General features: G+C 39.8%; 2 protein-coding genes across 5 annotated transcripts in view; both read right to left on the bottom strand.

Moving 5' to 3' along the window:
- Positions 1-5,316, bottom strand: part of LOC106087353 (tetraspanin-7) — a 15,296-nt gene extending 9,980 nt beyond the window's left edge. The window contains exons 1-2 of one of the 2 annotated variants that reach the window (XM_013252371.2): positions 5,217-5,316; positions 4,868-5,071 (exon numbers count right to left, since the gene is read on the bottom strand). In XM_013252371.2, the coding sequence (XP_013107825.1) occupies positions 4,868-4,951 (84 nt within the window). In that variant the 5' untranslated portion in view covers positions 4,952-5,071; positions 5,217-5,316. Of the gene's footprint in view, positions 1-4,867; positions 5,072-5,133; positions 5,153-5,216 lie in introns of those variants that run through there. The other variant, XM_059365864.1, reaches the window with a different exon arrangement.
- Positions 5,317-16,956: 11,640 nt separating this feature from the next.
- Positions 16,957-56,105, bottom strand: LOC106087354 (CD63 antigen). Of its 3 annotated transcripts, none has more exons than XM_059364869.1 (5): positions 55,796-56,105; positions 21,822-21,959; positions 21,007-21,372; positions 17,356-17,586; positions 16,957-17,279 (listed from the first exon to the last, which is right to left on the bottom strand). In XM_059364869.1, exons 2-5 carry the CDS (start codon positions 21,888-21,890, stop codon positions 17,202-17,204), a joined length of 744 nt encoding a protein of 247 aa, XP_059220852.1. In that variant the 5' UTR covers positions 21,891-21,959; positions 55,796-56,105; the 3' UTR covers positions 16,957-17,201. The 3 variants fall into 3 exon arrangements, with proteins under 3 accessions (XP_059220852.1, XP_013107826.1, XP_059220853.1); XM_013252372.2 differs by lacking the exon at positions 55,796-56,105 and adding an exon at positions 41,189-41,250; XM_059364870.1 differs by lacking the exon at positions 55,796-56,105 and adding an exon at positions 25,768-25,844.
- Positions 56,106-72,089: the final 15,984 nt, after the last annotated feature.

Here is a 72,089-nt window from a genome sequence, read left to right as displayed (position 1 = left end):
AATAAATTGTCTTTTGGGACTTAGCATCGGGGGAGCGACACTTTTCAATAAAACAACACAAAACTGTCATGTAGTACGACCGATAATATATTATACTCAAATGAAAGGATGTTTCAGAGTGCTATCCCCCTCTCCCTATCCTACCCAAAAAAAGGAATAACTAGAGGCTCAAGAAGTCAAGATCCCAGATCCGTTTATAAGGCAGCTATATCAGGTTATGAACCGATTTGAACCTTATTTGAAACAGTTGTTGAAAGTAAGAATAAAATGGAAAATTTCAGACAAATCGGATAGGAATTGCGCCCTCTAGAAGCTCAAAAAGTCAAGTCCCCAAATCTGTTTATATGACAGCTATATCAGGTTATGAACCGATTAAAACCATACTTGGCACAGTTGTTGGATATCATAACAAAACATGTTGTGCAAAATTTCATTCCAATCGGATAAGAATTGCGTACTCTAGAGACTCAAGAAGTCAAAACCCAAGATCGGTTTATATGGGAGCTATAACAGGTTGTGGACCGATTTGAACCATACTTGGCACAGTTGTTAGATATCATAACAAAACACGTCGTGCAAAATTTCATTCCAATCGGATAAGAATTGCGCACTCTAGAGGCTCAAGAAGTCAAGACCCAAGATCGGTTTATATGACAGCTATATCAAAACAATACAATAATGAAGGCCGGTTAGGATAGAATAGGACGGCAATAAAAGGTCTTTGGTAGTAGAGTACACTTTTATCCTCAAATTGGGAAAGACAGAAGGACCTACGGATCTTTAAAAATGTGGTATCCCAAGTGGTAGCTTCGAAATATGATTTTGAATGTAGATAACCGATACAAAAAAAAAAAACAAGTAAAAGCGTGCTAAGTTCGGCCGGGCCGAATCTTATATACCCTCCACCATGGATCGCATTTGTCGAGTTCTTTTCCCGGCATCTCTTCTTAGGCAAAACAGGAAATAAGAAAAGATTTGCTCTGCTATTAGAGCGATATCAAGATATGGTCCGGTTTGGACCACAATTAAATTATATGTTGGAAACCTGTGTATAATGTCATCCAATTCGAATAAGAATTGCGCCCTTTGGGGGCTCAAGAAGTAAAATAGAGAGATCGATTTATATGGGAGCTGTATCGGGCTATAGACCGATTCAGACCATAATAAACACGTATGTTGACGGTGAGAGAATCCGTCGTACAAAATTTCAGGCAAATCGGATAATAATTGCGACCTCTACAGGCTCAAGAAGTCAAGATCCCAGATCGGTTTATATGACAGCTATATCAGGTTATGAACCGATTTGAACCATACTTGGCACAGTTGTTGGATATTATAACAAAACACGTCGTGCCAAAATTCATTCAAATCGGTTAAGAATTGCGCCCTCTAGAGGCTCAAGAAGTCAGGACCCAAGATCGGTTTATATGACAGCTATATCAGGTTATAGAACGATTTGAACCATTCTTTGCACAGATGTTGGACGTCATGAGAAAACACGTCGTGCGAAATTTCATTCCAATCGGATAAGAATTGCGCACTCTAGAGGCTTAAGAAGTCAAGACCCAAGATCGGTTTATATGGCAGCTATATCAGGTTATGAACCGATTTGAACCATACTTGGCACAATTGTTGGATATCATAACAAAATACGTCGTGCAAAATTTCATTCCAATCGGACAAGAATTGCCCACTCTAGAGGCTCAAGATCGCGTGACACTACGTGAGCTCATCGCGTGACACTACGTGAGGCGTGACACTACGTGACACTACTCACGTAGTGTCACGCGATCTACAGATCTACCGATCTGACTTCTTGAGACCTTACAATCCGCAATTTTTCTCCGATTTGACTGAAATGCGGTTTTCTTTTACGACATACAACCACTGGGCCAAATACGATCTAAAACCGTCTACAACCTCATAAAGCTCCCATATAAACCCGTAAACGTGTCCCGTGGAGTTGTGTTTTGAGGTACACGCAGGTTCGCACTCTACTCCCAAACACCTTTCAATTGACACCCATATCTTTGCAGGAGCATAATCGTGGTACATGCCAAATTGAGGGGGCATAGGGTGTTCATCAAGGTTTTTTGAACCCCAATTAGTTTCACCAGTTTCTGGTTTTAGTGAACCATAATGGTGCAAACGATATTTCGCTTAAATCCGGATGTTATGGTTTTTATAAATTGTGTTATAGGGAGGGTTCGCCCATCCCATCCACTCTTCTTCGGATATCGGTGCGGATTGTTTTTTTCATTCACCTGAGAACCTCTGCCAAATTCCATTAAAATTGGAATAGAATTAGATAAATTGCCCAATTTTTGTTATATATTTCCCAATTTCTATTTATAGCGTAGGTGTAGGGTATTATATAGCCGGTACTGTCCGACATATGTCTTTCCTTACTTGCTTTTATACCCACCACCGAAGGATGGGGGTTTATTCATTTTGTCATTCCGTTTGCGACACATCGAAATATCCATTTCCGACCCTATAAAGTATATATATTCTTGATCAGCGTAAAAGTCTAAAACGATCTAGCCATGTCCGTCCGTCTGTCTGTTGAAATCACGCTACAGTCTTTAAAAATAGAGATATTGAGCTAAAGCTTTGCAAAGATTCTTTTTTTTTTGTCCATAAGCAGGTTAAGTTCGGAGATAAGCTATTGGGTTGCCCAAAAAGTAATTAATTTTTTATATAGTCGGCGTTGACAAATTTTTTCACAGCTTGTGACTCTGCAATTGCATTCTTTCTTCTGTCAGTTATCAGCTGTTACTTTTAGCTTGCTTTAGAAAAAAATGTAAAAAAAGTATATTTGATTAAAGTTGATTCTAAGTTTTATTAAAAATGCATTTACTTTCTTTTAAAAAATCCGCAATTACTTTTTGGGCAACCCAATACATCGGACTATATCTTGATACAGCCACCATATAGACCGATCCGCCAATTTAGGGTTTTAGGATTTTGCTGAAGTTTGGGACAGTGAGTTTGTTAAGCATCCTTCTTTAATTTGGCCCAGATTGGTCCAGATTTGGATATTGCTGCCATATAGACCGATCTCTCGATTTAAGGTCTTGCTCCCATTAAAGCCGCATTTATTGTTCGATTTTGCCAAAATTTGGGACAGTAAGTTGTGTAAGGCACTTCGACATTCTTCTTCAATTTGGCCCAGATCGGTCCAGATTTGGATATAGCTGCCATATAGACGGATCCGCCAATTTAGGGTCTTAGGCCCTTAACAGCCACATTTATTATCCGATTTTGCTGAAATTTGGGACAGAGAGTTCTGTTAGGCCCTTCGACATCCATCTTCAATTTGGCCTAGATCGGTACAGATTTGGATATAGCTGTCATATAGACCGATTCGCCGATTTAGGGTCTTGGGCCCATAAAAGCCACATTTATTAACCGATTTTGCTAAAATTAGGGACAATGAGTTGTGTTAGGCCCTTCGACATCCATCTTCAATTTGGCCTAGATCGGTACAGATTTGGATATAGCTGCCATATAGACCGATTCGCCGATTTAGGGTCTTAGGTCCATAAAAGCCACATTTTTTAACCAATTTTGCTAAAATTAGGTACAGTGAGTTGTGTTAGGCCCTTCGATATCCTTCGTCAATTAGGCTCAGATCGGTTAAGATTTGGATATAGCTGTCATATAGACCAATCCCCCGATGAAGGGTCTTATGCCCCTAAAAGCCACATTTACTATGAGATTTTGCTGAAATTTGGGACAGTGAGTTGTATTAGAGCCCTTCGACATCCTTTGTCAAATTGGCCCAGATCGGTCCAGATTTGGATATAGCTGCCATATAGACCGATTCGCCGATTTAGGGTCTTAGGTCCATAAAAGCCACATTTTTTAACCGATTTTGCTAAAATTAGGTACAGTGAGTTGTGTTAGGCCCTTCGATATCCTTCGTCAATTAGGCTCAGATCGGTTAAGATTTGGATATAGCTGTCATATAGACCAATCCGCCGATGAAGGGTCTTATGCCCCTAAAAGCCACATTTATTATGAGATCTTGCTGAAATTTGGGACAGTGAGTTGTATTAGAGCCCTTCGACATCCTTTGTCAAATTGGCCCAGATCGGTCCAGATTTGGATATAGCTGCCATATAGACCGATTCGCCGATTTAGGGTCTTAGGTCCATAAAAGCCACATTTATTATTCGATTTTGTTTAAATTAGGGACAGTGAGTTGTGTTAGGCCCTTCGATATCCTTTGTCAACTTGGCCCCGATCGGTGCAGATTTGAATATAGCTGCCATATATACCGATTTCTCTTGTACCGATTAGTATTTGGTCCAAATCGGAACATATTTCGATATAACTGCTATGGGACATAAGGTATCCAATTTACATCGGATTTTGATGAAAGGTAGTTTTCATATATACCCGAGGTGGTGGGTATCCAAAGTTCGGCCTGGCCAAACTTAACGCCTTTTTACTGGTTTCTGTTTAAGAAGAGTCTTCTCCGTTCAACTCTAAAGAAGACGATGCCAATATTTTTGGCATAGTCCATGATGGTGGATACCCAAGGTTTGGCCTCAGAATGAAAATTACAGTGCGCCACAAACAGTGTGTCAAATAATTTGAACGACCTTATGCCAATTAAATAAAGGCCCTATTTTGAGATCTAATAAACATGATGCCGTTGCTGGGCAATTATAAGAATTTAGTTGAGTGTAACAAGAGTGTGGGATATAGATAAGATGAGATAACATTTTTGTATGAGTCAGTGATGATAGTCAATCAACAAAATGGCGTTACTGCTACAATTTCCTAACATTTGTTTAATAAAAAATAAAACACTTGCCTTAAAAATCCAAAAAACAAAAAAATCCTTAGAAATACTTACAGCAAACATAAAGCTAACAATCAGCAGCATGTATTTGGCACAACGCATGCCAGAATTCAATTGAAGATCCCTGGTGGATGCCATTTTGTTACTCGTTCGCTGTTATTAGCACGGTCTTTAGGTGTCCTGAAGCGAAATTAACAGCGGAAGTGCAGTACTTTGTAAGAGGTTTCCTTCGATCGATCCTTGTGTAGATTTTTTATTCTGTGGATTGGAGAGAGAATTTTTTTTTAGTTATCAAACTTTTAATTAGCATATATGTGTACTAGAATTTTTTTATATGGTATTTTGTTGCTGTTGTTGTTGTTTTTTTTTTCTTTGGTATTTTAGTTTTGCGCGTTTCTCTTACAACTCTTTACCAGCCAAGTTACACAAATACTAAAGGGGAACAAAGCTTTTTTTCCAATTAACACTGCCAAGTGACTTATTGCCACATTTTTTTTTTTTTGTTAAAATATTGTTTGCTCTCTTGCTAAAGTTATTATTATTATTGTTGCCATTGTTATGGAATATTGTGCTTATCTTTGCCACTCGAGCAAAGATAAGAAAACAACAACAATAAAGCGACTACGATATGATAAGAACGCCTGGCCTGGCCTGGCCTGGCCTGGCTGCTGTTATTTTTCCACAATTCGAAAACGATTCTATCCGTCTGTCCGTCAGTTTGTTGCAATCACTCTACAGCCTTCAAAAATTGAGATATTGAGCTGGAATTTGGCACAGATACGTCTTTTCGATGCACGCAGGTTAAGTTCTTGAGCGGGCCGAATCGGACCGTATTTGGTTAGAGCTGCCATATAGACCGAACTCTCGACAAAGGGTCTGGAGCCCATAAATGCTTTAGTTTTTATCCGATTTCGTTGAAATTTGAAACAGTGAGAACCTTTAGGCCTTCCGACATCCGACCTAAATATGCTTCAGATCGGACTATATTAAGATATAGCTGCCATATAGACCGATCTGTCGATAAAGGGTCTGAATCCCATAACAGCTTGATTTCGCTGAAATTTGAAATAGTGAGCTGTTTTGAGCCTCCCAATATCCGACCTTAATATGCTTCAGATCGGTTCATATTCGGATATAGCCGCCAAAAAGCCCAATATTTTAATACACAAAAACTGAACAGTGACTTTATTAGACCAATGTCCGTGCCGAATTTGGGTGTTATTTGGTGTTATTCAATTTTCACCGGTTTGTGACGAAAGGGTGGGTATCCAAAGTTCGGCCCGGCCAAACTTAATGCCTTTTTACTTGTTTCGCAATGTTTCACTTATTTTTTTTGATAAACGCCTGCGTTTCTAGTTATTTTCGGGGTCGAGCTTCTTGTTGACACATAATTTGCTTGGCATTGCTCGTTGGTAAATAATGGGGGAGAACACCTTTCATGCTTCACACACACACTCCACTAAATGTTTGTTTAAATATTTATTTTAATAATTTGAGACAATATTTCTCCATACTCTTTTATTTATTTATTTAAATGATTTTGTCCGTCTTTGCGTGCATTGACATTTGATATTTACTATCACTTTCCTTCTAAAACTTTAAAATCGATATGAAAATATACCATTCCATGTCCTTACATTCCCCGCACTTCTTCTTCTGCGTCTGTCTATACCAGTGACCAGTTGTCATGTCATTATTGGTGGTTTCGGTTTCCTTGGTTTCATTGCCGTCCATTTTCAAACCTACCCCATTTGCGGTTTAAACAAATGCTGGTTTGCCTAACGATGGGAAGGGGGCTGAAGTAAATATTGATTTTTTTTAATAATGTTTATGTAGTATAAAATGGTAATTTATTTAGTTTGTCATACCGTTTGTGTGAAAAAAGCGCTAAGAAAATGCAAAGGTCGGGCGGTGCCGAATATATAATACCCTACACCACCGAGTCTGTGTACATAGCTCTCATAAAACATGAAACCTATGTTGAAGTCTAGCCAGTCTTTAATTTTGCATGCCTTTTGAGATATTGAATTTATCCTTGTAAATTTTGCCCATGAACAGGGGCAAACTTCTCACATATCAATGAGTGCAGTCCGATTCAAGTTTAAGCTCAATGATAAGGGGCCTCCTTTTTATAACCAAGTCTGAACGGAGTGCCGCAGTGCGACACCTCTTTCGAGAGAAGTTTAACATGGCATAGTACCTCACAAATATTGCCAGCATTAGGAGGCGAAAACTACCACTGGAAATTTTTCTGATGGGCTCGCCAGGATTCGAACCCAGGCTTTCAGCGTCATAGGCGGACATGCTAACCTCTGCGCTACGGTGGACTCCGGCTTTGGCTACTACAGACCTAAATCGCCATATCTGTTGAAAGATATGTATGGAAGCTATATCTCAACCGGATTCTTGTTTGAACCGTTGAGTGGAGCAGACTTTTTGTTATTTCGTTCCGCAAGAATTTTCCTGTAACTCGTAATAGATCATTATTTTTGGAAGAAACATTTAAGTCACTCAATGATAGCTGCGATTGAGGTATCCATTAGGCGGTTGATGATCTGCGCCTGTTTCCAGTGGAACGGCAGTTCTAGAGCCCGGGAGTAGGCTTAGAATGGACTCCAAAGACTCAACAGCTGCGGTGGTGGTATCAGGACGTAGCATGTTGTCTGCTACGAAAACCTCGACAGGTGAAGCGGCTGCTGCAGGCTCGACTAGCCGACAGACGACTGGTCAGCAGGGGCTTTTGACGAAGGCATCTGGTTCGAGTCTTAAGGACAAGGTCGAAGCTATTCTATCTTCGCATGCCTATAATTTGCCTATGTCATCGGAGTTCCCCTGCAAACCAACACTCTCTTTAAGAGGTTGGAATAATAGAAAACGCATCACTTTCAGGTTTATTGAGAGGCTTGGTGCGAATGATCCTAAGACTCTCACTAATAAGTAGAGAGACTCCCGGCCGACATGGGATATCTTTGAGCACCATACAGGCTGGAACTTTGAGCTTCGAGCTTTTGTGGTGTCCATCATTACCACAGGAAGCTTAGCTGAAAGCTACCGGGCGCGTCTACAGGTTGTAGATAATGAAAAGCTCAGTTTTTATGAGGAGTAGCTGCAAATGCTGCCGATTTTCGAGAGGAGAGTCTTAGTGAGGAGTCGGTGGCACTGGCTCTTAATGAAATACTGAGTGGCAATGATACTCGAGATGATAAGGCGAGTTATTGGCGCCTTCAAATAAGCAATGGCCGACATCAGCGTCTGTTCCCAGGTTAGGGGCGAGCGTCGGATCTTGGAGCAAGCGGCTCGCCACAATGAGGGGTACATGTGCAATCCCACAAAACCTATACCGTTGGGGCTCGTAACCCGCCCCCGGAAAACTATGAGAACTACTTTGAGAAACAAAGGAATAGAAACAAGTAAAATAAATGAATTTAATGCTGAACATTGTAGAAGTCATTGTATAATATTTCAGTCCATTCGGATAGGAATTGCGTCTTGTAGAGGCTCAATAAGCAAAATCGGGAGATCGGTTTATATGGGAGCTATAGATCGATTCAAACCATATTGGACAGGAATGTTGAAGGTTATGGGAGAAGCCGTTGTACAATATTTCTGCCAAATCGGATGAGTATTGCGCCCTCTAGAGGCTCCAGAAATCAAAATCCCAGGTCGGTTTATATGACAGCTATATTAGGATATGAACCGATTTGAACCATGCTTGGCACAGTTGTTGGAAATTATACCACAAGACGAGCAAAATTTCAGTCAAATCGGATTAGAATTGCGCCCTCTAGAGCCTCAAGAAGTCAAGATCGGTTTATAGGGCAGCTATAATAGGTTATGAACCGACTTCAACCACACTTAGCACAGGTGTTGGAAGTGACGCCAAAGCAACACGTGCAAAATTTCAGTCATTGCACCCTCAAGAGGCTCAAGAAGTCAAGATCCAAGATCGGCTCATTTCGCAGCTATGAACCGATATGAACGATACTTAGCACAGTTGTTGGGAGTGACTCCACAACAACACGTGCAAAACTTCAGTCAAATCGGACTAAGAATAGCGTCCTCTAAAAGCTGAAGAAGTCAAGATCCAAGTTCGGTTTATTTGGCAGCTGTATCAAAACATGAACCGATCTGGCCCATTTACAATCCCAACCGATCTGCACTAATAGGAAGTATTTGTGCAAATTTTCAAGCGGATAGCTTTATTCCTTCGAAAGTTAGCGTGCTTTCGACAGACAAACGGACGGACATGGGTAGATCGACTTGAAATGTCATGACGAGACGCATATTTTAAGATGTTACAAACAGAATGACGAAATAAGTATAACCCCATCCTATAGTGGAGGGTATAAAAACGGACCCCCCAACATTGACGACCAATGCAAACGAATAAACTAACCATGATTTGCGGATCTGCACCTGGAATGTCCGCACTCTTTATAAAGAAGGTGCAGTATACGCGATGGCGGATATATTGGAGAAGTACAAGGCAGATATTACCGCCTTACAGAAAGTGCGATGGACTGGAAATGGCATCACAACAACACCAAATAGTGACGCCGCCAACGTCGAACACTAGCAGTTGGGTAAAATGTTCTTTCCATATCCTCAGCATGCTACCTGTGTCAGTTACCAGATTTCCTTCTTTACCTCTGCAGGAGGGAGTAACTGCACCAAAGCCATCGGTTTGATGTTTAATTCTTTGGTAGAATTTCCGGACTTCATTCTGACTCCTGTACATCTCAATTCGCTCACACTCACGTCTTTCCATTTCCCTTTTCTTTCTGCGGAATATACGTTTCTCCTTTTCTCCCGATACCTCTCCTTCATCTGGGGCGTTGCTACTGATACTCTATATGCCGCATTTTTGTCTTCGGTAGCATCTCGAAAGTCTTGATCGTACCATGGGTTTCTTGGAGGAGGCTTCCGGTATCCAAGTACGGATTTCGCGGCATTTTCCAAGTAGTGGGCTATAGTTTGCCACTACGCCATTATATCATCGGAACAAGGATTGCTTTCATCAAGCAGTTGGGTCAGTCGAGTGGAGTATGCCGCTGCCATCTGTTGTGTTTGCATATTTTCAATGTTTAGCTTAAGTGCTGTGTCAGATGGTACTTTCCCCGCCATGTTCAAACGGGTGCGAACCTTTGCTGCAACAAGGTAATGGTGCGAATCTAATTCGCTCCACGGATCAATCGTACATCTAACAAGCTGGATGAATGCCTTCCATCTATCACAACGTGATCAAATCGGTTCCTCGTGATTTGATCGGGTGACAGCCATGTGGCTTTGTGAATATTTTTACGTTGAAATCTCGTACGCCTCTGCGAAATCTATCAGCCTTAACCCATTACTGAACGTTATCTCGTGGAGGCTAAACTTTCTGACTGTTGGACCAAATATGTCTTCCTTCCCTATCTTCGCTTTCAAGTCTCCCAGAATGATTTTAATATCATGGGCGGGGCACCGGTCACATTCTCTCTCTAGGCGCTCGTAGAAAATATCTTTGGTCTGCTCGTCCTTGTATTCCATCGTGACATGGGCTCAAATAAGGCTGATGTTGAAGAATTTCCTCCCATCCACCGGATTAAAGCAGGAAACAAGGCGTTTCAGTCCTCGATTAACCACAAATCCACAACCAAATTCATGCCTTGTGTTATGGCAGTTATAGTATAGAAGAGGATACCGCTGAACCAATCAATGATGATGGTATAGAATAGTTTACCTCCTAGTCAGAATGAGGTCCAAGTAGCAGTGACCCGACTGAAGAACAACAAGGCAGCAGGAGCCGACGGGTTACCCGCTGAACTATTTAAGACTGGAGACGAAATGCTGATAAGGGTATGCATCAGCTTATCTACGCAATCTGGCAAGAAGAACGCATACCCGATGATTGGAATCTCAGAATACTATACAAGACACTGATACTACCCGTGTTGTTGTGTAAGCAGATGAGGCAGTGCTAGGAGTATTTGAGAGAAAGATTCTTCGAAAAATATATAGATCAGTTGGTGTTAATGGAGAATATAGGCGACGTATGAACCGTGAGCTGTATGATGACGATAGCATAGTTACTGTGTGTTAGAAATTTTAGAATGAGCCAAGAAGAGGCGCTTGGAACGCTATTCTACGTTCGGCTAGTGGAACAAATATTCTATAATAGCCAATTAAAGTAAAGTAAGTCTCCCTAAATTGGGCTCGGGAATGCGCTGCACAAGCTATCCCAAAGACTACATGTATAGATTCGGAAACTGCACCGCAATCAGCCAAAAGGCTGCGGTCGCCTGGAGGGCATCCCATGCCTAAAAGAACTAGCACGAACAATAGTAGGATGGGTCCAAGAAACTTTGCTAATGTTGCTAGGGACAGTTTGGTGATGGCAGTTGTCGACAAGGGAGAAGAACAGGGCTGCATACCTAGGCATAATTGGAGTGGGATAGTCAGTGGACTGTCATCAGTATACTCCGATGTCCTTGCGGAATTTCCTGGGTCTCCTCCAGTTTGTGACGATGTAGGCTGGTATCGGGGCCGATACAGACTAATTGCCTTCGGGGATCAACGCTGAATTGAAATGAATCGTTGTGCGCTGAAAAAGTTTGGTGAGATCTGGCGAGGTGCAGCACTAGATTGAGTCAAGAAGGAAGATATTCCTTTTCGACCAATGGCGCATGCTTGGATACCAAGGATTCCCTCACATCCTTGGAAGACTAAGGGAATGTAATCCCAATCTTTCAACCACCGACTGGAAGATTGGTAGATTGTATGAGGCTGATAGTGGTGGGTGGGTCACAAAGTTGGACTGGTCTCAAAGTGCGCGTCAGCGGGGAAGCACGGAACTCAGAAAGTACTTCGACAGCAGCAGCCAGTGAAGCATCTAAGGAGAAATCGTTCACACCGCAGGTGTCCAGTGTCCGGAGGAAGAGTGGTTCCACAGCTTTCTCACCTGACCCTGGATGCGTACGGAAGCTCATCATGACAAGTTCTAACGAATCTTGTGAGGATGAACTCCTGGTGGAGTCAGATGCAAACATAACAGTGGTGGAAGTTCTAAATCCTGACTATGGTCCGGTTTCTACAGATAAATCTCCACCATTGTAAAGCCGCTTCCATCCAGGAATCATGGGTGTGTGGAGGAATGGTTTGCGGACTAAGATTTCCGGGATTTAAACTTCTGTATTCTTGCAAAGAGTAGTTTTAATGTTTTTCTTCTTCCGTCGTTAAGCACTGAAGATTTAATAATAGCCAGCCTTTAAATAAAAAGTCTCATTACTGGTTCGCTTTCCTATATATGGCACATGATTCCGAGATGCCGCCTTCAAACCTTAATTCGCTAGTTGAATCCAGTTTAGGGAAGAAAAGCCTCATTGTAGGAAGTGATGCTAATGCACATCACCAAATATGGGGAAGATAGGATGTCAACGAAAGGGATGAGCTGCCTATTGAAAATATTTTACGTTGCAATCTGGCGATTTGTAATAAAGGGGATAGACCGACTTTTATTACCAGGAACAGGCAGGAGGTACTAGATATTACATGCGAAGTGTTGGATGACCACAGTTTCTCTAATCAACTAATATAAGTTTTAACCTTGGAGAAAATAATGGAGTAGTGGTCCTTCCGCTAAACAGAAGAAAGGCGGATTAGGATAAATTTCGGCACAAATTCTGCACGTCTATCCCTTCTAGACCAGAAAAAGAAGTGGTAACTACGGACGATATAGACATAGTGGTCAAGCGGATCACGAAGGCCTTGAATGACTCGCTTGTCTCAACATGCCCTAGTGCCAAGTCAAGGGGCAAACATCGACCGCCATGGTGGACCTCAGAGCTGGTTGGTCTTACGAAGGACGGCAGAAAGCTCTTCAACAGAGCAGACTGAGCTAAGAAAATATAAGCGCGAGTTTAGAAAGGCTTAGAACAAATCCTGGGTAGAATTCTGCAGCTCCGTGGAGGATAAATCTGAGGCCTCTAGGCTAAGGAAGATTCTGTCCTCGAGACCTATTGCGGTTGGGTATATTCAGAAGTCAGAGAATATATGGATAATGTCTAGTGAGGAACTACTCGTTGATATATATTTCCGGGGAAGTTCTCCAACGGCCGACGTGACGCCAGAAGAGGTTGTCACTGGTATGTATTCGTCGGAGGCCATTAGGGAAATTGTGTCTCAGCCGAAAATCCTTTGAGCAATAAGAAGTTTCGACTCCTTTAAGACGCCAGGCCCTGATGATGTATCACCCGTTGAATTACAAGCTGTGCCTGATAGACTGGTTGCCTGGCTTAGGGAGATATACTCTGCTTGTATCAGAATGTCATATATACCTGTGGGATGAAGGGACACGAAGGTCATTCTCATTCCGAAAGCATGAAAACCCTACCACACGAAGGCGAAAGATTTTCGACCTATTAGTCTGTCATCCTTTATGATGAAGACTCTTCAGAGGTTGATAGAAACATATCTTAGAGCAAAGATCTCTGGAGATAGCCTGTCGCGGCAGCAGCATGCATATAGTAAAGGCAAATCCACAGAAACAGCCGACAAACCGACGTCAATCATGAAGGAGTTCGAGTTTCTAGGCATCAACTCTACCGTAAGAAAGTTTATTAATAACTTACTTACTAAAAGATTCATTATGGGAGGCTTAGGGTCTGTGGATCTAAAAAGATGGGTCAGCAGAGGAACATCTCAACGAGGTGTACTGTCTCCTCTACCTTTGAATATAGTCATTAACAATATATTATTGTTTCTGGAAGAAAAATGCGTAAAAGTGGTCGCGTATGCTGATGACGTGGCAAATGCGGTTGGGGGTAAGTTTGCCAGCACTATAAGAGATATACCTCAGGAAGCTCTACGTGCTACAGCGAAGTGGGCTACCGAAAGTGATCTGGGTATAAATCCGTGCAAGACAGAAGTAGTTCTTGTCAGCAGGAGATAGAAGTTGCCTACAGTGGAACCTGTCTCCTTGGGAGGAGAGAATGTTCCATGTTCAAAGCACAAAATACCTGTGTGGTTTGCTGGACAGGAAATTGAACTTCAAACCTAACATTTTGGAAAGGGCATGAATGGCAACTCTTGCCGTATACACCTGCAAAAGAGCCATTGGCAAAATTTCCACCTATTGTTCGATGCCCATTCGGATCCAAAGGATGGCTTGTTTGTGCATCACAGCCGCACTGAGGACGACACCATCTGATGCACTGAATATAATGCTACATCTTATGCCTCTGGACATTGTGGCTACCCAAATTGCAGCCACCACTGCCGCGAGGTTAAGGGGGCTTTCTCATTGGTCATGTGGCGGATACGGACACTGTGTTATCCTTGATACAAAAAATAGATCTCGACTGTCGCAGATCTCTGAACGAGATGGCTGAACAGTTCATTCACCTGTTCTATGTGCCGGGCCACATAGAAACCCCCGGCAATTGTAAAGCGAACGAGCTTGAGAGACTAGGAACTACCCTATACATTCCAGGGAAACTGAAATCAGTCGGTATGCCTCTAGCGACATGCAAGCTAAGTTTACAGGACCAGGCCCGAAAAACAACGAATGATAGAGGGTTAAAAAGAGGGGGTGTGAGCATTCCAAAACTATGTGGCCTAATCTAGACTTGAAGAGGTCTACTGCTTTGCTGTCATTAGCTAGAACAGATGTCTCATTCATTGTGTCCGTCATGACAGGTCACTGTCTTATCGGAAAACATGCTGACAGACTGAAGGTTGCCAGCAACGACTTTTGCAGAAGCTGTGAGGACATCGTAGAAGAAGAGACTGTAGAACACCTTCTATATGTGTGTCCCACACTAGCAGTCAGAAGGAGTTCCACTTTAGGTTCTCATTTCTTTGAGAACCTGTCTGATTTAGCGGAGTTGTTGGGCTTTATAAAGCGATCTGGATGGTTCAACGGTAGGAACTAGAAGGCATCCTCCTTCTTCTGTTTCTCTGGTATCACAATGGACGAAAATGTCTAGTACTTATTCCAACGTACGGATATTTTCTCTTTGAGGAGCGAAATAGAAACAGGTCCGCTCCACTCAACGGCTACTACACATAATTCAATTATAAGAAAAAACAAGTAAGACCGTGTTAAGTTCAGCCGGGCCGAATCGCATCCACCATGGATCGCATTTGTCGAGTTCTTTTCCCGGCATCTCTTCTTAGGCAAAACAGGATATAAGAAAAGATTTGCTCTGCTATAAGAGCGATATCAGGATATAGTCCGGTTTGGACCACAATTAAATTATATGTGGGAGACCTGTGTAAAATGTCAGCCAATTCGAAAATAATAAACACGTTTGTTGATGGTCATGAGCGAATTCGTCATACAAAATTTCAGGCAAATCGGATAATAATTGCGACCTCTAGAGGCTCAAGAAGTCAAGATCCCAGATCTGTTTATATGACAGCTATATCAGGTTATTAACCGATTTGAACCATACTTGGCACAGTTATTGGATATCATAACAAAACGCGTCGTGCCAAAATTCATTCAAATCGGATAAGAATTGCGCCCTCTAGAGGCTCAAGAATTCAAGACCCATGATCGGTTTATATGACAGCTATATCAGGTTATGAACCGATTTGAGCAAAACTTGGCACAGATGTTGGATATCATGACAAAACACGTCGTGCGAAATTTCATTCCAATCGGATAAGAATTGCGCACTCTAGAGGCTCAAGATTTGAGCCCTCTAGAGGCTCAAGATTTGAGCCCTCTAGAGGCTCAAGAAGTCAAGACCCAAGATCGGTTTATATGGCAGCTATATCAGCTTATGAACCGATTTGAACCATACTTGGCACAGTTGTTGGATGTCACAGCAAAACACGTCGTGCAAAATTTCATTCCAATCGAATAAGAATTGCGCACTCTAAAGGCTTAAGAAGTCAAGACCCAATATCGGTTTATAAGGCAGCTACATCAAAACATGGACCGATATGGCCCATTTACAATACCAACCGACCTACACTAATAAAAAGTATTTGTGCAAAATTTCAAGCGGCTAGCTTTACTCCTTCGGAAGTTAACGAGCTTTCGACAGACAGACGGACGGACATGGCTAGATCGCCATAAAATGTCGCGACGATCAAGAATATATATACTTTAAGAGGTCTCAGACGAATATTTCGAGTAGTTACAAACAGAATGACGAAATTATTAGTATACCCCCCATCCTATGGTGGAGGGTATTAAAACACCACCACTGAAATATCTATTATTATACCCACCACTGTCGGATGGGAGTATAGTAATTTTGTTATTCCGTTTGCAACACTATATCTTGATATAGCCCCCATATAGACCGATCCGGCGATTTAGGGTCTAAGGTCTACAAAAGCCAAATTTATTATCCGATTTTGCTGAAATTTGGGACAGTGAGTTGTGTTAGGCCCTTTTACATCCTTCTGCAATTTGGCTAAGATCGGTCCAAATTTGAATATAGCTGCCATATCGACCGATCTCACGATTTAAGGTCTTGTCCTCCTAAAAGGCGCATTTATAATTCGATTTCACTGAAATTTGACACAGTGACCAATGTAAGGCTTTTCGAATCCGTATCTTATATATCGGTCTATATTTGGATATAGCTATCAAAACAGCCGATATTTTATTATACAAAGTTGAATAATGTCTTGTACTTATTAGACCACTCAATGTCCGTGCTGAATTTGGTCCAAATAGGACCATATTTCGATATAGCTGCTATGATGACATAAATCATGCATTTTTCAACGGATTTTGACGAAAGGTGGTTTGCATATATACCCGAGGTGGTGGGTAGCCAAAGTTTGGTCCGGCCGAACTTTAAGTTCGACTTTAAGGCTTTAAGCCTTTTCACTTGTTTTTCATTTCTCTTAAAAACAGCGCGTTTTTGAGGCATTCGCTTTTAATTATTTAATTATTTTTTTGACACATTGTGTCAACTGCTCTGATCAGTGATGACTACTCTTCTGTTTTTTTACGAGTTCTAGCGATTTTCTTGGGCAAATGTACTTTTTTAAAAACTGTAGATCTGGCCACGTAAGGCCATGCGAATAATTACATCTTAGATAGTGAAATCCATACTCACTCGAGAGTGAATGGCTACCATTCTTTCTCATAGCCTGTCACTTAGCTTAGTGAAACAGGCCTTTAAAAACAATGACCATAATTTAATTTTGAAATGATTATGTCGTTTGTCGGACAACTTATGCATTTCATACAATTCATTATTTTCAAATTATTTATTTAAAGTTTGGAAAAACGTTTGTGCATAAAAATTAAGTTTCTTTTTTGTAATAATTTAAACATAATTAACATGCTTTCTTCTCAACATTAAGAAAAACTAGGAAAATAACTGTCTATGTGATATTATTTTAATACTTTTGATCCACACACACACGCACACATCATTTATTAACCCATAAATCCTGTGACTCCATTACGGATTTTGATCTCACGAGCAATGTAGCAAGCAAAGAGAACGCCAAAGAACTATGGAAGAGAAAAAGAGAGAGAAGAAGACTTGCAATAAGAGTTACTTTATTGATATTTTTTCTTTAAAACCTACCTGAATAATGGCAATTACAACACCAGCTGCACCCAAACTGACAGCATGAGCAGCTATGTAATTGGAGAATTCACTCAGACAGCCCATGCTGTAGCGGTTGGGATCCTCATTATTAACGGTACACGAGAACTGTCCCACTTGACCAACTGGCAATCTGCAACAGGATAAAGGTAAATTATCACCCAAAGTGGTATTCCAATCGGTATAGCTTTGCACTCCACAACATTGGAACTGCAAATAAAGAAAGAAAGTACATAGTGATACATTTGTTGAGTATATGTGTAAAAGCTATTTATATTTGGAGAAAATGGTCTTGATCATGTCATATTTGGATATAGCTGCCACATACACCGATCTCACGATGTCGCAGAAATTTAAGCCACATTATAATTCTATACCAATTTAGTAACTAGTAGGAAGTTTTTGAAAGAGAAAATTTGAGCAAAAGAATTTGCAAGAATAACTTTTTACAGATCGACGGACAGAAACGAAATTTTTGAATGCAGTCTTTTCGACCTTATCGGGAGGCGAATGTACATTGCAAATTTGACCGCGAAAATTCCATCAAGGAACAGATAGCAAACTTCCCACAGATCAAAGAGTGCTGTCTGATTTCATATATAAGATTTGAAATCGGCCCCTTAGACACCAAGGAATAAATTTTATGTCAGATAGTCTTGACATAAAATTGATGGATAGTCTTGACATTCTTAGTCGATCTAGCCATGTCCGCCCGTCCGTCCGTCCGTCTATCAATCACGATATCGATCGAACGAAAAAAGATAACCGCTTGAAATATTGCACAGATACTTCCTATTGATAAAGGTCATTGGGGATTACAAATGGGCCATATCTGTTCAGATTTGGTTAAAGCACTCACATAAACCTATCCCCCGATTTGACTTCTTGAGCACCTAGAAGCTTCAATTTTCATCCGATTTAGCTAAAATTTGTAACAAAGACTTAAGTTACAACTTCTAACATCCATGCTAAGTATGATCTGAATTCGTCTTTATACAGATATGCAAATTTTGCCCATGAACATTCCACTAAGGAACAGGGTCAAACTTCTCACATATCAATGAGTGCAGTCTGATTCAAGTTTAAGCTCAATGATTAGGGGCCTCCTTTTTATAGCCGAGTTCGAAAGGCGTGCCACAGTGCGAAACCTCTTTGGAAAGAAGTTTTACATGGTCTCGCCAGGATTCGAACCCAGGCGTTCAGCGTCATAGGCGGACATGCTAACCTCTGCGCTACGGTGGCCTCCGTACAGATATAGCCCCTATATAAACCAATAGATTTGAATTCTTGGCCCTTAAAAAACACAATTTTCATCCGATTCGGCTGACATTTGGAACAAAGACTTGAATTGCGACTTCCAACATCCATGCCAAGTATGCTCTGAATCGGTCTATAAACAGATATAGCCCCCATATAAACCGATCGCCGGATTTGACTTCTTGAGACCCTAGAAACCTTAATTTTCATCCGATTTTGCTGAAACTTGAAATAAAGACTAAAGCGTGACGACTTCCGACATCCATGCCAAGTATGATCTGAATCGGTCTATAAACAGATATAGCCCCCATATAAACCGATCTCCGGATTTGACTTCTTCAGCCCTTAGAAACCTATATTTTCACCTATTTTGGCCCAAAAACCACATCAGTGCGCTCTAGAAGTATAATCGGGAGATCGGTTTATACAGGAGCTATATCTAAATATGGACCGATATTTCCCATTTATAATCCCAACCGACCTTCAGTAAAAGGAAGTATTTGTGAAAACTTTCAAGCGCTTAGCTTTACTCCTTCGAAAGTTAGCGTGCTTTTCACAGACAGACAAACGTACGGACGGACTGACGGACATGGTTAGATCGACTTGGAATGTCATGGGAAAGAGTGTATATACTTTATGGGGTCTAAGACCAATATTTTGATGTGTTAGAAATGAAATAACGATATCACTATACCACCATCCTGTGTTAGGGGGTAATTTCGGTTTATATGGATGCTATGCTAGGTTATGAACCGATTTCGCCACAAAAGACTTGAAGCAAAATTTCAGACAAATCGGATAATAACTGCAATCTCTAGAAGCTCAACAAGTTAAGATCCGAGATCGGCTTAAATGCCTGCTATATCAAGTTATGAACAGATTTGGACCATACTTAGCACAGTTGTTGGATATCATAACAAAATGACATGTGTAAAATTTCAACCCCCTCTAGAGGCTCAAGAAGTGAAGATACCAGATCGGTTTATATTGCAGCTATTTCAGGTTATGGGCCGATTTGAATCATAATAAGCACAGCTGTTGTAAGTCATAACAAACAACTTCATGAAAAATTTCAGCCAAATCGGATGAAAAATGCGTCCTTTAGTGCCTGAAGAAGTCAAGATCCAAGATCGGTTTATATGGCAGCTATGTCGGGTTATGAACCGATTTGAACCATACTTAGTGCTTATCGGTTTACATGGGAGCTTCTCAGGTGATAATCGATTCGGATAATACGGGCTAAGCTGGCTACCCAAATTACAGTAGCTGGCTTAGCCCGTTCGACAGTTATCGTGATTTTCACAGAGGGGCCGACAGATGGATGGATGAACGGACGGACATGGCTAGATTGACTCAGAATCTCGAGACGATTAATAATACATATACTTTATATGGTCCCAGATGAATATTTCGAGGAGTTAAGGAAGGAATGACTAGAATGGTACACCCTCAGCCTATGGTGTTGGGTGTAAATTCGCTTTCTACGATGGCCGCCCAAATGCGTCGTAACTGGGAGTCGCTTATCCTGAGGAAGAGGAAACATGACTTCGGACTGTTGATAGGAGTCCTGACTGCTCATTTCTATGTCAGATCTTTGACGTCACCCTAGACGAAGGGGGAGCATTGTAACAAAGGATAGGAGTTTTATGGCCAAGAACACCTTTTGACGTCACGCTGAACGCAGTGGGAGGTTTATAATAAAGAGTAGCAGTTGTATGGTATGGTTCAAATCGGTTCATAACCTGATATAGCTGTCATATAAACAGATCTGGGGACATGACTTCTTGAGCTTCTAAAGGGCGCAATTCCTATCCGATTTGGGTGAAATTTTGCAAGACGTATTTTATTCTTACTTTCAAAAACTGTGTCAAATTAGGTTCAAATCGGTTCATACCCTGATATAGCTGCCATATAAGCTGATCTCGGATATTGACTTCTTGAGCCTCTAGAGTCCGCAATTATTGTCCGATTTGCCTGAAATTTTGTACCACGGACTCTCTCATAACCATCAACATACGTGTTTATTATGGTCTGAATCGGTTTATAGCCCGATACAGCTCCCATATAAATCGATCTCTCTATTTTACTTCTTGAACCCCCAAAGGGCGCAATTCTTATTCGAATTGGCTGACATTTTACACAGGTCTCCAACATATAATTTAATTGTGGTCCAAACCGGACCATATCTTGATATCGCTCTAATAGCAGAGCAAATCTTTTCTTATATCCTTTATTGCCTAAGAAGAGCTGCCGGCAAAAGAACTCGACAAATGCGATCCATGGTGGAGGGTATATAAGATTTGGCCCGGCCGAACTTAGCACACTTTTACTTGTTTTGAGTTAATTACTTCATTTCTCAATACGAGTACTTACTGTTCTTTGCACATAGTCCCACAGAACTGTAACATCATTTGAGTGCGTAGAATTGTATTGCTTCATAGAACTCGTCAATGTGCCCTTTATCAAACTCTCAGCATCGTTGCGCAATACATAACCACTAATGCCAGCAGCCAATTCCAGTATGAATATCAGACCCAACAGCACGGAGAAGGTCAATATCAGGCAATAGTTTTCCTTCAAAGCACCCCAACAGCCAAAGAAGGAGATGACAATGACAAAAGAGCCAATAACAATTAAAAATGTTGGAATCGAAAAGAACTTGGAGACCAGGAATGCTTCATATTCCGAATAGACGGCGGCAACACCAACACCCACAGCAATTAAAATAATGCCAGTTAGCTGAAAAAAATTAATAAGGGATTAGTTAAAGATAAGACTTGAGAGGAAGAAAAAAAAAATAATAAAAAAAAAGTTTTTGCAACAAGTACATCATTAATTTTTGCACTAAAACAAAACCTATATGAATTAAAATATTGGGCTCAAAAACTCAGTTTCTATGTTCTATATCTTTACCAAAACTATACATCATTTTGATAAAAGTCGCAAGTATTTTAAAGAAATTCATAAAAAGAAAGTCCATGGGTAAATCACCCTTTAAGTATGACAAATGCAAAAACTTTGGACTTATAAGCATTTAGGCTGTTGACCAGCAATTAGGAGTATGATTCACCATACATTTCTGTTATGGTGAAATATTTTTTTTGTTTCATTATCAATTTGGATGAGAAGATAAGAAAATTCTACTTTAACATGTCGCGAGCGTAAAACAAAAAAAGCGGCATACTTACCATAAAAACTAAATTGAATGCAAAGAGCACATATTTTATGCAATTCGCACTACCCGTCAGCAAAGACATGTTGAGAATTTATTTTCTGATAATTTTTTAAAATTTAAGTTGTCTGGATTTCAAACGAAATTTGATAATCTGAAATTGAAATAAAAGAAATAGATTAGTTAGAAAATTTTATACAAAAACAAGCGTTAAGTTCGGCCGGGCCGAACTTTGGATACCCACCAACTCGGGTATATATGTAAACCACCTTTCGTCATTGTCCGGTGAAAAACGCATAATTTATGCCCCCATAGCAGTTTTATCGAAATAGGGTCCGATTTGGATCGAATTCGACACATATATTGACTGGTCTAATACATTCAAATTTGTAACGCAAAATATTGGTCTTTTTGGTAGCCATATCCAAATATAGACCGATCTGACCCATATACCACACGGATGTCGAAAAGCCTTACATAAGGCACTAAGTCAAATTTGAGTAAAATGGAATTATAAATGTGCTTTTTATGGGGCCAAGACTTTAAAACGAGAGATCGGTCTATATGGCAGCTATTATATCCAAATCTGTACCAATCTGAACAATATTGCAGAAAGTCGTCGAGGAGCCTAACACACTTCAATGTCCCAAATTTCAGAGAAATTGGACAAAAATTCGCTTTTTATGGGCACAAAGCCTTATATCGAGGGATCGGTCTACATGGCAGCTATATCCAAATCAGTACCGATATGAGCCAAATTGAAGAAGGATATCGAAGGGCCTAACGCAACTCACTGTCCTTAATTTCAGTAAAATCGAATAATAAATGCGCCTTTTATAGGCCCAAATGTTAAATCGACAGATGGGTCTATATGGCAGCTATATCCAAATCAGTACCGATCTGAGCCAAATTGAAGAAAGTCGTCGAATAGCCTAACGCAACTCACTGTTCCAAATTTGGGCGAAATCGAAAAATAAATGCGCCTTTTATGGGCCCAAAACCTTTAATCGAGAGATCTGTCTATATGGCAGCTCTATCCAGATCTGGACCAATCTGTGCCATATTGTATCAAGATATCGAAGGGCCTAACACAGCTCACCCCCCAAATTTTGGCGAAATCGGACATTAAATGCGCCCTTTATGGGCCCAAGACCTTTAATCGAGAGAGCGGTCTATATGGCAGCTATATCCAGATCTGGACCGATCTGGACCAAATTGAAGAAGGATACCAAAGGGCCTAAAACAACTCGCTATCCCAAATTTTAGCAAAATCGGATAATAAATGCGCCTTTTATGGCCCTAAGACCCTAAATCGGCGGATCAGTCTACATGGGGGCTATATCAATATATAGTCCGATACAGCCCATCTTCGAACTCAACCTGCTTATGGACAAAAAAAAGAATCTGAGCAAGGTTTCAGCTCCATATCTGTATTTTTAAAGACAGCAGCGTGATTTCAACAGACAGACGGACGGACATGTCTAGATCGTCTTAGATTTTTACGGCGATCAAGAATATATATACTTTATGGGGTCTTAAACGAATATTTCGAGGTGTTCCAAACAGAATGACGGAATTAGTATACCCCCATCCTATGGTGGAGGGTATAATAAAATTATACTAAGTTTGGCCAGGCCAAATCTTAAATATCCTCCACCATGGATCGCATTCGTCAAGTTCTTTGGCCGATATTTCTTTATAGACATACCAAGTTACGAACCGATCGGAGCCATACTTTGTTTGGCTGTTGGAGGATAAGAATTGCGCCCTATAGTGGCTCAAGTAATAAATTTGGGAGATTCGTTTATATGGAAACTATATCAGGTCATGGACCGATTCGCACCATTAACGACTATAATGACAGTTTATATCTTCAAGTCTCTTCACAAAGTCATCATATTTCTCCTTTTTATTGGGACGATGTAGAACCCCAATCAGATCATTTCTACGCAAACAGTGCAATTCAGCAAAAAAACATTCAACTTTGTCTGTTGAACCAAACGAAGCAATGGCTCTGAAATCTTCTTCTTATATATAAAAATCAATATGTGTTTGTTTGTTTGTGTGTTCCTTATAAACTCAGAAAGGACTGAACCGATTTTCTTGAAATTTTCACAGATGGTGCAAAATGACTCCGTGGTGAAAATAGGGTACTACATTTTTTGATATCTGAAGGGGGGCGGACCCTCCCCCTTTCCCTAATTTTCAGAAACGTCAGATCTCGGAGCTGGGTGATGCGATTTAAGCGAAATTTTGTGTGCTCTCATATAGTGCCCTAAAAATAAAAATTTGGTATCCAAATTTCGTATGGGGTACCTAGGGGGGCTGCCTCACCCTAAAACCTACCAAACATATATTTAAACCAATCACGACAATATGGGACTCAAATGAAAGGTATTTAGTATCTAATATCCAATTGTCGGACCAAGTGCTAGAGGGACCACCCCAAGCCTCAAAACACCCCTAAATCGGACGTGTTTACCGACCATAGCAATATGAGACTCAAATTGAAGGTATTTACGAGTATAATATGAATCTGATATCCAAATGTGGGACCACGTTTCTGGGGGTCCACCCCTTCCCCAAAACACCCCCAAACAGGATTTATTTACTGACCATGGTAATATGGGGCTTAAATAAAAGGTATTTGAGTGTAGAATTCGAATCTGATATCCAAATATGGGACCAAGTGTTTGGGGGCCGCCTCTCCCCAAAAACATCCCCCAAAGGGGACAAATTTACGACCATAGCAATATGGGGCTCAAATGAAAGGTCTTTGGGAGTAAAGCACGTATTTGATATCAATATTCGGGAAAAGTGGTTTTGGAAGAAGTACGATGCTCATATTTTTTCACGGCCAAGTGGGGCCGTAGGGTGGACCACCTCACCCCTGAAAATACCCCTAAATCAGATATCAGGAGAGTAGCGGGCTGAAATAAAGTATTTTAAGAATGGAGTACACCTTACATCCAAACCTAAATTCGTAGACCAATAAAGATCATATGGGATTCGGACAAAGGCACTTATATTGTTAAATTGTTAGTCAAGCGATATACTATTTTCGTAGCATGGTATTTCACAAAAAGCTCTTTAATTGTCGAAAATAAATATTCCATGGAAACTTTTGTTCCATATAAAGTAAAAGAAGGCGCAGCGGAGCGGGCCATCTAGTCTTATATAAATAGCAACTCCACCACCTCTGCTATACTGGTCGGATCTTAGAAGTCTGTTACCATCTATGGATGCCAGCCTATTTCCATAATGTGGTAAAAATCAAGTCTCAGAGACCGCAAAAACGTCAACACCGAATTTTGCACACTTCATCTCTAACCGTTTCAAATTTCAATGAGTTATCTTTATCCGTTTTCAAACGGCATAATCTTTTTGATCCTTAATATAACACTATGCGACATTTGGCATAAGTATTTTCTCAGGGCGTTGTAGAGCAGACGAATTTTTAGGACTAGGAACTTCCTTACACATTCCAGAGGAGCTGGAATCTAAGCAAATACCTCAAGATTAACTTCAAATGGCAACTGATGACAGATGATCTCAAATTGGGGGCTGTGAATATGCCAAGATTAAATGACCTAATCACTTGAATGGATCTATCGCTCAGCTGGTGTTGACTTGAATTTGGCAATTTTTTCCAAGGTTACCTTTTGCAATAATTTTTTACGACCAAAGACATTAGATGGGCCCTTTCCTGTGGATTTTCTTCATAATCTTTTCAGACATTAAAGTGCAATTCTCAACTGTCGGCTTCAATCTGTTTCGGTGAATAGAATTTCCCAGCAAACTTGGTGAATAAGAATTACAAAGCTTTTAGGGTGAAAACTGTTTAGCAGTTCTTTTATATTACTCAACAAAAGCAAGACACGAGAAAATTTTACTTATTTTTTTTAAATATATAAAGCTTAAGTTAATTGAGTATATGAGTTGTAATTTCAATAGGCACATACTTTTTTTTCTTAAATATATTTTTTCACTATTAAGTTCTTTGCTCTGTTATTTATTTATGATTTTCGCTCTTAATTTTTTTTAACACAATCTAAAAATTAATTTAAAAAGTGGTAAAATGTATATTCCGATTAGGTCTACCGTGTGTTAATGCTTATACTAACTGAAATGAATTGGCGATAATAGAGTTTGAAAATAAACAAATACTTATCGAGAACGTAGTAAGTTGATATTTTCTAATCTATACGAATTTATTTATTGTCTTATCTTTATGAAAACGAAGAAGGCGAAAAATTATTGAATATAAAAGGAATAAATATTCTTTTTAATAATAATATACAACTTTTTAAGCAAAGCCTTTGTTTATTTCTCTCATATGGGTATCAATTCTATTTTTGACATTAGGGTTTTCTTCTTAGGGTAAGGCACACTTTGCATTCAAGTGCTGTACGGGGAGGCCTTTGAAGTGTCGATTTTTGCCACAGTGGTTGTAATGAAATACAATGATTAGATATCTGTTCATGGACACCTGTTAATATCGAAGTTTGTTGTTGCTGCCATTGTATGATAATTATTTTTAATAATTAATTATTTACTACTGTACAAAGTCAAAGCATAAGTACATCAAATATATTGTTTGCGATGTTTTTCGTTAAGGCACAAATATTGAATTTGATCATAAACTAACAAATCTGTTCAAACCTTACACAGATAAATATAATTTTGAGAAACAACAATTTTTGTCGAAAAAACGACGACGAAATTTGTTAATTTTCCTGCAACAATTTATTTTGAATCTCAGCGACCGAATGCACAAATTTGTTGTTGAAAGGCATTCACTCAACAGCAATATATCCATAAGCAAGACAACAAACCATTTAACCAGCCACCACATGTGCTTTGCTGCACAGCTTCGGTGCGGTGGTGTTTCGTACTTTATTTGGTTCGGCTTGCGCTGTTTGTCTCGTTCGTTTACTCATTTTGCTCTCGGTTTTTTTTTTGCCACTTTCTTTACTATTACCCTAAAATCCAAAATTATTAATTTTGTCGCTGCGTGATTTGAACTCATGATCTCGTGTTTGGAAGTTTTGCACGCATCCTCTAGCCTACCGACATAATTCTATTCAGTATGAATAGAAATGTTGGACAGTTATAAGTCTCTCAATTAAATTAAATTAAAAAGAACAAGTAAAAGCGTGCTAAGTTCGGCCGGGCCGAATCTTATATACCCTCCACCATGGATCGCATATGTCGAGTTCTTTTCCCGGCATCTCTTCTTAGGCAAAAAAAGGATATAAGAAAAGATTTGCTCTGCTATTAGAGCTATATCAAGATATGGTCCGGTTTGGACCACAATTAAATTATATGTTGGAGACCTGTGTAAAATGTCAGCCAATTCGAATAAGAATTGTGCCCTTTGTGGGCTCTAGAAGTTAAATAGAGAGATCGATTTATATGGGAACTATATCAGGCTATAAACCGATTCAGACCATAATAAACACGTATGTTAATGGTCATGAGAGAATCCGTCGTACAAAATTTCAGGCAAATCGGATAATAATTGCGAACTCTAGAGGCTCAAGAAGTCAAGATCCCAGATCGGTTTATATGGCAGCTATATCAGGTTATGAACCGATTTGAACCATATTTGGCACAGTTGTTGGATATCATAACAAAATACTACGTGCCAAAATTCATTCAAATTGGATAAGAATTGCGCCCTCTAGAGGCTCAAGAAGTCAAGACCCAAGATCGGTTTATATGACAGCTATACCAGGTTATGAACCGATTTAAACCATACTTGGCACAGTTGTTGGATGTCATAACAAAACACGTCGTGCAAAATTTCATTCCAATCGGATAAGAATTGCGCACTCTAGAGGCTCAAGAAGTCAAGACCCAAGATCGGTTTATATGGCAGCTATATCAGGTTATGAACCTATTTGAACCATACTTATCACAGTTGTTGGATGTCATAACAAAACACGTCGTGCAAAATTTCATCCCAATCGGTTAAGAATTGCGCACTCTAGAGGCTCAAGAAGTCAAGACCCAAGATCGGTTTATATGGCAGCTATATTAAAACATGGACCGATATGGCCCATTTACAATACCAACCGACCTACACTAATAAGAAGTATTTGTGCAAAATTTCAAGCGGCTTGCTTTACTCCTTCGGAAGTTAGCGTGCTTTCGACAGACAGACGGACGGACGGACGGACGGACGGACAGACGGACGGACATGGCTAGATCGACATAAAATTTCACGACGATCAAGAATATATATACTTTATGGGGTCTCAGACGAATATTTCGAGTAGTTACAAACAGAATGACGAAATTAGTATACCCCCCATCTTATGGTGGAGGGTATAAAAACAACAAATATCCGTCCGTCTGTCAAAATCACGATACCGGTCGAACGCGTTCACGCGTTGATGTAGGTCGTTGGGGATTGCAAATAGGAAATATCGGTTCGGATTTGGTTATAGCTCTTGAGCACCTGGAAGCCACACGGATGTCGAAAAACCTAACACGACGAACTGTCCCAAATCTCGACGAAATCGGACAATAAATGCGCCTTTTATGGGGCCAAAACTTTAAATCGAGAGATCGGTCTAATATACGACAGCTATATTCAAATCTGCTCCGATCTGGGCCAAACTAACGAAGGATGTCGAGGGGCCTAACACAACTCACTGTTCCGAAATTCAGCAAAATTGGATAATAAATGTGGTTTTATGGGCCTAAAACCCTAAATCGGCGGATCGGTCTATATGGGGGCTATATCAAGATATAGTCCGATATAGCCCATCTTCGAACTTGCTTATGGAGAAAAAAAGAATCTGTGCATCTGTGAAAAGAATCGGGAGATCGGTTTATATGGCGGCTACCTCAGGATATGGGCTGATTGAGACCATACTTGACAAAGTTGTTGGAAGTCACAAATAAAACCCTTCATGCAAAATTTCGGCCAAATTTGATAAGAATTGCGCCCTATAGAAGTTCAAGAAGTCAAGACCCAAGATCGGATAATATGACAGTTATATCCGGTTATGGACCAATATGAACCATACTTAGCACAGTTGTGAACCATATTACGAAACACGTCATGCAAAATGTTAGCCAAATCGGATAGGAATTGCGTCCTCTAGAGGCTCAAGAAGTCTATTCGGGAGATCGGTTTATATGGCGGCTATATCAAGTTATGGATTGATTTAGACTATACTTGACATAGTTGTTGGAAGTCATAGCAGAACACTTCATGCAAAATTTGCGTGCGCCCTCTAGAAGCTCTAGAAGTGAAGACCCAAGGTCGGTTTATATGGCAGCTATATCAGGTTATAAACTGATTTAGACCATACTGGCACAGTTGTCGAATGTCATACCAAAACACCACGTGCAAAATTTCAGTTAAATCGGACTAGAGTTGCGCTCTCTAGAGGCTCAAGAATTCAAGTCCCAAGATCGGTAAATATGTCAGCTATATCAAAACATGGAGCGATTTGGTCCATTTACAATCCCAACCGATCTACACTACTAAGAACTATTAGTGCAAAATTTCAAGCGCCTGGCTTTACTCCTTCGAAAGTAAGCGTGCTTTCGACAGACGAATGGACATGGCTAGATCGACTTAAAATGTCATGACGATCAAGAATATATATACATTATGGGGTCTTAGACGCATATTTCGAGGTGTTACAAACAGAATGACGAAATTAGTATATCCTCCATCCTATGGTGGAGGGTATAAAAACCATTCAAATTTTGTTTTCTCTAACTTGTTTAAGTATTCGAATAAGAATAGCGCCATGTAGGTGCGCTAGAAGTTAAATAAGAAGATCGGTTAATATGATAGCTACATATAAACTTTAAAAATCCCAACCGACCTTCAAAACCGACCAAACAAGCTCAGCTTCGCGAGGAGAAATTGCTAAATGTATCTTGAAGTTATGAATTTCAATAATAAAATGTTAAACTAAAAAAAAAAAAAAAAAAAAAAAAAAAAAAAATTCATAAGAAGTATTTATGCAAGATTACGAGTGAAAAGTTTTTTTTTTTTGTTCAGACGGTAGAGTAATTTTGACAAGTGAACAGTGAAAGAGACACATGCATGGCTATGTTGATTAGATATAATGATCCAGACGTATCAAACTTTTGGGCTCACAAGATACGGAATTTAATTCGTTAGAGTAAATTTCAAGGTTCAATACAAATACTTTATTTTGATTTTTTACCTAGAAATCCAATAAACAATCCAAAAAACAATTAAAAGCGCGTTAATTGCGGCCGTGACGAATCTCATATACCCTCCACAATGGATCGAATTTGAGACGTTCTTTGAATGACTTCTTTAAGATCTAAGATCGGTTATATGGTAGCTATACCATGTTATCAATCGATTTAAACCATACTTAGCACAGTGGTTGGAAGTGACACCAGAATACCACGTGCAAAATTACAGCCAAATCGGATAAGAATTGCGCCCTCCAAAAGCTGAAGGAGTCAAGACCCAAGATCAGTTTATATGGCAGCTTTATCAGGTTATGAATCGAAAATTTCAGTTCAATCGGACTAGAATTGCACTCTCAAGAGGCTGGAGAAGTCAAGACCCAAGATCGGTTTATATGGCAGCTATATCAAAACTTGGACTGATTTGGCCCATTTACAATCCCAACAGACCTACTCTAATAAAAAGTATTTGTGCAAAATTTCAAGCGTCTAGCTTTACTCCTTTGAGGTTATCGTGCTTTCGACAGACATGCAGACGGACGGACATGACTAGATCGCCGTAAAATGTCATGACGATCAAGATATATTCATTAGGGGGTCTAGGACGCATAAATATGCGTCTTAGATGTTTGAAGGACCTCGATTTCGGGAATGGCGAAATTAGTATACCTCCATCCTATGGTGGAGGGTATAAAAATACTAAGTTTAAAATTGCAGCTAAATAATTGCGCGTTATAGAGGCTCAAGATTTCAATCGGGCGATCGATTTAAACAGGAGCTATATCAGGTTATTACCCTTTTTGAACTATACCTGACACGGCTGCTGGAACCTACAGCAAAACTTTACATTTTAAATTTTAAATAAATCGGGTGGTAACTGTGTGGTCTAGAAACTCAAAAAGTCATGATCCGAGATCGGTTTATAAGCCAATTAAGACCATATTTGGTAATTGCGAGGTACTACGCCATGCATGGTCATGTAATAAATTCTCCCCAAAGTGGTGTCGCATTGCGGCACGCCGTTCGGACTCGCCTATAAAAAACGTCCCTTATCTTTGATAAACTCAACTTGAATCGGAAAGCACTCATTGATGTGTGAGAAGTTTGCCCCTGCTTGGTTCCTGGGCAAATTTTTACTCTACTCCCAAATGGCCTTTCTTTTGAGTTCCATATTACCGTACTGGTAAATATTTCGGGTTTAGGAGGAGTTTCGGGGGTGTAGTGGCCTCCCAGACACTTGGCCCTTAAAGTAGATATAAGATACGTGCTCTACTTTCAAAAACATTTTATATGAGCCCCATAATGGCATGATCGGTAAATAAGTTCTATTTGAGGGTGGGGTGGACCCAGGGTGTTTGTTCTGAGAATGAGTATCAATATCCCGAAAATCAATCAATTTCCACCCTAAATAGCTTTCATATAATTGGGAGGTATTTTGGGGTGCGCCGGCTCCCCAAAAACATGGCTTTTCGATTGGATATCAAATTCGTTTTTTCGCTCAACCATCTTTCGTTTGAGCTCTAAATTGTCGTGACTGGACTGGCGGGTTTTGGATGGCATCCGACTCCAACAATAGAAGCCATGTGTTGTTTTACTGTGAGGGTGCAAAAAAAAATTTTCAACGAATCGCATTACCAATCTCCGAGACATGGCGTTTTGAAAATCGGGGCATTCCTTTTTAGGGAAGGGATGTCACCTCAGACATTTCGAATCAAATATGGATATCAAATTCGTCCTCAACTCCCAAATCCCTTTGATTTGAGTCCCATATTGCCTTGGTCTGTAAATATAAAATAGTTGGGAGGTTGTTTTTGGGGCTGGGCGGCCATCGGCATTATGCCCAGATATAATAGATATAAAATTCGTTCTTTACTCCCAAATACTATTGATTTGAGCTCCATATTGCCATAGTTGGAAATGAAGTTCAGTTTAGGGGGTGCTTTAGGGCGTAACTCCAAACACTTGGCTCCAAAATTGGATATCGAATTCGTTTTCTACTCTCAAATACCTGTCATTTGAGTCCCATGTTGTCAACCTATTCAACCTATTTGATTTATTTTTGGAAGGAAAAGTTCTACCTAGACTTGAACGCAAATTTTAATGTCATATTCGTAATCTACTCTCAAATACCTTTCATTTATTTATTTCATATGCCCATTTTGGGGTATTTGGGGGGTGGGGCGACCTCCCATTACTTGGACCAAATTTTTTATGTCATATTTGTAATCTAATGCCGAATACTTTTCATTTGAGTTCCATATTGATAGGAACGCCGAATATATCTGTTTAGGGGAGTTTTGGGGTTGGGGCGCCCCACTGGGTACTTGGACCAACATTTTAATACGATATTCATTTTCTAGTCTCCTATACTTTTGATTTGATAACCATATTGTGCCCATCGGTCCACTTTTGGTTTTGGTTGCCGTTTTTGGGGTAAGGGGAGGGACCGCCCCCATCCGATATCTAAAAATTATATAGCCTATGTTTCCTTCCAGACAAACTTTTGTGTGCTCGTCACTGGTATAAACACATTCTTACACACAACATTATTTTCTATTTTTTGATTGAACAAAGAGACGTCAGTATATGGAGGTTCGAGTGTGGATGGTAAACTCGGAGAGTGAAAAGTTTTATAGTTTCTTCTTAAGTACAAAAATGCTGATATGTCGAATGACAAAAATCATTAGAGCACAAACAAATGGCCGCCAGGTACAAGAAAAAAAAAACAAACATATCTAAGGCACATACATTGCTGGGTAATATTTAGGCGATAAAGGAATATCCATCTCAAAACAGGTATATAAATGTGCGAAAACAATAACTCCCAAAAGTATTGTTTTGTTTATAACGAATACAGCTGATCATAATACGAAACCATAACGGAGTTGTGCAAAAATGTAAGGTTTTTAATGAAATTGTGTATCATAAAATCCAAATAAACTCTAAAAGGGTTTGAACCCATTTGAGATATGCTTATAATTGGTAAAAATTTGAGTTTGAATTATGTTACAACATTAAATTGAACTTGGCATCATTTTCAATATGCAAAATCTGTTTTTATACCCTCCACCATGGGAAGGGGGTATACTAATACCGTCATTCTGTTTGTAACACCTCGAAATATGCGTCTAAGACCCCATAAAATATGTATATTCTCGATCGTCATGCCATTTTAAGTCCATCTAGCCATGTCCGTCCGTCTGTCCGTCCATCTGTCCGTCCGTCTGTCTGTCGAAAGGACGATAACTTTCGAAGGAGTAAAGCAAGGCGCTTGAAAATTTGCACAAATACTTCTTATTAGTGTAGGTCGTTTGGGATTGTAAATGGCCCAAATCGGTTCATGTTTTGATATAGCTGCCATATAAACAGATCTTGGGTCTTGACTTCTTCAGCTTTTAGAGGTCGCAATTCTTATCCGATTTGGGTGCAATTTTGCACGTAGTGTTTTGATATCACTTCCAACAACTGTGCTAAATATGATACAAATCGGTTTATAACCTGGTATAGCTGCCATATAAACATATCTTGGATCTTGACCTCTTGAGCCGCTGGAGGACGCAATTCTCATCCCATTTGACTGAAATTTTGCATGAGGTATTTTGATATGACTTCCAACAACTGTGCCAAGTATGGCACAAATCGGTACATAACCTTATATACCTGATATATAAACCGATATGGAATCTTTACTTCTTAAGCCTTTAGGTGGCGCAATTCTCATCCGATTTGGCAGAAATTTTGTACAACGGCTTCTCCAATGACCTTCAACATACGTGTCTTATATGGTTTGAATCGATCCATAGCTCGATACAGCTCTCCGATCTCCCGATTTTGTTTCTTGAGTCCCCACAAGGCTCAATTCTTATCCCAATTGACTTAAATATTACATAACGACTTCTACAATATTCCGCATTTAATTCATTTATGGTCCGAATCGGACTATAACTTGATATAGCTCCAATAGCACAGCAGTTCTTATTCATTATTCTTGTTTGCCTAAAAAGAGATACCGTGCAAAGAACTCGACAAATACTATCCATTGTGGAGGGTATATAAGATTCGGCCCGGCCGAACTTAGCACGCTTTTGCTTATAACTTCCAACAACAGTGCCAAATATGGTTCAAATCGGTTCATAACCAGTTATAGCTGCCATATAAACCGATCTGAGATCTTGACTTCATGAGCCTCAAGAGGGCGTAATAATTATGGAATTTGGTTGAAATTTTATACCAAATCGGATAAGAATTGTGTCCTCTAACGGCTCAAGAAGTCAAAATTCAAGATCGGGTTATATGGCAGCTATGTCAGGTTATAAACCGATTTAAGCCATACTTGGAACAGTTGTTGGAAGTCATAGCAAATACGTCATGCGAAATTTCAGCTAAATCGGATAAAAATTGCGCCCTCTAGCGGCTCAAAAATTCAGACCCCAGATCTGTTTATATGGCAGCTATATCAGGTTATTAACCTATTTAATCCATACTTGGCACAGTTGTTGAAAATCATAACAAAACACTTCGTGCAAAATTTCAATTAAATCGGACTAGAATTGCGCTCTCTAGAGGCTGGAGAAGTCAAGACCCAAGATCGGTTTATAAGGCAGCTATATCAAAACATAGACCGGTATGGCCCATTTACAATTCCAACCGACCTACACTATTAGGAAGTATTTGTGCAAAATTTCAAGCGGATAGCTTTACTCCTTCGAAAGTTAGCCTGCTTTCGGCAGACAGACGGACGGACGGACGGACATAATTAGATCGATTAATGTCATGACGATCAAGAATATATATTTATTGTGGGATCTAAGATGAATATTTCGAGGAGTTACAAACAGAATGACGAAATTAGTATACCCCCATCCAATGGTGGAGGGTATAAAAACCAAACACGACTAAAGCTAGTAAGACACACATATCAGTCTAGATGTTTGTTTTTAAACGTTGAATTGGATTATTGTTATTTGTAGGAACTGTTTCAGATTAAATATTAATTTTAAATTTGTGACATGGTCTTTGTTTCGTTTAATTGCTGATTAAATGATTTTGTGAAACCGATAAGATTACATCTAATTGCACTTTGCAATTTAAATTTTACCTTTTCATAACTCATACCAAAGAATGGTGGAACTACTCCTGCACTCCCTCAAAGTTTCTACAGAGTCCGCAAAATTTAGTTCCACAGAGATTTAATGGTTTCTTGGCTGTCTGAGATGAAATGTATGCCAATCGTTGTTATCGTCGGATCTCTGCTTATTATACACTCTACGGTCATGTCACCTTCTCGATATGACCAGTTCTACTTCATCAAAGTACACTCTAAAGTCCACTTAGTCGTCCAGTCTGCAACCATCCTAATATAAATCATCAATTATCATGAATATTATAGTTCCAATCGTCTCTTTTGGGAATAGTGGCAGTTTTTGTCAAAAAGCAGTAGTGCAGTATTTCTTGTCAAAAAGCAGCTCAGGCAATGTGTAGTCCACACTGCCTGAATGCTAGGGCATTGTATCAAGTATAACACATTGCCTGTAGTCACCACACCAAAGATAAAGCTTCCTTATCCTCATAACATTGGTCGCAATAATTTGTCTAGCTTCAATGTCCAGATCTATTAAGGGTACCGTTAAATTCAGTGCATCAGATGGTTTTGTCCTCAATGCATCTATGATGTACAAACAAGCCATCCTTTACATTCGGCTAATTATTGGACAGTAGTTGGATTTTAAATGCGCTGTCCACAGGACCGTAACACCATATACCAATGTAATATGGGGCGCCGGTTGTCCCTACCGGATTGACCCGATGGATTCCTTCATCGGCAAAGGCTGCCGCCTCAGAGTACAACACACTGCTACAACAACAACAACCCTATACTAATATAGGTCTTACAACTGTAGTTTACAGGCAACACAGTTTAAGAACATCAAGCTTTGCCAATGGTCTTGTTTAAGGTTTATACGGCAAGAGTTGCCTTTTTCACAATTCGAAATTGTTGGATTTGAAGTTCAATTTCTAGTACAGCAAAACACCCAGGTATATTGGGCTTTCAGTAAACGGTTCATAATTTCCTCCAAAAGAAGCAGGTGCCACCGTTGCCACTTCGTATCTCCTGCTGAGAAGTACAACTTCCGTCTTAAATCGATAAAAACTTAGATGAGTTTCGGCTACCCATTTTGCCGTCCTAAAGTATAGCTTAAAGAGTTTTGGGGAACTTTCTCCTAACCGCAATAGCATTGACATCAGAACACGACTTTTTTTCAGAGTCAACAATATATTGTTAATAATATATTCCAAGGAAGTGGAAACAGTACACCTTATGGGATGACCTTCTATAGACTCATCTGAGTTGATCCTCAGATCCCAAGCCTGCGTTATATACGAATGAATAGGGAAACAGCTCACTCTCAAATTTCAGCGAAATCGGGTTTCGAAGGAATAAAGCTAGGCTTTTAATACTTACTTCTTGTTAGTGTAGGTTGGTTGGGATTGTAAATGGGCCAAATCGGTCCATATAAACTAATCTCTCGATTACACTTCTTGAGCTTGTAGAAAGCGCAATTCTTATCCGATTTGGCTGAAATTTTGCATAAGGTGTTTCATTTTAACTTTCAACAACTATGTCGGTATCTTAAATCGGTCCATAATCGGATATAGCTGTCATATAAACCAGATTCGAATCATGGGCCCACAGAGCAACAGCAAGATCCGTTGCCATTGTTTAGCGTTCGAAGCCATCAATACAACTTCCAACAGATGCACAAAATCATGTGCAGTATGGAAGAAGTGTAATTGCCACAGAAAGAAAGTCTGTCATTACACAAAAATACATGCATTGGGAAAGGGTACAGCTAATAGAGAGGGTTGTCGAGCGTGGTTTATGTGGTAATTGTATCATAGATGCGATTTTGTAGTTAATACGATGCAACTACAACATACCAACGCACGGCCCTTGAAGCCATCACACCTAATATAGCTGAAAAGTCTTCTAACCAAAGACGAAACGCGTCCCATAGTGGTTGGTATGTGTTGCTATCTTTGGCTTTCCTTTTCCATTTGCAATCTCCGATCATTGAGCTCGTCTCGAAAGAGAAACAAACAAGAATTGTAAAATTGGTAATCTTTGCCCTAACAGGCAAAAAACTTGAAAAATTTAATAATTATTTTAAAATGTAAATTAATCTCGGTGATTATTTCGGGGATGTAAGGTTGTGTTTCCGAGTCCTTAAAATTTTTCATTTCACTTCCGATGTTATCAAATAATAAAACTAGAATTAAGAGAAATTTCATATAGGATTATATCTTAGAATATTTTTATACCCACCACCGAAGGTTGAGGGTATATTCATTTTGTCATTCCGTAACACATCGAAATATCCATTTACGACCCTATAAAGTATATATATTCTTGATCAGCGTAAAAATCGAAGACGATCTAGAGATGTCTGTCCGTCTCTCTGTTGAAATCATGCTACGTTCTTTAAAAATAGAGATATTGGGCTGAAACTTTGCACAGATACTTTTTTTGTCCACAAGCAGGTTTAGTTCGAAAATGGGCTATATCGGACTATATATTGATATAGCCCCCATATAGACGGATCCTCCAATTTCGGGTCTTAGGCCCATAAAAGCCACATTTATTATCCGATTTTGCAGAAATTTGGGACAGAGAGATGTGTTAGGTCCTTCGTCATCCTTCTTGAATTTGGACCGGATCGGACTAGATTTGGTTATAGCTGTCATATAGATTGATCCTCCGATTTAGGGTCTTAGGCCCATAAAAGCCACATTTATTAGCAGATTTTGCTGAAATTTGGGACAGTGAGTTTTGTTAGGCCCCTCGATATCTTTCTTCAATTTGGCCCAGATCGGATCAGATTTGGATATTGCTGCCATGTAGACCGAACCCTCGATTTAATGTTTAGGGCCCATAAAATGCACATTTATTATCCGATGTCGTCGAAATTTGGGAGAGAGAGTAAAGTTAAGCCCCTTGACATACTTCTGCAATATGGCATAGATCGGTCAAGATTTGGATGTAGCTGCCATATAGACCGATCTCTCGGTTTTAGGGTTTGGGGTCATAAAAAGCACATCTATTGTCCGATGTCGCCGAAATTTGGGACAGTGAGTTGTGCTAGCCCCTTCGAAATTCTTCATCAATTTGGATCAGATCGGTCAAGATTTGGATATAGCTGCCATATGGACCGATCTCTCCATTTAATATTTTCGGCCCATAAAAGGCGCATTTATTGTCCGATGTAGCCGAAATTTGGGACAGAGAGTTAAGTTAAGCCCCTCCACATATTTCTGCAATTTGGTCTAGATCGATCAAGATTTGCATATAGCTGCCATATGGACCCATATCTCGATTTAAAGTCCTGGCCCCAAAAAAGGCGCATTTAAAATCCGATTTCACTGAAATTTGATACAGTGACTTATTGTAAGCTTTTCGACTTTCGTGTGGTGTATGGTTCAGGTCGGTTTATTTTTAGATATAGCAACTAAAGAGACCAATATTTTGTTATACACAATTGAACAATGACATGTACTTATTAGTATTTGGTCCAAATCGGAACATATTTCGGAATAACTGCTATGGGACATAAGGTATGCAATTTACACCGGATTTTGATGAAAGGTAGTTTACATATATATCCGAGGTGGTGGGTATCCAAAGTTCGGCCCGGCCGAACTTAACGCCTTTTTACTTTTTTCTTGTTACTCTACTAATGTGCACATGGTATGGCCTTTTGTATCTAAATTTAAAGAAAAAAAGTTATGGAAAGTATACATTCAGTGGTGATTATAAACATCTCCACTGAGACACACATTTACATATGTGTTCTATTTTTTCTTCCTACATCCCCTTCATAATTAAGCAGCAGTCATTTATTGCAGTATTACTGCTGTAATAGCATAACTTCTGCTACAATAGCACCAAAATGAACTACTTATGTTTAACAGACAGTCTTGGATATTTTCAGCTAACTTTTTTCCCCACAATTTTAAATTCGGGCAATAGATAATATGTATACAGATACAGAAAATTGTTTTTACTGCGGCCACATAAGTGCAAATCTGGCTATAAATATATATGGGAGCTATATCCAAATCTGAACCGATTTTGATGAAACTTGCAGATAGGCTAAGATCACTAACAAAACAATCCGCGCACAAATTTTATGCAGATCGGATGAAAATTGTAGTTTCTACAGCCATTAAAGTGCAAATGGGGCGATACATATATATGGGAGCTATATCTTAATATAAACCGATATTAACCAAAATCAATAGCGTTTGTCCTTGAGCCAAAAAAGTGAACTGTGCAAAATTTCATGACGATTGGACAACAAATACGACTTGTGCCTTGGTTACAAGAATACATGGACTCACAGAGGGACATCGAATCAGAATGTCATTCTGAGTCGATCGGTATACTTATCAATGCGTCTAGCTCTACTGCTTCTTAGCGTTGCAAACAAATTCACAAACTTATTATATCCTGTACCACAGTGGTGGTGGAGGGGCCACTGGAGGCCACCGTAGCGCAGCGGTTAGCATGTCCGCCTACGACACTGAAAGCCTAGGTTCAAATCCTGGCAAGAACATCAGAAAAAATAGAAGCGGTGGTTTTCCCCTCCCAATAATGGCGACATTTGTAAGGTACTGTACCATTTGGTATGACAGCCATGTAGAAACTTCTCCCCAAAGAAGTGTCGCACTGCCGCATGCCGTTCGGACTCGCCTAAAAAAAGAAGATCCCTTATCATTGAGATCAAACTTGAATCGGATAGCCCTCATTGATATGTGAGAAGTTTGGCCCTTTTCCATAGTGGAATGTCCATGGGTAAATTTGCATTAGTATTACAGTGGGGGTGTTGGGTATAAAAATGCCTTCGTCAACATAAATGCTGTAAATTATGAATATGTGAAATTTCATCCAAATTGGACAAGGGAATATAGGGTCAAGCGTAATGGGTTAAAACTTTGTCTTTAAAAATATTTATGGGAAATTGTCTATAGAAAATATTTTAGGAAATGTTTTCATTTGAAAAGATGTTATTGAAATATATCAATATCTTTCTTCTAGAAAAAATAATTTCGAAGATGCCCAGGCCTGAGCACCATTTTGCCTTTAGGCAATATTTCATTGAAATTTTGACTTTCGAAAAAAAAATCTTTTATGTTTTAACTTTATATAGAAAAATTTCAGTTCAAAAAAAAAGTCATAAAAAATTTGTACTTAGGAAAAACAATTTTATGTTGGCTCTGGTCTGATCGAAATTTTGTCTCTGCATAATACTATGAAATTGAAATTTTGTCATTTTAAAAAGTTTAACTAAAATTTTGTGATTAGAATAAATTTCATTTAAATTTTCTTCTATAGACCCAATAATTTTGAGTGGGGCTAGGGGCCGAGGGCCCCTCCCTCACTACGTCAGCCTGTATAATCCTCAATTTTCACTTGATTTAGCTGAAAATAAGCCCACAACCATATCTTTTGACTAACAACGCCAATTTTATTTGAATCGGCCAATACGGTGATATAGGCCTCCCTGAGTACCGATATTCCGGTATGACTTCTTGAGACCAAAATAATTTAAACAGAAACTCAGTTAATAAGGGTACATTTTAAGCGGAATCCATGGTGGTGGGTTAGCATGTCCGCCTATGACGCTGAACGCCTGGGTTCGAATTCTGGCGAGACCATCAGAAACAATTTTCAGCTGTGGCTTTCCCCTCCTAATGCTGGCAACATTTGTGAGGTAATATGCCATGTAAAACTTCTCTCCAAACGGGTGTCGCATTGCGGTACGCCGTTCGGACTCGAAGGCACCTTATGATTGAGCTTAAACTTGAATTGGACTGCACTCATTGATAGGTGAGAAGTTTGCCCCTGTTCCTTAGTGAAATGTTCATGGCCAAAATTGGCATTTGCATTGTGGTGGGTACGCAAGATTTGGTCTTATTTGGGCATGGTGGGTTCCCAAGATTCGGCCCGGCCGAACTTACCATTCGATTATTTGCTATAGTTGTAGGAGGCACCTTTTTTTGTCGGATTTTTAGTAAATTATAACGTTACATGAGGTGTGTTGGTTGACGTCCCAATGGGTATATAATTTTTTTTTTAAATCAGTTGAGTTCAATAGTTCAGCAATGGTATAGTTAATAAAGTTCCCATCTTACCGAGTTGTGCTTAAACAACAATGCCTTTGCATCTTTATTTTTCAAGATGTAGCCAGACAGTTTAAAGTATAAAGATCAACTAGTTACTGCTCTATGCAATTTTCCATTTCACTTTTTCGTTATTAACCCTATTAGCACCTAATTGTTTTCGTTTCTTTTCACACTTTTGTTATTTACTAAACAGAAATCGTTAAAAAGCTTTTTCTTAGTTTTGGTTCATTTTAAACACTACTCTCTCAAAGTTCTACGATGACCAATATGTTTTTTTTAGTTCCGAGCCACATATTTGTTTTGGTGTTAAAAATAGATTTGGCTTAGATAACAATTGGAAAAGTTTTTTTTTTGATTTGTTGCTACAATAACTGTTCACAAATTTTTATATGATTGAAAATTTAATTGAAATGGAATGGGTAAATAGGCGTAGAATATGGTCTTCTTAGAAAGAAAGAGATACAAAACCGTTTTAGACCATTTCAATATATTCAAAGATAGACTGTGTAAGTCTTTATTTTGAAATAGAAACCGTCTGAAATGTATATCCAATTCTATTGCTAAGAATACAGAAGGTTTATATACTAACTGATTCAGTACATTTGTTTAGAAAAGTTGTTTGAAATCTTCGAAGGTCTATTTGAGTTAGTCAACATTTGCATTGCAAAGTTGTACAAGACCTTTAAATAGAAATTTCGAATAAGGCTATGATACATATATACATACATAAATAATTTAACGTCACACAGTGGGAGAAAATCGAAAAAAAAAAATAGTAAAAAACTAGTAAAACTAGTAAGCCGGGTATGTAAACCACCTTTCGTCAAAATCCCATGAAAATGCATGCCTTATGCCCCATAGCAGCTATATCGAAATGTGTTCCGATTTGGACCAAATACTAATAAGTACAAGTCATTGTTCAATTGTGTATAACAAAATATTGGTCTTTTTAGTAGCTATGGCTAAAAATAAACCGATCTGAACCATATACGACACGGATGTCGAAAAACCTAACATAAGTCAATGTGTCAAATTTCAGTGAAATTGAAATACAAATGCGCCTTTTTTGGGGCCAAGGGCCAAGTTTCACAAAAATGTCGAAGAGCCTAACCCAACTCACTGTCCCAAACTTCGGCGACATCGGACAATAAATGCTCCTTTTATGGGCCCAAAACCTTAAAACGAGATATTGGTCTATATGGCAGCTATATCCAAATCTGGACCGATCTGAGCCAAATTGAAGAAGAATGTCGAAGGGCCCAACACAACTCACTGTCCCAAATTTCGGCGACATCGGACAATAAATGCGCCTTTAATGGGCGCAAGACCTTAAATCTTGAGATCGGTCTATATGGCAGTTATATTCAAATCTGGGCCAAATTGAAGAATGATGTCGAAAGGCCTAACACAACTCACTGTCCCCAAATTTCGGCGATATCGGACAATAAATGCGTCTTTTATAGACCCAAAACCTTAAATCGAGAGATCGGTCTATATGGCAACTATATTCAAATCTGAACCGATCTGGGCCAAACTGAAGAAGAATGTCGAAGGGTCCAACATAACTCACTGTCACAAACTTCAGCAAAATCGGATAATAAATGTGGCTTTTATGAGCGCAAGACTTTAAATTGAGAGATCAGTCTATATTGCAGCTATATCCAAATCTGAACCGACCTGAGCCAAATTGAAGAATGATGTCGAAGGGCCTAACACAACTCATTGTCTCAAATTTCGGCGACATCGGACAACAAATGCGCCCAAAAGCCCTATATCGGTCTATATGGCTGCTATATTGATATCTGTCGAAAGGCCTAAAACAACTCACTGTCTCAAATTTCAGCGACATCGGACAATAAATGCGCCTTTTATGGGCCCAAAACCTCAAATCGAGAGATCTGTCTATATGACAGCTATATTCAAATCTGGACCTCTCTGTGCAATGTTGCAGAAGTATTTCGAGGGGCTTAACTTAACTCATTGTCCCAAATTTCTGCGTAATCGGATAATAAATGCGCCTTTTATGGCCCCAAAACTCTAAAACGAGAGATCGGTCTATATGGCAGCTATATTCAAATCTTCACCGATCTGAGCCAAATTGAAGAAGAATGTCGAAGAGCCCAACACAACTCACTGTTCCAAATTTCGGCAACATCGGACAATAAATGCGCCTTTGATGGGCGCAAGACCTTAAATATAGAGATCGATATATATTCAAATCTGGACCGATCTGGGCCAAATTGAAGAATGATGTCGAAAGGCCCAATACAACTCACTGTCCCAAATTTCGGCGACATCGGACAATAAATGCGCCTTTGATGGGCCCAAAACCTGAAATCGAGAGATCGATCTATATGGCAGCTATATCCAAATCTAGACCGATCTGGACCAAATTAAAGAAGGATGTCGAAGGGCCTAACACAACTCACTGTCCCAAATTTCAGCAAAATCGGGTAATAAATGTGGCTTTTAAGGGCCTAAGACCCTAATTCGGCGGATCGGTCTATATGGGGGCTATATCAAGATATAGTCCGATATAGCCCATCTTCTATCTTAACCTGCTTGAGATGAAAGAAAGAATCTGTGCAAAATTTCAGCTCAATATCTCTATTTTTAAAGACTGAAGTGTGATTTCAACAGACAGACGGACGGACATGGCTAGATCGTCTTAGATTTTTATGCTGATCAAGAATATATATACTTTATAGGGTCGGAAATGGATATTTCGATGTGTTGCAATCGAAATGACAAAATGAATATACCCTTATCATTCGGTGGTGGGTATAAAAATTAAGGTATTGAGCAAGTTTTTTCAAAAAAGGCTCATTAATTAAAAAACCTTTTTTTAACAAAAAATGCTTTTTTTCTCATTTTTATACTCACCACCGTAGGATAGGGGGTATATTCATTTAGTCATTCTGTTTGCAACACATCGAAATATCAATTTCCGACCCTACAAAGTATATATATTTCGGATCGTTGTAAAATTCTAAGACGATTTAACGATGTCCGTGTGTCTATGCGTGTATCCGTCTGTCCGTCCGTCTGTTGTAATTACTCTAGAGGCTTCAAAAAGTGAGATATTGTGCTGAAATTTGTCACAGATACGTCTTTTTGATGCACGCTGGTTCTTGAACGGGCCAAATCGGACCATAGTTGGATATAGCTGCTATATAGACCGATAAAAGGTCTAATGCTCATAAACCTTTATTTTTCATCCGATTTTGCTGAAATTTGAATCAGTGAGTAGTTTTAAGCCTCACGACATCTGACCTTAATATGGTCAGACCTCCCAACATCCGACAAAAATATGGTACAGATAGGACAATATTTAGATATAGTTGCCATATAGACCGATCTGCCGATAAAGGGTCTGAAGCCCATAAAAGCTTTATTTTTAACCAATTTCGCTGAAATTTAAAGCAGTGGGTTATGTTAAGCCTCCCGACATCTGTCGTAAATATGGTTTAGATCGGACTACATTTAGATATAGCTGCCATATAGACCCATCTCCCGATAAAGGGTCAGAAGGCCATAAAAGCTTTATTTTTTATCCGATTTCGCTGAAATTTGGAGTAGTGCGCAATTTTAAGCCTCCCAACATCCGACAAAAAGTATGGTACAGATGGGACTATATTTAGATACAGCTGCTATATAGACCGATCTGCCGATAAAGGGTCTGAAGCCCATAAAAGCTTTATTTATTACCCGATTTCGTTGAAATTTGAAACAGTGAGCTTTTCTGAGCCTCACGATTTCCGACCTTAATGTGGTTTAGATTGGTTTTTAATCTTATATATAAAAATCAATTTGTGTTTGTTTGTAGATTTGTTTGTTTGTTTGCTGAAACGGCTGAACCGATTTTCTTGAAATTTCCACAGATGGTACATATTGACCCCGTAGTGAAAATAGGGTACTACATTTTTTGATATCTGAAGGGGGGCGGACCCTTCCCTTACCCTAATTTTCAGAAACGCCAGATCTCGGAGATGGGTGGTGCTATTTAAGCGAAATTTTGTGTGCTCTCATATAGTACCCTAAAAATAAAAATTTGGTATCCAAATTTCGGATGGGGTACCTAGGGGGGTTGCCCCACCCTACAACCTACCAAACATATATTTAGACCAATCACTATAATATGGGACTCAAATGAAAGGTATTTAGGATAAGAAAACGTATCTGATATCCAATTGTCGGACCAAGTGCTAGGGGGACCACCCCAAGCTCCAAAACACCCCTAAATCGGACTTATTTACCGACTATGGCAATATGGGACTCAAATGAATGGTATTTGCGAGTAGAATACGAATATGATATCCAAATGTGGGACCACGTTTCTGGGGGTCCACCCCTTTCCCAAAACATCCCCCAAACAGGACTTATTTACTGACCATGGTAATATGGGGCTTAAATAAAAGGTATTTGAATGTAGAATACGAATCTGATATCCAAATATGGGGCCAAGTGTTTGGGTGGCCGCCTCACACCAAAAACTTCCCCCAAAGGCGACAAATTTACGACCATTGCAATATGGGGCTCAAATGAAAGGTCTTTGAGAATAAAGCACGACTTTGATATCAATATTCAAGAAAAGAGTCTATGGGGCCACACCACCCCCACAAAACCACCCAAATAGTAACTATTTTCTGACTATTGCAATATGCGGCTCAAATAAGAGGGTTTTTATAGTAGAACACGAATCCGATATACATTTTCAAGGTCATGTCACTGAGTGGCCGCCCATCCCCCAATACACCCCCCAAGCCGGTCATGTTTGCCTACTATGGAAATATGGGGCTCAAATTAAAGGTATGTGGGAGTAGGCCATGTATCTGATATCAACATTAGGGGCCAACTGTCCAGGGGACGTCCCACCACCATAACAACCCCCAAATAGGACGTATTTGCTCACCAAGACAATTTGCCTCCTAAATATTCAAAGTTTTTAGGGCCAATACCCCAAACCGGACATATTGGCTGACTTTTGCAATAAGGAGTTTAAATGAGATTAGAAAACGAATTTGATATCCAATTTTGAGGGCAATGGCAATATGGGGTTCAAATAAATGATATATAGATATATGAGAATAGAGCACGTTGCTGATATATTTTCCGGGCTTAGTGTTTGGGGGGCCACCCCAATCCCCAAAACACCCCTAAATCGGGCATATTTACCGACCATGTCAATGTGGAGCTTAAATGAAAGGCATTGGGGGTAGAGCAAGAATTGATACCCATTTTTGGGACCAATTTTCTGGGGGTCTACCCCTTTCCCAAAGTATCCCACAAACAGCAATTTTTTAGTGAACATCGAAAAATGGGGCTCAAATAAAGGTATTTGGGAGTAGAATTCGAATTTGATATCCAAATGTAGGACCATGTATTTAGGGCATTACCCCTTTCCAAAACATCCCCAAAGGGTAAAAATTTTTCGACCATGCCAATATGTGGCTCAAATGAAAGGTATTTCAGATTAGAAAACGAATTTGATAACCTATTTTGTGGCCATGTGTTTGGGGGACGCCTCATCCTGTAAACTCCTCTTAAGCCAATGTCAATATGCGGTTTAAATAAATGGTATATGAGAGAAGAGCACGATGCTGATATTTTTTCAGGGCCAAGTATATGGGGGACAACCTCTCCCCCGAAAACACAACTAAATCAGACATCATGAGAATATCGGCCTGGAATGAAGTATTTTAAGAATGGAGTACAACATACATCCAAAATTAAATTCGTATACCAATAGAGATCATATGGGATTCAGATAAAGGCACTTATATTGTTAAACTCTTAGTCAAGTTAGCATGGTATTTCACTAAAAGATCTTAAATTGTCGAAAATAAATATTCCAAGGAACTTTTGTTCCATATAAAGTAAAAGAAGGCGCAGCGGAGCGGGCCCGGGTCAGCTAGTATTGCAATAAAATTGTCATTTGTTAACCGATTCTCGCGAAATTTGGCAGGAAGGATTTTCTCTTGACTCTCCACATTACTGGTGGATTTTATGGAAATCGGTTCAGATTTAAATATAGCTGTCATAAATGTATATCGCCCGATTTTCACTCCAAGAGCCAGCGCATTTTTGACTAATCTTGCCATAATTTTGAACATATTGGGTTGCCCAAAAAGTAATTGCGGATTTTTTAAAAGAAAGTAAATGCATTTTTAATAAAACTTGGAATGAACTTTAATCAAATCTACTTTTTTACACTTTTATTCTAAAGCAAGCTAAAAGTAACAGCTGATAACTGACAGAAGAAAGAATGCAATTACAGAGTCACAAGCTCTGAAAAAATTTGTCAACGTCGACTATATGAAAAATCCGCAATTACTTTTTGGGCAACCCAATATTTGCTCGAAATTTGATACGGATTGTTTTATAACCCATCTGAAATCATCCGCCGAGGTTCATCAAAATTGGTTCAGAATTGGAAATAGCTCCCACATTGTACTTATAGGGTAGGTGTAGGGTATTACCGGTATTTTTGTCCTTCCTTACTGTTTTTTTTTTCGATTTTCTCCCACTGTGCGTCGTTTTTCCATGGTATCGTTAAATATTCTATATTCTACTTATGCAAAATAACAAACTAACGTTGTTGACTAGAATTTGTCCACAATTTTTTTCTAACCCCTTTTTCTGTATATAATAAAGGGTGATTTTTTTGAGGTTAGGATTTTCATGCATTAGTATTTGACAGATCACGTGGGATTTCAGACATGGTGTCAAAGAGAAAGATGCTCAGTATGCTTTGACATTTCATCATGAATAGACTTACTAACGAGCAACGCTTGCAAATCATTGAATTTTATTACCAAAATCAGTGTTCGGTTCGAAATGTGTTCATTCACCGAAACGTTGCGTCCAACAGCATCTTTGAAAAAATACGGTCCAATGATTCCACCAGCGTACAAACCACACCAAACAGTGCATTTTTCGGGATCCATGGGCAGTTCTTGAACGGCTTCTGGTTGCTCTTCACTCAAAATGCGGCAATTTTGCTTATTTACGTAGCCATTCAACCAGAAATGAGCCTCATCGCTGAACAAAATTTGTCAAAATTTGAACACATTTCGAACCGAACACTGATTTTGGTAATAAAATTCAATGATTTGCAAGCGTTGCTCGTTAGTAAGTCTATTCATGATGAAATGTCAAAGCATACTGAGCATCTTTCTCTTTGACACCATGTCTGAAATCCCACGTGATCTGTCAAATACTAATGCATGAAAATCCTAACCTCAAAAAAATCACCCTTTAGCTCATAAGAGTATTAAATCTCTGTGGACAGGTGTTAATTATATTTGTGTGTGTGTGTGTGCTTTATAATTGTTCTGTTCGAACGCCATACACATGTTACAAAAATGTCCTTTTAACAAATTGTCTAGGTCGTCTAAAGTTTTGCCTGCCACAGCTAGTCATTGACATTGATTTTTGAAAACACTCTCATGAGTATTTGCTCAGAACACATTCTAGAGGGTCATGACTCATCGTATAGGGAATTTTTTATATATGTACTTTCCTAGATTAGAATATTAGTTATTTTGTTACTAGAATAATTTTAAAGCGGATACGCTTCACATTAATGAAAAAAAACATTAAAATTTTGTAGAGCTTTTTGAAGCACTTAGTCGAAAGTTGCTTGTAAAGATAACTTTGTTATGAATTATGAGTTTTTTGAGGTGACAGGACTGATTGATAATTTTGTCCAAACGTAATCTGTGATCGAACAGCCCCATATCGTTGAAGAGTTACCGATGCATCCACAAAAAGAAACAAGGAAAAGGGTGCTAAGTTCGGCCGGGCCGAATCTTATATACCCTCCACCATGGATCGCATTTGTCGAGTTGTTTTCCCGGCATCTCTTCTTAGGCTAAAAAGGATATAAGAAAAGAGTTGCTCTGCTATTAAAACGATATCAAGATACGGTCCGGTTCGGACCACAATTAAATTATATGTTGGAGACCCAAGATCGGTTTATATGGCAGCTATATCAGGTTATGAACCGATTTGAACCATACTTGGCACAGTTATTGGATATCATAACAAAACATGTCGTGCAAAATTTCATTCTGATCGGATAAGAATTGCGCCCGCTAGAGGCTCAAGAAGTCAAGACTCAAGATCGGTTTATATGGCAGCTATATCAGGTTATGGTCCGATTTGAACCATACTTGGCACAGTTGTTGGATATCATAAGAAAACACGTCGTGAAAAATTTCATTCCAATCGGATAAGAATTACGCACTCTAGAGGCTCAAGAAGTCAAGACCCAAGATCGGTTTATATGGCAGCTATATCAAAACATGGACCGATATGGCCCATTTACAATACCAACCGACCTACACTAATAAGAAGTATTTGTGCAAAATTTCAAGCGGCTAGCTTCATTCCTTCGGATGTTAGCGTGCTTTCGACAGACAGACGGACGGGCATGGCTAGATCGACATAAAATGTCGCGACGATCAAGAATATATATACTTTATGGGGTCTCAGACGAATATTTCGAGTAGTTACAAACAGAATGACGAAATTAGTATACCCCCCATCTTATGGAGGAGGGTATAAAAAACGTTCAACACGCCCAATCTAAGGAAATCAGCTAAAGTTTCCACAAATGAACTAAGTTGTAGGACATTTATATATGTATATATATATATATATATATATATATATATACATATTCCTCATTTGGACTTAACAATCAGGCAAAAATTTTAGTTTCTAGGGTCCATAGAAGACTTATCTAGAGATCGAGTATATGGGAGCTATATCAGGTTATAGACCGATTTGAACAATACTTCCCATGGATGCTGGAAGTCATAATAAACCACTACTTGCAAAATTTCAGACAAATCGGATAACAATTGCGGTTTCCAGGATCACAAAACGGGAAATCGATTTATATAGGGACTATATCAGGTTATAGATCGCTTTTGACCGGGAGATCGGTTTATATAGGAACTATATAAGGTTATAGATCGATTTGGATTGTACTTAGCGCGGGTGCGATGCGAATTCTAATCACAACATTATAAAGTGGGGCCAAGCCCTGGCAATATTCTTGAGCACTATCGCCCTAATAAGGAGGCAATCGAAGCGCAGAGGTTAGCATGTCCACCTATGACGCTGGACGCCTGGGTTCAACTCCGGGAGAGAACATATGAAAACAAATTTTCAGCGGTCGTAATCCCCTTCTAATGCTGGCGGCATTTGTGAGGTACTTTGCCATGTAAAAACTTCTCCCAAAGAGGTGTCGCACTGATGCACGCCGTTCGTACTCGGCTATAAAAAGGCGGCCCCTTATCATCGAGCTTAAACTTACATCGGAAAGCACTCAATGGAATGTTAATGGGCAAATTGCATTGCATGCACTGCATTGCAACGACCTAATAACACTTAAATTGGTAACACTGCTACCTTTGTCAATAGGAATAGGGAGGAGGTTTGACAATCCGTTCGGAAAATCTATTCGATGAGGTTTAGGATTGGAGGGTCTACGTGATATTTGTCAAACTACTGAACATAATAGAGGAGATGGCCAAAGCGGGGTATGAGGCGAGATGGAACTCAGCGGATGATTGCTGGGCAGCTAAGGCACTATGGCCTGTTATCGACAGGAGGAGGACGAATGAGATACTGGCGTTCCACAAGAGATAGCTGAGCACATTGACAGGGATCATAACCGGACTCTGTACCATTGGCCCTATGGCCGCGTGCATGGGAAAACCGCACAATGACTTCTGCGGGAGTTGTCTTGATGAAGATGAGACTATCGAGCATTTGCTCTGCTCAAGTTCGGGTCTGTAGGGACGCAGGCTCTCCTTTCTTGGGACTGGGTTCTTCTGTAATCTGGGTAATCTTGCGAATGTACCTATGGGATGTCTGCTGAGATTTGTGAATTTAACGACTTTAACTTCGCCAGATTTCCATCCGGCACCATAATGGAAATCTGGCGAAGTTACATATGTGATGGCGGGTGGGATAGGCGTTTTCATCCCCCGCACTGGTTCTTCATTCTTCCTGTTTCTTTTATTCGTGTGTAATCTCTGTATATGGTCCGAGGTCTCACATCTTGCTTCTCTTCCCTTTCTTTCTAGGGTATCACAGTGCGGCAAATTGGCCTCTGAGTGAACTCACATATTCAGGGCAATCCATTCAACGTAGCCTATTCGAGAATAACCTCTGGATCTGGCTTAAAGTCTCACATCTTCCTTCTCTTCTCTTTCATTTTAAGGAATCACAATGGCACAAATTGGCCTCTGAGTGAACTCACCTATGGTAGGCAATCCATTCAACGTAGCCTAATCGTGTATTCGAGAATAACCTCTGGATATGGCCCAAGGTCTCACATCTTCTTTCTCTTCTCTTTTATTCTAAGGTATCACAATGGATCAAATTGGCCTCTGAGTGAACTCACATATGGTGGGCAATCCATTCAACGTAGCCTAATCGTGTATTCGAGAATAACCTTTGGATATGGCCCAAGGTCTCACATCTTCTTTCTCTTCTCTTTCATTCTAGGGTATCACAATGGGACAAATTGGCCTCTGAGTGAACTCACCTATGGTGGGCAACTCATTCAACCTAACCTAGGGCTAGGAATCCAAATAGTCGTTACAAGATCTGGTTCTCTTTCCTTACTCTTAGAAAACGGATACCTAACTGATCTTAAAACAAGTGAGGATGGGCTAAAGTCGAGCGAAGCCGACTTTTTGATACCCTACACCACATTGGATATGCAAGCTAAGCCGTCGAATTTAAAATTTGGTTAAATTTGATTAGTAAAATTTCGATTAAAATTCGTACATATTGTAGGAGCCATAGAGTAAATCGTTGTGCAAATTTTTGAGAAGATCGATTGATAAATGGGTTAGCGAAGACCTTTAAAGTGAAAATCAGGAAATGCATATAAATGGGAGCTTTATCTAAAACTAAACAAATTTCTATAAAATTCATCAGTCATCAGAAGAGTGTCAAATTTTGTGAAGATCGGAAGACCGGTCGTGTGGATCGGTTTACAGATGACGATATAAATGAAACTGTAGTCCAAATCGGACAAACATATATATGGAAGCCATATCTAAATCTGAACCGATTTTTATAATATACGCCAAAAATGTCGAGACCTATAGGAGAACAGTACATAGTTTAGTGAGTATCGGTTTACAAATGATGATAAAATTGCAATTTTAGTCCAAATCGGACGAACATATGTATGGAAGCTATATCCAAATCTGAACCGATTTTTTCCAATTTCAATAAGCTTTGTTCTTTATCGGCCTAGAAAAACATGCCTGTGCTTAATTTGAAGAAAATCGGATGGAAACTGCGACCTGTTCTTTGACGGATAGACAGACATACAGGCGGACATAGATACATTGAATCAGAAAGTGATTCTGAGTCGATCGGTATACTTATCAATGGGCCTATCTCTATTCCTTTTGGAAGTTACAAACAAATGCACTTAGTTATAATACCCTGTACCACAGTAGTGGTGTAGGGTATTAAAACCGAAAAATCGTAGAGGTGAATGGTAACCCTAAGTAGGAGGGCCTTCATAATTAACAAGACAAGTAAAAGCGTACTAAGTTCGGCCGGGCCGTATCTTGGAAACTCACCACCATGGATATGGATCGACCGCTATAGTGATTTCGACAGTCAGACGGACATGGCTAGTTCGACTCAGAATGTCGAGAGGATCAAGAATATATATACTTTATGGGGTCCTAGATCAATATTTCGAGGTGTTTCAAATGGGATGACTAGATTAGTATACTCCCATCCTATTGTAAAAGATCCTGTCAACATTTTCTTCCAAGTCAGTTAGGTAGGTAGATTGAATGGATAGCCCATCGCTCAGTATCCGGTTTTGACTCTTCTCATCATACTCAGTAACCCCTTATCGAAGGCCAGCCACGCCATCGTCCTTTTCCGGTTAACAGCTGGTCATATTTTCCTGGCCACAGACTCCCACCTTGCCACCGCCACCACTTGCGCATTGGCTTTCCTATGGTGGTGGGTATAACAATGTAGTGGGGAGTAATCTTGGGTCTAAAACTGAACTGAAAGGGTCAAATTCAGAATCGTGCAATAACATCTGGCAGATAAAGTTCACTATATAGTATGGCTCACTGGTAAGTGAAGTGAGACTGATTTTAAGTATGGTAGACTGCAATATCTTCATTCTTCGAGCGCTATTGTGATTTCCACAGACGGGCGGATGGTCATTGCTAGATCGACTCAGGATGTCGAGGGAACATATATACTTTATGGGGTCCCAGATCAATATTTTGAAGTGTTCGAAACGAAATGGCTAGTTAGGTATATATTTAGGTGTGTAACATTGTGTTGGAATATTTTATTATCTCAATAAAAATTAGACTTCAAAATATTGATTGATGGTAACACAACTACCAAACAACCCCGCTTCATGTGGATCAATAGTTTGAGATATTATACTGGAAATGCTGAACCTGTAATACATTGCGACTTTTATATCCATTGACGGGATAGATGTGAGCACCACAAAGGCTGGAACATTGAGGTCTGAACTGTGTGGTGTTCAATGCTGTTACGAGAAGCTTAGCTGCCAGCTACCGGTCGCTTCCACAGATTGTGAATAGTGGAATGCTCCATACAGAGTAGCTGCAACGACAATCGTGGACAATCAGCGGTATCGAACGGAGCGTCTCAGTGAGAGGCAGGGCGGCACCGGCTCTTGCAGAAATACCAAATGTATATGACGCTAGATATGACAAGGCTAGTTATTGGCGCCTTTAAATAACCAATGGTCACCTTGTTCCCACGACGATCGGTCCTTTGGACCGGCACGAGATTGCTCACCTACAGGTGTTTGACGAGGATTCCGTCCGAGGTCATTCCGTTTGCAACACATCGAAATATCCATTTCAGACCCTATAAAGTATATATAGTCTTGATCAGCGTAAAAATCTAAGACGATCTAGACATGTCCGTCCGTCTGTTCGTCTGTCTGTTGAAATCACGCTACAGTCTTAAAAAATGGAGATATTGCGCTGAAACTTTGCACAGTTCCTTTTTTTGTTCATAAGCAGGTTAAGTTCGAAGATGGGCTATATCGGACTATATCTTGATATAGCCCCCATATAGACCGATCGGCCGATTTAGGGTCTAAGGCTCCTAAAGCCACATTTATTATCCGATTTTGCTGAAATTTGGAACAGTGAGTTGTGTTAGGCCCTTCGACGCCCTTCTTCAATTTCACTCAGATCGGCCCAGATTTGGATATAGCTGCCATATGGACCGATCTCTTGGTTTTAGGTTTTGGGGTCATAAAAGGCGCATTTATTGTCCGATGTCGCCGTAATTTGGGACAGTGAGTTGTGTTGGGCTCTTCGATATCCTTCTTCAATTTCACTCAGATCGGTCCAGATTTGGATATAGCTGCCATATGGACCGATCTCTCGATTTAAGGTGTTGGGCCCACAAAAGAAGCATTTAGTGTCCGGTGTCGCCGAAATTTGGGACAGAGGGTTAAGTTAAACCCCTTCACATATTTCTGCAATTTAGTCTAGATCGATCAAGATTTGCATATAGCTTCCATGTAGACAGATATCTTGATTTAAAGTCTTGGCCTCAAAAAAGGCGCATTTATAATCCGATGTCACTGAAATTTGACACAGTGACTTATGTTAGGCTTTTCGACGTCCCTGTTGTATATGGTTCAGATCGGTTTATTTTTGGATATATCGGAACATTTTTCGATATAGCTGCTATGGGGCATAAGGTATGCATTTTTCACCGGATTTTGATGAAAGGTGGTTTACATATATACCAGAGGTGGTGGGCCCGGCCGAACTTAGCGCCTTTTTATTTGTTATATAAAAATATTTTCTCCATTATACACTTTACAGAGATGGCGACGGAGACAATGCGTCCTTTTGCTGATATGTCAACTATTAAGAATCATTCGTGGAGAATCACAATCCCTTACCTATACGGATGACAATATAACTTTGGCGTTTGTGTTATCCTTTTATATTACTTCCGTGTTCCGAATTCATCATTCCGCTTGATATATATAGAGAAGTGTCGATCTAAACTATATAAAATATATATATATATATATATTCGTGATTGCGATAACATGTTTACTCTATCTGTACATGTTTGTATGTCTGTAGAAATTTTAGACTTTTTATTGTCGTTGGTTCCTTCGGATTGTAAAGGTGCCAAAACATGTAATGTTAAGACATGGCTCCCATATTCTTTAATTTGATTAATATTTTCCTCCATTTGTTCAGTTTTGTTTTAGCTCTCAAAATCCATGAAACCAAGTACGGTCCAAATCGGTTCAAAACACTCACTATGACCTTCAGAAAATAGTTTCAACATCCAAGAATACCTAAAACTCATTTAAAAACTAGTAAATCGAAAAATTTCCACTGTTACACCAGAAAATTGTACTGCAAGAATTCATATTACATTTTCGCAGATATCTTAAAATGTCATAACCAATAATAAAGCTAAAAACAAAATCTTGTGACAGTTCTAGAGCATTCATAATAAAACAAAAACATTTTAAAACTTTTCAACACCTACAAATGAAAACACAACGTCCATATCATCACTTACCTTCCTTTTCTACTCTGGTAATGTAGTACCACACCGTCCTCAGCCTATTATGGTGTTGGTTAATACCCTCGATTATTATAATGGCGGCTAGTAGCACAATTTTATTTATTTTGCTTATTTGCGTACGAGTGTTGTTAGTGACTTTTTTTCAATTGCACTGAAATTCTTTCTTTGATTTTTTATCTGATCAAATTATAAATGATTATTGTTTGTTCTACTTTCGTTGTAGACTTGTTGTTTGCTGTTTTTGTGATTTTGTGTGTGTCTTTTTACATTTGGTATAAAAAACGTTCAACTGCATCGGCACATGAACATGAACTAAATGACGGTTTTTCCATCGCTTTCCAGAGCAACCACCTTTCTTGATAGGGTAGTGTGTTAACAGATGTTTGTCTCAAATGCCAAGTGATATAAGTTACAATATTATATGGAAATCAAATTTTAAGAAAATAAGAAAATTTAATCATCCAGCACAAAAATTTTTAGAAATTCGATATTAAAAAAATTAAAAAAGAACCTCAATGAAAAACAAGTAAAAAGGCGTTAAGTTCGGCCGGGCCGAACTTTGGATACCCAACAACTCGGGTGTATAAACAAACCACCTTTCATCATAATCCGGTGAAAAATTCTTAATTTATGCTTCCATAGCATCTTTGTCGAAATATGGTCGATTTATTGTAGATCAAATTCGGCATGGACATTGAGTGGTGTAATAAGTACAAGTCATTGTTCAATTTTGTTAAACAAAATATTGTTTTTTTTGGTAGCCATATCCAAATATAGACCGATCTGAACCATATACGACACGGATGTCGAAAAGCCTAATGTAAGTCACTATGTCAAATTTGAGCGAAATCAAATTATACAAATGTGCCTTTTATGGGGCCAAGACTTTAAATCGAGAGATCGGTCTGTATGGCAGCTATATCCAAATCTGAACAGATCTGGGCCAAATTGCGGAAAAAAATTGTCAAAGAGCTTAACGCAACTCACTGTCCCAAATTTCGGCGAAATCGGACAATAAATGTGTCTTTTATGGGCCCAAAACCTAATATCGAGAGATCGGTTTATATGGCAGCTATATCCAAATCTAAACCGATGTGTCCAAATTGAAGAAGGATATCGAAGGGCCTAGCGCAACTTACTTTAATTGGCTATGACAGAATATTTGTTCTACTAGCCGAACGTAGAATAGCGTTCCAAGCTCCTCGATCTTCTGCGCTCTTTCTAAAATCTCTGACACCAAGTTTCGAGGGTCTCCCACAACTTGATCTTTCCATCGGGCTTTTGGTCTTCCCGGTTTGTTCGTACCACCGTGTTTGCCTTCAAAAGACTTTTTTGCTGGAGCTTCCTAATCCATTCTGACAACATGATCTAGCCAACGCAGCCGTTGTATTTTCATGCGTGTAACTACGCTTCTCCATTAACGCAAACTAGTCCATATATTTTACGAAGAATATTTCTCTCAAATACTCCAAGCACTGCCTCATCTGCTTTCACAAGTACCCATGCGTCAGAACCATATAACAGCACGGGTAGTATCAGTGTCTTGTATAGTGTAATCTTCGTCTGTCGAGAGGTGGCCTCTGTTTGCCAGGATTATTCTTCGCTTTATCTCAAAACTGGTATCATTCATTTCAGTTACGGCGGTGCCGAGGTAGATAAAGTTACTGACTATCTCAAAATTGTGATTCCCAACTTTCTCCATTTTCTTTATCTGCTCGGTTGTGCAAGGCATTTTGGGAGTTGAAACCATCCATTTCGTCTTATCTCCATTTCCTGCCAGACCCATTTTCACTGACTCTTTTCCGATTCATTCAAAGGCTGCAGTTACTACTTCCGGTGACCGACCAATGAAATCGATGTCATCGGCATAGGCGAGTAGCATGTGTTCTCTTGTGATAAGTGTGCCATATCTATTCACATCTGCATCTCGTATAATCTTCTCCAGCAGGATATTAAAGAGATCACACGATAGGCTGTCTCCTTGTCTGAAACCTCGTTTAGTATTAAATGGTTCGGAGAAATTATTTCCTATTCTTACTGAGGAACGCGTATTAGCAAGTGTCATCCTGCAGAGTCTTATTAATTTTGCAGGGATACTAAACTCAGACATGGCTTGAAATACCTTTGAACGTAAAGGAGTATCGAAGTCGGCTTTGTAGTCAACAAAGAGATGGTAGGTGTTGATTTGCTCTTCTCTGGTCTTTTCCAGGATTTGGCGCAGTGTGAATATCTGGTCCAGGATGGATTTACCAGGTCTCAAGCCTCACTGAGAGGGCCCAATTATCTCATTGACTTTAGGTTTAATCTTTCACACAGTACGTTCGAGAGTATCTTGTATGCGATGGGGAGGAGACTTATTCCTCTGTAGTTGGCACATTCCGTCTTGTATCCTTTCTTGTGTACGGGACATAGTATGATGAGGTTCCAATCATGGGGTATGCGTTCTTCCAGCGAGATTGCGCAGATAAGCTGATGCATACGCATTATCAGCGTGTCGCTTCCGGTCGTAAATAGTTCAACGTGTAACCCGTCGGCTCCTGCTGCCTTGTTGTTCATCAGTCGGGTCAATGCTACTTGGACCTCATTCTGACCAGGAGGTAAACATTCTATACCATCATCAGGGATTGGTTCTGCGGTATCCTCTTAGCCACCAACATCGGACACTAGCAGTTGGGTAAAATGTTCTTTCCATATCCTCAGCATGTTATCTGTGTCAGTAACCAGATTTCCTTCTTTGTCTCTGCAGGAGGATGTGCCTGCTCCAAAGCCATCGGTTTGATGTTTAATTCTTTGGTAGAATTTCCGGACTTCAATCTGACTCCTGTACATCTAAATTCGCTCACACTCACGTCTTTCCATTTCCTTTTTCTTTCTGCGGAATTGACGTTTCTCCCCTCTCTTTTCTCCCGATACCTCTCCTTCATCTGGCGTGTGCTACTGATAGCAGAGTTGCTCTAAATGCCGCATTCTTGGCTGCAGTATCATGGGTTTCTTGGAGGAGGCTTCCGGTACCCAAGTATAGATTTCGCGGCATTTTCCATGGAGTGGGCAATAGTTTGCCTAACGCAACTAACTGTCCTATATTTAAGCAAAATCGGATTATAAATACACCTTTTATCGGCCCCAAACTTTAAACTGAGAGATCGGTCTATATGACAGTTATAAATCTGGACCGATCTGAGCCAAATTGAAGAGGGCTGTCGAAGGTCCTAACACAACTCACTGCCCCAAATTTCGGCGACATCGGACTAAAAATACGCCTTTTACAGGCTCAACAACTTAAATCGAGAGATCGGTCTATATGGCAGCTATATCCAAATCTGGACCGATCTGGGCCAAACTAAAGAAGGATGTGGAAGGGCCTAACACAACTCACTGTCTCAAATTTCAGCAAAATTGGGTAATAAATGTGGTTTTTATGAGCCTACGGCCCTAAATCGACAGATCGGTCCACATGGCATCTATATCGAAATCTGGGCCGATCTATGCCAAATTGAAGAAGGATGTCGAAGAGTCTAACGCCCACTCACTGTCCCAAACTTCGGCGAAATCGGATGATAAATGCGCCTTTTATGGGCCCAAGAACTTAAATTGAGAGATCGGTCTATATGACAGCTGTATCCAAATCTGAGCCGATCTGAGTCAAAATTAAAGAAGGATGTCGAAGGGCTTCACACAATTCACTGTCCCAAATTTCAGCAAAATTGGACAATAAATGTGCCTTTTATGGGCCTAAGACCTTAAATCTAGAGATCGGTCTATATGGCAGCTATGTCTAAATCTTAACTGATCTGGGCCAAATTGAAGAAAGATGTCGAAGGGCCTAACACAACTCACTGTCCTAAATTTCAGCAAAATCAGATAATAAATTTGGTTTTTATGGGCCTAAAACCCTAAATCGGCTTATAGGTCTATATGGGGGCTATATAAAGACATAGTCCGATATAGCCCATCTTCGAAATTAACCTGTTTGTGGACAAGAAGAGGTTCTGTGCAAAGTTTCAGCTCAATATCTCTATTTTAAAGGCTGTAGGGTGATTTCAACATACACCCGGACAGGCGGACGGACATGGTTAGATCGTCTAAGATTTTTACGCTGATCAAGAATATATTTTCTTTATAGGGTCGGACATGGATATTTCGATGAGTTGCAAACTGAATGACAAAATGAATATTCCCCCATCAGTCGGTGGTGGGTATAAAAAAATCTTTAGTACTGGAAGTGGCAAGACTCTATAAGGCACACATATGTCCATATTAACTCAACAAATATAAAGAACTCTAAAACAAAATTCATGTAATGTTATTGACAGAAGGGGGTGACAAGAAGATCGCCTCATGGAAACATGTTTTCTTTCTAGAAGCTTGTGGTTGCCGAAATCCTAAAGTGAATACATGATATTGTGCGCTGGTCCGAGCAAAAATTGTTTGTCGACGATTAGGTTTGGTTGAGGTTAGGTTTAAGTGGCAGTCTGCCATCAGACTCACTTAGATCATTTCGTCCATTGTGATACCACAGGAACAAAAGAAGGAAGACCATCCAGATCGCTTAAAAAAGCCCAACAAATTGCGAATGGTTAACATCCGCTAACTCAGACAGATTCTCAAAGAAATTAGAACCTAAAGTTGAACTCCTTCTGACTGCTAGTGCGGGACACACACACAGAAGGTGTTCTGTAGTCTCTTCACCATCGATGTCCTCACAGCTTCTGCAAAAGTCGTTACTGGCAACCTTCAGTCAGTCAGCATGTTTTCCGATTAGACAGTGACCTATCATGACGGACACAATAACTAAGACGTCTGTTCTAGCCAATGATAGCGAAGCGGCAGACCTTTTCAAGTCTAGATTAGGCCACATAGTTTTGGAATGCTCCCAGTCCCCCTCTTTGTGGCCATCTATTATTCGTTGTCCTTCGGGCCTGGTCCTGAAAACTTAGCTTATATGTCGCTAGAGGCATATTCACAGATTCCAGTATTCCTGGAATGTGTAGGGTAAGTGCTAGTCTCACAAGCTCGTCCGCTTTACAATTTCCTGGGATATCTCTGTGGCCCGGCACCCAAAACAGGTAAATTTTGAACTGTTCAGCCATCTCGTTGAAAGATCTGCGACAGTCGAGAGCGTTTTTTGTGTTCAAAAATACGTTCTCCAGGGATTTAATGGCTGCCTGAGAACATATTTATGTCAATCGTCATAGTGACATTATATCTTAGCCATTCCACCACTTCCCTAATTGCAAGGATCTCCGCTTGATACACACTGCAGTGGTCGGGTAACCTTTCGATATGACCAGTTCTAGATCTTTAGAGTACACCCCAAAGCCCACCTCGTCGTTTAGTTTGGAATCATCCGTATAAAAATCTATTTAACTTCTGTTAACAGGTATATTGTAGTTCTAATCGGTTCTATCAGGAATAGTACAGTACTTTTGATCAAAAAGCGGCTCAGGTAGGGTGTAATCCACACTGCCTGGAACCTCGAATATGGTATCAAAAATAACACAGTGTCCGTAGCCGCCACACGACCCATGAGTAAGCTTTCTTAACCTCACGGCAGTGGCCGCTGCAATTCGTCTATCCACAATGTACAGAGGCATTAGATATAGCATTATAATCAGTGCATCAGATGGTGTCGTCCTCAGTGCGGCAGTGATGCACAAACAAACCATCCTTTGGATCCGAATGAGTATTGAACAATGGTTGGACTTTTGAAGCGCCGTCCACCAGACCACACACCATATAGCATTATAGGTCTGACAACTGCAGTATATACTGACAATTGCAGTATATTTCCCCCATCTTTTGGCAATGGCTCTCTAGCAGGTGTAAGGGCAAGAGGGGCCTTTCTTGCCCTTTCCAAAATGTTGGATTTGAAGTTCAATTTCCTGTCCAACAAAACACCCAGATATTTTGCGTTTTCTGTAAATGGGACATTCTCTCCACCCAAGGAGACAGGCTTCACTGTAGGCAACTTGTATCTCCTGCTGAAAAAAAAACTACTTCTGTCTTGAAATTCAGAACCTTGACTATGATGCGGTTTCTGCAGATAAATCTCCACCATTGTAAGGCCGCTTCGGCGGCTCTAAAGATCCTTACGATGGCAAGAGTTTTGACTAGGTTTTCATTCAGGAGCCATGGGTGTGTGGAGGAAAGGTTCGTAGATTGAGAATTCCTGGATTTAAACTACTCAAGGCTACGGGGAATGGGTGAAACAGAGCCTGTATTCTTGCAAAGAGTAGTCTAAACGTTTTTCTTCTTCCGTCGCGAAGCACCGAAGATTTAGTACTAGCCAGTCTTAAAATAAAAAAGTCTCATTACTAGCTGGCTTCTCTATATATGACCCACAATTCAGACATGCTGCTGGTTGAAGCCGCTTCTACAGGGAAAAAGAGCCTCATTGTTGGAAGTGATGCTAATGCACATCACCAGATATGGGGAATTTCGGATATCAAAGGAAGGGGTGAGATGCCTATTAAATATTGCGAGCTGGCGAATTGTAATAAAGGGAATAAACCGATCTCTGTTACTAGGAACAGGCAGGAGGAACTACATGTAACCTTTGTATCGGAAGATATAAGTGGAAGAATATGCGACTGGGAAGTGTTGGATGACCACAGCTTCTCTGATCATCTTTATATAAGTTTTAGCTTTGGACAGGATGCTGCAGAAGTGGCGGAGTGAAGAAAGGCGGATTGGGATAAATTTTGGCACACATTCTGTACGTCTAACCTTTCTAAAACATAACAGGAAGTGGAAACTGCGGAGGACATACACATAATGGTCAAGCGGATTATGTCTCGCTTGTGTTAACATGTCCTATAATCAAGCAAAGGGCCAAACAGCGACCACCATGGTGGACCCCAGATCTGGGTAGTCTAAGGAAGGGCTGGTGCAGACTCATCAACAGGGACACCACCTGATTGGTACGCCTTTTGGCTGAATTAAGAAAATGCAAGGGCTAGCTGGGAAAGTCTCAGAACAAATCCTGGGTTGATTTTTGCAGATCCCTGGAAGATACATCTGAGGGCTCTAGACTAAGGAAAATCGTATCCTCGAGACCGATTACGGTGGACATTGCCTAGTGAGGAAACACTAGAATTATTCGTTGATAGACATTTCCGGGAAAACTCTCCAACAAATATGTGGCTCCAGAAGAGGTTGCCACTAATAATTATTCGTCGGAGGTCGTTGGGGAAATTGTGTGTGAGTCGAAAATCTTTTGGGCAATACAAGGTTCGGACTCCTTTAAATCGCCAGACCCTGATGATGTATCAGCGGATGAATTACAAGCTGTTTCCGATAGATTGACTTCTAGGCTTAGGGAGATATACTCCTATCGTATCAGCATGTTATCTTGTTGGTCATGCGGCGGCTACAAACACTCTATACAATGCCCCATGTGTCGGGCAGTGGGGATTACACACTGACTGAGTCGCTTTTTGATAAAAAGAACTGTGCCACAAAACCTGATCCTGATAGAAGCGATTGGAGTTACGCTATCCATGGTAATAGAAGTTACATAGACGTCTATACGGATGGTTCCAAACTAAACGAGAAGGTCGGGTAACCTTTTTGTTTGGTTTGGAAACATCCTTCCTCGACTTCCTCACAACTTCTGCAAAAGTCGTTACTAGCAACCTTCTGTTTGTCAACATGTTTTCCGATCAAATATTAACCTGCAATGAGGAACCATAGCCAGCGAAAACAATGTGGTAAACCTTTTCATGATCCACTTTGTATTTTTTGTTACCCTTTGGGCCTGATCCTGAAGACTTAGCTTACATGTCGCTAAATGCATACTCATAGAGTCCAGTTATCCTGAAATGTCTAAGGTAGTCTCGAAAGCTTGTCTGTTCTACAACTGTCTGAAATATCTCTTTGGACGAGCACCCTGAAAATGTGAATTTTGAACTGTTCAGCTATTTCGTTGAGAGGTCTGCGACAGGCAGAAATGCGGTCCAAGAGATTTAATGGCTACCAGACACTTAGTCATTTGACCATTTCCATAGCAGTGACACAAAAGGGCTCCGATCGTCTTCAATTCCTCCACTTAATTGCAAACCCTGCAGAAGTCTGCCTCTCACTGCGACCAGTCAGGACTATTATCAGCAGTCCAAAGTCATGCTTCTTAATCGCCACGACAAGCCGAAGTCCTTTTATTATACATACTCAGCCAAAGGATCTTCGCCAATCTGAAACCCACAATACCAGCACATGCGTCCGCATTTTTAAGTAGCTTGTACAGGGAGGACTCACTGATTCCGTAGCATAATTTGCGTCTATCAACGATCCATTTTTCCACCTTTACTAAGCTAGGGCTTAGTATAGCTTGACAGCCTTTTCCATGGTTCGATGAAGCTCCTTGCATTCAATGAAGCCTTCAGCGCCGCCTGCCCGTCTTCGTATGTATATTGTGATAAGGTCACCGCCCCTGCACCGAAATCGTCGCTAGTGCCGCCAGAACAGCGAAGACATTTGCCTGGAAGCCTGCCCAGAAGCATAAATGGGGTCCGGATTTCGAGGTCCGAGTCAGTAAAACCTCCTGTCTCGCTACCTAATCTAATATAGATCCAGCCTTGCCTAATATAGATCCCGGGAGGTGCAGTTTAACTCCAACCTAGAGATCCGTTCGCGGGAAAACGTCGCCTAATCCATCTACAAGAAAGCATATATTGTAGCATGACGCCTCCCCATTCCCCGAAGAACAGAAGAATGCCGAAAATTTGAGTTGCGCCAAGTACTTGACTCCCTCAGACTTTGGTCGATCTTCGTTACATACACCCAACATACAATACAAGTTCAACGGCATTCAGCGCCTCTCTATAGGCACTATTTCTGTACTTTCTCGATCATCCTGCGGAGGAGACAGTTGTTCAGAGCTTCATATCACACCAGACATACACAGGTAAGAATCGACCAAACAACCTCCACCTATACTCTTTTCTGTCGAGTTGCGACCCTTTCCTCGATGTTATTTCTCCTGCTTAGTTTGTTGTCAAGAACCGCGCTCATGCCTCTGGAGACAGCGGCAGCTTTGCGAACCGGTCCCTGAAAACACTCAGCTTTTTTTCTTGGTATGTGGAACAGATCACTTTTTCTGGGGTTTACGTCGTCCAAAAGGTTACTAGTTTTCAACGTCCACAAGGCCCCCTGAACGAGGTCCGTAATAGAAGAAGGGAAACAGGCACCCACCACGATGACGACGTAGTCCTTCACCCTTTATATCTGGAAACACCCAAACTTTCATTAATAGTCGACATGCTGTCATCAATATATCCTTACGGAATTCCCAGGGACTCCTCCAGATTGTGATATTGCAGGTCGATATTGCGGCTGATTCAGACTAATATCTGTTAGGAATCAGGGCTTACCTAACATGTGCCCTTGCGCGTTAAAGGAGCAGCACTTAACGGACCCTCTCCCTTACCACAAAAGTACTACCCAAAAATAAAAGTGGACCGATCGGGGCAATATGGGATTCAAATGAAAGGTATTCAAGAGAGTACGAATTTCATAATAAAAGTTGGGTCCAAGTACCTGTTGGGCCGCCCTAGCCCCAAAGCCCCTTGAAATAGGTTTATTTGACGACCATGACAATATGGGACTCAAATGAAAGGTATTCGGGAGTAGATTAATTATATGGTCAGGAAGTAGTAATAGGCTTTATAATTTATTGATAACGGAAGGGGGCGGACCCTCCACCGTTACCACAAAAACACCACCCAAAATCAAAAGTGGACCGATAAGAATTATATAGGTATCAAATGAAAAGTATACGGGAGTAGATAACGAATCTGGCATACAAATTCATGTCGAAGTATAGGCGGTCTCCCCACCTCCACAAACACGCCCAAAATGGGCACATTAGCCAATCACTGATATATGTGACTCGGGTCGATTGTTCCGTATAGACTGAAAAACGGCAGAACCGATTTTCTCGAAATTTTCGTATATTGTGTAGCTTGGTCTGGAAAGAAACATAGGCTATATAATTTTTCGATATCGGAAGGGGGACGGACCCTCCCCCTTATGCCAAAAACGCAACCCAAAATCAAAAGTGGATGGATGGGGACAAGATAGGTATCAAATGAAAGGTATTGGAGATTATAATACGAGTATGGTATTAAAATTAGAGTCTAAGTACCCATCGGGCCGCCCCAACCCCAAAACTCCCCCAAACATACATATTGGACGTTCATTTCAATATGGGGCTCAAATGAAAGGTATTCGGGAGCACATTTCGAATCTGGCATACAAAATCAGAATGAGGTATTGGGGGTCACGCCACCTTTCAAAAACGCTGATACTTGGCTGAACCGATATTCTTAAAATTTTCATAAATTGTATACGTTTGTCTGGAAGGAAACATAGGCTATATAATTTTTAGATACCGCGTGGAGGCGGACCCTCCCCCTTACCCCAAAAACGCCACCCATATCGGAAAGTGGTCCGATGGGCACAATAATGGTATCAAATGATAGGCCATATTAGCCATGGCTATATGAGACTCAAATCAAAAGGTATTAGGGAGTAGATTACGAATATGACATTAAAGTTTGCGTTCAAGTCTAGGTGGCGCTTTTCCTCCTATAGATACGTCAAATGGGTTATTTAACCCATTACAATATGGGACTCAAATGAATGGTATTTGAGAGTAGAAAACGAATTTGATATCCAATTTTGGAGCCAAGTGTTGTTTGGAGCCCAAAACTGAACTTCATTTCCGACTATGGCAATATGAATTTGATATCTATTTTCAGGGCACAACGCCGTTGGCCGCCCGAGTCCAAAAACACCCTCCAAACGGTTCATACTTACCGGCTATGGCAATATGGGGCTCAAATTAAAGGGATTTGGAAGTGCAGCACGAATGTGATATCCATATTTAAGTCCAAATGTCTTAGGTGCCATCCCTCCTCTAATGAGAACATTACCATAAGGAAGAACATTACCACCAGGAACCGAGAAGGGGTAAACTCTCACACATCAATGAGTGCTTTCCGATTCAAGTTTAAAATCAATGACAAGGGACCTTTTTTCATATCCGAGTGCGAACGGCGTCCCTCAGTACGACACCTCTTTGGGGAAAACTTTTTAAATGACCATGCATGGCATTGTACGTCATAAAATGTCGTCAACATTAAGAGGGGATAAATACCGCTTTGTCCGATGTTCTCGCCAGGACTCGAATGCGTTCAGCGTTATAGGCTACAATGCCACGAATTCGATGTCCGAATTCTGGCGAAGTCTCCCCACCCCTAAAGGATATTAGAGAGTTAAAGAAGGTGCAGCGGAGCGGGCCTAGTTCGGCTAGTAATGTATTGTTGATGAGTTACAAATGGAGTGATGAAGTTAGTATAAACCCATCCTATGGTTGGGTGTACAAACAAACACATTGGGTTGCTTAACTATGACCATGTAGACCGATCTGCCCATAAAATTTAAGCCGCATTTATGGTTAGATTTTAAATAGTTGTTTTAGGTATCTTTTCATTCCTAGCTTTATATGGTCTAAATCGGTCCATATTTAGATATAGATTCCATTTAGACTGATGTCCCTATTACGGGTCTTGAGCCCATTAAGGGGGCGATTATTACTTGATTTTGCAGAAAATTTGGTTTGAAGAGTTTTCCTATACCTCCCTACATCCTCTGCAAATATGATCCACTTAGCGCCATTTTTGAATATAGGTGTCATATAGATCGATATCCTGAATTTACTTAACCCTGCCGCATTTTTTATAGGAATTCGAGGACATTCGGAACAGTGATTTATAGCCTGCCTCTTGAAACTTGTGTTCAATGTTGTCAAGTTCGGACCATATTTGGATATACAGACCGACACGTAGACCTGTCTTGAGCCAATAAAAGGCGCAAGCATAACTTACTCGTTTTCGCTTAAATGCGTCACAGTGAGTATTGTATTGGATCACTTGAAATATGTGCCGAAGATGATCGAGATCCGATTTATCCGTTTAAGGTCATGGGCTTATAAATGCCTCAGTTTTTACCTTTGGGTAGTGAATATAATTGTATATAGACCATTTGTCCGAAAATTATATTTTGCATATTTGAAGTACTTTATATATTTTTGTAACTTAAGCAAGTTTGCACATCACCATACAGCTCATATGTTCAAAAAACAACAAACAAAATTATTAACTATATGATATAAAACTACAACAACACTTACAATAGTAAGAAAGTCCACAGGTTTGTCTCATTTGTGGAAATGTCCATACACAAAAATTAACTTTTATTTTCTTCATGAAAGTTGTACGAGAGAAAAGGAATCGGAGAGAAAAAGTATTGTAAGGGTTTTTCTTGCCCACCTAACTGCACCTGTTAACAAAGTTTTCTCTTCGCACTCAAAAGCTTTGCCACTCACACACCTGTGAGAGCGCATTCCAAATCCAAAAGCTAAGTTTTTAATTTCTTTGTGAAATAAAATCGGTAAGCCTCTTATCAGCTCATTCGAAATCGGTTATCAGCTGAATGTACGCTGATATACTCATATTTTTGGAAAAGCAAGATATCTGTTGATGAGTAGATATTGAATAAATACCATGAATGCCAAAGCCCTGTATACAACCTAAAACGTATTGAGTTTAGCATATTGCGTACCATGATACGGCATAAATACTGATAATTTAGTTAAAGCTTTCCCGACATTGAACTTACCTTGAGGAAAATAATTGTGAAGTAGCATAAGCGTGTTTATCTTTGAGAAAATATGCTTTAGTCACACCAAACGTACATGCCTTTGTTTTATTTTAGGTATCTTGTAGGGGAGATTAGATTAGGATATTCAATCTACTGGGAAGAACCCACATTCCAGACACTCACATTGTTATATAGCGGGCATTGGCGTAGCTAGACATTTTTCCTGGGGGTGCTACAGCCGAACAAAAAAAAAAACATTCTAGGTTGCCCAAAAAGTAATTGCGGATTTTTTTAAAAAGAAAGTAAATGCATTTTTAATAAAACTTAGAATGAACTTTAATCAAATATACTTTTTTTGCACTTTTTTTCTAAAGCAAGCTAAAAGTAACAGCTGATAACTGACAGAAGAAAGAATGCAATTACAGAGTCACAAGCTGTGAAAAAATTATTTTTTGGGCAACCCAATACAATAACAAATTAAAACAAGTTAAAATGTATTAAGGTCGCGCGGGACTGACATTGGATACCTACCACCTCAGATATAAAGGGTGATTTTTTTGAGGTTAGGATTTTCATGCATTAGTATTTGACAGATCACGTGGGATTTCAGACATGGTGTCAAAGAGAAAGATGCTCAGTATGCTTTGACTTTTCATCATGAATAGACTTACTAACGAGCAACGCTTGCAAATCATTGAATTTTATTACCAAAATCAGTGTTCGGTTCGAAATGTGTTCAAATTTTGACAAATTTTGTTCAGCGATGAGGCTCATTTCTGGTTGAATGGCTACGTAAATAAGCAAAATTGCCGCATTTGGAGTGAAGAGCAACCAGAAGCCGTTCAAGAACTGCCCATGCATCCCGAAAAATGCACTGTTTGGTGTGGTTTGTACGCTGGTGGAATCATTGGACCTTATTTTTTCAAAGATGCTGTTGGACGCAACGTTACGGTGAATGAACACATTTCGAACCGAACACTGATTTTGGTAATAAAATTCAATGATTTGCAAGCGTTGCTCGTTAGTAAGTCTATTCATGATGAAATGTCAAAGCATACTGAGCATCTTTCTCTTTGACACCATGTCTGAAATCCCACGTGATCTGTCAAATACTAATGCATGAAAATCCTAACCTCAAAAAAATCACCCTTTATATAAACAACACTTGGTTAAAATTCGGAGAAAACGCGCCATTCTGAACCTACAACAGCTACATTGACGTATGATCCGATCTGCAGCAAACCCGACACAATTTACTGTTCAACAATATATGATCTTTATGGGTTCAAGACCGTAAATATATGACAGCTGTATCCAAATATGATCGGAAGATCGATCTATATGGGGGCTACACCCAGTAACCAAAAATGGTCCCTTCTAAATCATGCTCGGCGTAGACGCCTAACACAGCTCTTTGAGTTAAATATCAATGAAATCGGGCAATTAATGCGGCTTTAATGGGAATCAGACCTTGAATCGGGTGATGGGTGCATATAAGGGCTATATTAAAACAAAGTCTTTTTTGGACCATATTCGGCAGTGGACAATTTTTCCGAGATGGTAACACAAATGAATGTTCAAAAAATTATCGACTTAGGTGATAAATACAGCTTTGAATAGTCTAAGATCCGAAAGATCCATATTGACAGGAGATCTGTCTGTTATAAACCACTTTTCGTCCATATGCCCCATAACAGCTATATCGAAATATGTTCCGATTTGGATCAAATACTAATAAGTACAAGTCATTGTTCACTTGGTTATAACAAAATTTTGGTATTTTAAGTAGATATTTCTAAAAATTAACCGATCTGAACCATATACGACACTGATGACGAAAAGCTTAATATAAATCACTGTGTCAAATTTCAGTGAAATCGGATTATAAATGCGCCTTTTATGGGGCCAAGACTTTAAATCGAGAGATCGGTCTATATGGCAGCTATAAACTATTTATGCAAATAGTATATCCTTAATTTTTTCGGCCGGGCCGAATTATTATAAAAATGTGTGCTCTGTTAAGAAAGTTCATCGCGTGCTTCTTCCATTTTACAGCGAAGCTCATTTTTGGCTCAATGGGTACGTAAATAAGCAAAATTGTCAATTTTGACTGAAGCATTATTGCAAGAGCTACCAATGCTTCCAGAAAAAGTCACAGCTTGGTGCGGTTCATGGGCTGGTGGCATCATTGGACCGTACTTCTTCAAAGATGATGCGAAACATAACATAACTGTGAATAGTGAGAGCTAAAGTGCGATGATATCCATGCGTAAGAATGGATTTAGTGGGAGACGAGTTCGGTTAACATTTTAATTCACGTTCGGGACTGAACAATTGGCTGCCTAAATCGTGCCACGCAGACAAGCCTACTTCAATTGACGCATTGGAAGAAAACATGGAAGCATTTATTTGTCAGATACCGGTCGAAATGTTGGAAAAAGTATGCCAAAATTGGACAAAGCGGATGGACCATTTGAGGCTCAGTCACGGTCAACATTTGCATGAAACAATCTTCAAACATTAAATTATATGGACCGTACTATCGATTCAAATAAAAATGCCCTTCATTTTTTTTTTTTTAATTTTATGTGTTTTTTTTTTACTTTTCTATTGCTCTTAAAAAATCAAAAATTTTTGTTTATATCAGGTTATGGACTGATTTGAAGTCTTAACAAAACGCCACCTACATAAGTTCAACCGCATCGGATAACAATTGCGCCCTCTAGAGGACAAAAAGGTCAAAAATATATCGGTTTATATTGACCGATTTGGATCACACTTGGAACAGTTGTTAGAAGTTAAGTATGGCTACGAAATTTCAGCCAAATCGGATAAGAAAAGCGCCCTCTAGCACATTGAGTGTCACTCCATACGTTTCCGTACTACATCTAACCCGTCGTGGGGTTTTACTTAGAGCTTGTAGTTCTTTTATATACGACATTGAGTGAAATTTGTAGCGATTTTTAAATAAAGAATCCTTAACTGAATATTTTTGGGTATCAGATCAATATTTCTATGTTGTACCAACGGAATGACGAAATAAATATACCCCCATCCAATGGTGGAGTGTATAAAAAGCCATAGTCTGTCCGGCCATCTTTTTTCTACCGTTTGTCCGTCTGTTTTTTTTTTTGATATCATTCAATCACCTCGATATTTTCCAGATATCGCTTTTATATCCCGATTTTCGCTTAAAAGGGCGTAGTTAGTAATTTTTTAATCAATTTGCATGAAATTTGGTATGGAATGTTTTATTACTTACTTTATTTTAATTGGTCATTACAGAAAATGTATTCCTCTAGACGAACAAGCGCCTCGATCATTTGCGTTCTTCTCCAATCTCTGACATCCAGTTTCGAAATGTAGCTCTCCACTTGGTCACTTCATCGGAGTTTTGGTCTTCCTCTTTCGTGTTTTCTTTTATGGTTGCCTTGAAAAGGCTTCTATGATGGAGATCCTTCATCCATTCTGACAACATGACCTAGCCAACGCAACTTCTGTATGTTGATGCGTTTAACTATGTTTGTGTCGTCACGTAGCTCGTGGTTCATACGACACCTATATTCCCCTTTATTCTCGGTTGAAAATTTTAGTTACTACGGCCATTTAAGAGGAAATCGGGCGATAC

Source organism: Stomoxys calcitrans, chromosome 3 (genome assembly GCF_963082655.1).
Source record: "Stomoxys calcitrans chromosome 3, idStoCalc2.1, whole genome shotgun sequence".
Classification (NCBI taxonomy): Eukaryota; Metazoa; Arthropoda; class Insecta; order Diptera; family Muscidae; genus Stomoxys; species Stomoxys calcitrans.
This window is presented reverse-complemented; position numbering and strand designations above follow the sequence as displayed.

Coding starts and splice junctions, on each gene's coding strand:
- LOC106087354 (XM_059364869.1), bottom strand. CDS start 21,890: ATGTCTTTGCTGACGGGTAGTGCGAATTGCATAAAATATGTGCTCTTT. Junction 21,373..21,821: donor CATTCAATTTAGTTTTTATG/GTAAGTATGCCG, acceptor AATTTTTTTCAG/CTAACTGGCATTATTTTAAT. Junction 17,280..17,355: donor TTGTAATTGCCATTATTCAG/GTAGGTTTTAAA, acceptor TCTCTTCCATAG/TTCTTTGGCGTTCTCTTTGC.